Raw genomic sequence first — 70,234 nt, forward strand, 5'->3', positions numbered from 1 at the left:
GTAAGACATCGCCGAAATGGCATATCATATCGCGTCGTTGCGGACTCCCGATTTTGGGGGATTTGGGCCGCGAGAACCCGGCGCAAGGGCCGAAACGAGCGAGGGAGTGAGAAATGCAGCTGGAGGGGAGGGGGGAGATTTGATGATCAGTTCATTTGAGACTTGCAGCGAGGGATTGGGTTGAGAAAGCAAGTTGATATGCATTTTCTCATTGCAGGTGGCTTACGTTGCTTCGGTTTTTAGCTTCATTTGATTTTTGAATCATTTCCCTTCGCCTCCATTGCTGACCACCCATCATCGATTTATCGTCGAATCGCATCTCGATTGAAATAAAATACCTTTTCATTCCCGATGCTGTGTACCTCAAAATGTACAACCCAATTGATCGCATTGGATGTGTTTCAAAAACCTGGTAGTCTTGGTGATCGTGAAGGATTGGACATGTTCGTGTCTATAGGGAAGCCAAGGTCGCTTGAATATTACGATAGGGCGACGGCATGCCGGGGTGTTGAAGGCGGGAAAATGGAACAGCTGTTCACGCTCATTTGCATTCATTCTTGGAAACTTCTTCAAGCCTGGCTACTAATTTGTACTCCCTTGTGCTGCTTCTGCCCAGGCTAAGCCACATTGATATCCTCGAATCGGCGAAAGGGCTACTATATTCCTGCAAAAGCGAAGGCACTGGTTTAGCGGATATTCGATCAAGCAAATCGGTTAGCATTGAGCTTCTTCGTGCGTGAATATTACGACCCTCACGGCTCTTCCGAAACGGTTTGATATTCTTCATCTTCCTGCTGCCACTCAGTCCACGATTACAGGATAGAAGCCTCCCTCCAACTCACTCATTTGACACCGAACACCACCACCACCACAGAGTGTCTTTCGGGATGTCTATGGACGTATATACGAGATACCTGAGATAACTTCAAGAAAAGAAGCCAATGCAGTTTGTCAGTTCCCCGAAACCGGCCTTCATATTCTCCATAACTCAAAAACAGCGAGAACTGCATCCACACACACAATTTACTACCTCGATTTGCATCATTCCTGCATGCCCTAGCTACCAGTGTCCATGGATATTCATTCTTCCCTCCAACCACCTGATTCTGTCTAACAATTTGATCTATTCATTACGCCTCATGCTTTGTCCTTCTGACAGCTCTCCATCGAGCATTACCGCCTGACTACATGATGTCTCAATCCGCTACAAATTACCTTTCGGTTTACTGTCTTTCCTTTCCGTTTTCCATACTGCCACCTTCTCCCTTAACGGTGATTGATTGGCTTCCTGGTTTTCTCCCAAACCGTCTACTCCATGCGGCGTCCCAAGTGAATATCCAACACAGTTTCTCTTCTTTTTAATTCCCATCAGCTTTCGATGCAGTCCATAGCCAATAAATGCCCCGAATTGTGAAACCGAGCAATTGAAATCAGCTAATGAAAAATAATACGATAATTGACAAGACAAGTTGGAGTTGGCCTAGGCAATATATCTACCTGTTTATGCCTAATTGTCCTGTGCTGATCCTCCCTCTTGAACCGTGAGAAGTTCAGGGATGATGAAGGGAATGTAATACCGGGCACGGAGCTTCGTGTAGCCACTGCTCACCTCGTACATACCAACACAGTTCATGATATTTTGATGGTGACTGGTTAGCAGCGACCAAAAGCTAAAAATTGAATTAATCAATATGGGTTCCTACATAGGTGAAAGCGTCTCCCACGAGTGATCTTTCCTATCCCTGAAAAATACTATCTGGTTATTGAACTACTTATCCAGGCTGCTTTGTGTGAGAATTGACAGAAGGTGAAGGATGGAAAGACTCTTATATGATTAGATTGTGGTTTTGGATTGAGTAAATGCTATGACTAGTAGACAGCTGGAAATTTCGGAATGCCTATCTCTTCTTCTACGATTTACAGGGCTAAAGTTTTGCCCGCCAGCAAAAAAAGGGGTGAATATCTTTGTGCTTGGAGGTAGGTACCTGGGTTTAAGAAATCACGTGTGGTCGTTTCAGGGGGCTCCCGAGCGGATTTACATGTATGCACATGTACATACATACATACATACATACATACATACTACAACGTCCATATAGCAGCGAAGACAGTCTTAAAGGGTGTAGCGTAGGGCTGTAAAGGGATATGAAAAGACATTGAGTGAAAAAAGGATGTTGTCATGTCGCAGCCTGAAAGCACATATGAACGTGAACTCGAACTTCGAACTAACTAGCAACATTTCTGCTTCTTGCTTCCCATGAGAATGCCCATGCGTCTGTCGAGGTCAACACAAGAAGTGCTCATTTTCCAATACGAAGCCAGTCAGGCCCCCAGCTCCTCCCAGTCCAATCCACAAAAACAAAATAAAGCGAAACTCACGAACTCAAAACACTGAGCACAACATATTTCTTTCCCCACTCCTACTCCCTTCTCTCACTCCCCCTCCAACTCCAATCCCCCTCCAACTATCCCTCCCCCCCCCCCCCCCTATCCCCTCCACCCTCCACCCTCCACCACGAAAACCGTACATATTCTCTTGTGTAACTTTCTGTTTATTTCCCTGTTTTGTTTCTCCCTATCCACTTCTGACTTGCCCAATAATACGAACTAGAGGGGTTGTAAACCAGCAAAAAGAAAGAGAGAAAAAAATACAAGGAAATCCCTTTCTGCCGTTCCAAATGCAATTCGTCCTATAACAACCAGGAAGCGCAACTGGGGAAAACTTTTGATTCCCATCCGTAATAAAACATGTAGAAAAAGAAGAAAAAGAGAGCAAAAGGGAGAAACAAGAGCTAGTGCAAAATCAAAAACCAAGTCATTTGGAAAAGGGGGCTATAACACATCAGTGTGATTGGGCCTTTAGTATTGGAAATTGGCTATGCCCGGACTCCGCTGCAACTTGATTACAAAGGATGGCTTTGTGTTACACTGAAGCAATTAAAAAACCCTTTCAGTGGGACCAAGTTCGGATCAGGAGTAGCCAGGCATTGGATGGAAGTGATGACATGAACGGTATAGATAATGAAACCAAATAGAAAACTTATCAAGGTCCCAGAACATATTGGGGAAGGGAGAGAGAAGCTCCAGAAGCTCCAGAAGGAACTTGGAAAACATTGTTAGCAGCAATTCTCATTAATTGTGTGCTGCGGGTCCCGAATGGAAAGTATAGAAAGGAACTCAGAAAAAGGAAATCGTTAATGCGTTGATAAAAGAAAATCAATCAAACTGTTCATAGAGTGCAGTTGTTCTCGAACGCTATGCTATCGTGGTTTATGAACGTCATCATCGAAGACTTTCAAGAACAGAGACTCTGAGGATTGTGAATTAAGTCTAGCCGTCCGTATGTATTGTCACTTGGGCGATTGGCGTAGGAGCCACCGAATTTGGGGCCTGGAGGCTGGCTCAAATAATTCGTTGTTCCGTGTCGTTTTAGATAGTGATTCGAGCCCTCATGCTCGTTTTGCAAGGTTGGGATCATAGAATCGAATGCTCCATTGAAAGATCCATCGTGCTCCTCTTGGGCTTTGACAGTCACGTCGTCATCGTAACTTGGCATATGCAAACGCAAGTTCGAAGGCTCAATGCATATTTTCCTCGAGTCAGAGGAAACGGCCGTAAGAGTTGGGTCGCTATAGGCGCCTGCAGCTGTATTGTCTTTGATAGTCTCGAGTGGATCCATTGAACCGCTGATCATGTTATAATTGTGATAATCGGGTGAGGATGACGGCGATGATATCAAGGGGCTTGCAGCTAGAGGAGAGTGGTCTGTAGATGGTAGGCGGTGGTAGTTGTACGAAGCGGGATTTCGATGGTTTGTACTATATGGTGACATTAATGAGAGATGGGTGCGTGGGGTATGACCCATGCCGGGTGGTAAGCAACCCCCTCCGTTACCATCCCCAGAATTTCCAGTGCCACCATCTGGTCCCATGCTTGCGGAACTGTCTCGTCGTCCGTCTTTATAATGGCCTGGTGAGCGACCCCGAACGACCATTGGATGGGACAATCTTTTGGCGATTAAGACCCATTGAGTATCGACTCCGTTTGGAGTGGGAATTTCAGCGTAGAGCTCGACAACCAGATTGTAATACTGCTGTTGAGCACGGCGTTTTCCGTTGTTTGCAGTCGCTTTTTGAAATTGAATACGCTCAAATGTATGAGAAGTGGGTGGTTGTGCTTGCTGAGCAGCTCCGTAGGATGACCCATAATCCAACTGCATGCTCGAGGCATGTGGGGGGGCGGCAAATGAAATATGATTAGGTCCAACTGAAGACGCATGGGCTAATACCAGGGACGGCGGCTGCTGTGGTTGCAAAGTAATTCTCCCTGGCTTCTTTTCTGACTGCTTGTCCCGTTTTGGAGTATGCTGAACAAGTTCCCGTGTTTCGTTTTCCTGCGCATTCACGACAGCAGATATTGACATGGCGAACGACCGAATGCTCTGTGGGTTATTGTTCGGAAGTTGGACGTAGAGAGGAGAGTTGGGAGCCCATGGACGGAGCAGGAATGAACAAGATACAGAAAAGTAGTTGCGACGATAGCATGTCCACTTGTCATCTACCTGAAAGAAACCCTTATGTATCTTGGCTTGGATTTCTGGATTGATAGTTTGATGGCTGTTGGTAAAAACGGAATGAAGAACGTTGGTCTCATGAAATGGGGGAGCCTCAGAGCTCGACTGACAACCTCGAGGTGAAGTGTCCATCAAGTGGTTGTACATCGATGTGGTATTTGAGTGAACATCAACCGTTCGTGTTGCAGGGTATTGGGAGTATCGGGGAATGTCTGTCATGGTGGTGTGCGGAGAGGAATATGTGTTTCGACCGATGGGGTATGAGATCGAATACGGATCAGCCCTTGGAATCAAACCGCTAGTCCCTGAAACAAACGTGCCCTGTGATTGCAAGGGTGGTGACATGCCCGATGGAGGCTGACTATATGAGGAAGTTGATATTATATGAGATTTGGAAACATGAAAGCGTATACAAAATCGGAGGAGAGTACGAGGGTAAACTTACAGAGCAGGTACCCGTTGGAATCTTAGGTCACCAATTCTGTCATTCCACTGCAAGTTTGTAGTATGGGAGTAAGCGGACTGTGTAGAGAAGCTTTCTGCCGAAGTCACGGTATTCGAGACGGGGTTTGTCAGCGAAACATAAGCATAAGAGGGAGTAGCTGAGCTGGAGCTTGTTGATGATGACCGGTGGGATGGTTCAATCGGACTCAGGAGAAGACCTGGTGCAGCATGAAAGCTGGAGTAGGAGGATACCAACATTAGCAGTCTGACACAGATTCACCAGTGTATTGTGTTGATAAAAGCAAGTTTAACAAAAAAGCACTGTGAGGGACTAAAATAAAGAACAAAAAGCTGCATAATCAGTGGAAATAAATTCCAGAAGTGTCTGCTGACTTAGGTTGCTGAGGGAGGTTAGAGTCTAGTTGTCAACAACCCATCGCTATGCAGCAGGATAATAATAATATGATGCCAGCAAGTCTTTCCAGCCTTTCTAACTAAGCAAGGCAACAGTTCAAGTAGCATGAAACACAAGACAGGGAGGTAGCAGTCGAGTTGCCAAACACCGAGAGCGTGTGGGAATGCAAGGGCAGTCAAAATTAAAAGAAATCTGGGCACCTACGGCACATCTTGTACCGCAGAATGTTGTGCGGCGTACCTAAAACCGTTGGTGACGGGTACAGAACTCGGATGTGCCAGTTGATGACCCAGTGAATCGGTCCTCCGACGCTCAGCTTCGACGTCTTCGGTCGGGAAGGAAGTTGTTCCAGAGAACGCTCGTTCAGTACTGACGTACTCGCTCTCAGAGGTGGTAGGATAGTCAAGCTGAAAAGAATTTTGAAGAAGTGAAGCTGCATATGTTCTTATTAGGTTTGGACCTTATAAAGGCTCATGTGAGAATTAGGAGGAAACAACACAACACGATGAAATAGATACGGATGAAGTATGGTATTGCAGAAGGGCATCTCCGGATGTAGCTAGGTTACACGAGCATGCATCGGTGGGAGAATCGGTCAGAAGAGATAACAAAGTGAGCAGGGGAAAGCAGTGGGCGAGGAGAATAGCGATGGAATCAAAGGGATCAATAGTTAAGAGCGGAAAATTTTTTATTTATAAAAAAAAATTGAAATAAATGAAAATGAAAGTAAAGCAAAAGGCCTCCAGCAAAACGTGGACGATCTTCCGCTGACAGCGGGAGGTGGTCAAAATAATCCACACAAGCAAGCTGTATTTGAAGTTGTACCAGATGGAAATGGGCTTACTGTTATTCATTTGTCAGGCCAAAATTCCGCCGAGGGTTAGTTAAGGAAGCGCTGCTCGATTAGGTGGCTTTGACTTCGGGAAAGGCCCAAGACAATAAACCAGAGAATGCGCTTCAAAACTGCAGGAGAAATTCGAGGGGGCAAGCCTTGCGGCAGTCGGGCGACAGTGGAAATGGACCAGCAAATGATTGGTCGCTCCGAATCCTTCTCAGCAGGCTCTCTAAGGTCCCACCGTGCGCTTGTTCAAGTCCGAAGATCGATAAACTTGTCTGCAAGTCAATATAGTGAACGGCAATGAGAGCAATAGCATGCGCTTCATGCAACCAATCTCAAAAAGTAAGGGTGTGGATCGGGGGGGAGACCCGGGGATGCGATTTCCACCAAGATCCTGAACTCTGACCTTTCGTCTGGCAAAACAAAATGATAACAAGGGCGCAAATATTTTGCATATGGGGGCGTATGATTTACTTCGCCACGAGCGAGCTTAAAATCTCGTGCATTTCCAGGTGCCGCACCGAATTTTTATATGCAAAGACGAGGAATTATGGGGGGGGAAGCATCCGCAATTCGCGGAAACAAGTATGCTGCGTCGGAAAAGAGCCGGGATGAATCAATGGGCGTGGGGGAGGTTAGATGGAAAAGGTGTCCAGAAGCACCTGCGAGAAAAGGCAGGGTCTATGGGGTGTAACGCTTGTTCCAGCCCTAGAAATCAATCTAAAAAGAAGCACTTTCTGGCAGCGAATTGGCGGGGCAAAAAGCCTAGGTGATCGACCTCTAGAAATTGATGTGAGCGCTGTAGTTAAAAGGAATAAGTTTTTTTTTTGTTAATAAGAGAGGTGATTTTAAAAGAGATGATAGCAAACCAAATAGCAAAACAACAACGGGTGGCAGGTAGGCTCATTCAAAAATTAAAATCAAGCACGAAATAGATGTATAACGACAATGAGCGGCATAAAGAAGCTTTAATAAAACTTCGTTTTTAACAGAAGGACTCAAGGTGCGTTCCACAGGCGGACAAGGCCGCTGAACAGCCCTGGGACAGACAACCTGTTCAGCTAGAAGTGATGGAAACGGACCATTGGAACATATAGAAATTTATGTAAAGGAATATTTAGAGCACCTGGCATCAGTAAATTTTTCATATCTTTCCTCTGTTCTTACCAAGTAAAACAGAAAAATACAAGAAGACTGGATTTTCATAGCTTGTATTTTTCTTTTCATGCCTTTCCAACATATGCTAATTTCTTAACCCCCAGGTTTTGTCGATCGAGGATATGGGAGGGGTCTTTTGGGCTTGTGCCAATCAATAACTGATAGCCCTATCGTATTTGACCAGTCTGCGAAAGTTTGATGGCTGCCAATCATACGCTAAGGGAGAGCGCTGAAGATCTCTCTCTGGATCATTCCCCGAGAGATTCTCGGTCGAAAGTAGTCTAGCCAGGCTAGGATGTAGGAGCTGTCTCGAGAGATAGTTTTAGCCTATTTCGAATTTGAAATGTTCGTATTATTCACGTCAGGTTCCAGGTTCCAGAAAGCCCACCCCGATCGTGGGTGCGAGTAAACGGCACACACAAAGAATCCAGAGTAGCAATCAGTCGGGATCATTGAACGGTGCCCTCCATGCGCCAACCACTAGGATGCTGCGAGTAACCTTTCATACCCTAGCCCCTCAAAGTTGGTGACCTCTGCCGAATTCAAAAAAAAGCGGGATGGTTTCAATCCACCGAACCCTGGATAGGTAGATATCCGATAATAATAATATAACTTGAACAATTCCATTTTTGTGTCCATGCCTTGCACATAACCACTGCACCATTTTCGCCTTCTGCGTGCGTGTAAGTAGCAATAACCCTTTGAATAGCGTTATACAATTTCCCTTCCAAACACTTTATATTTTTATATTTTTCTTTCTTTTTTTGCCGTCATAAGTTTAGACTCTATGGCTTGTGCGAAAGCCATCATAACGGCCAACGACAATCCAAACCCTATTATTGTCGACACAACAAGTCACGCCACAGCTTGTTGGACACCAAAGCAGACCCCATAAACTATGTGGTGAGATCAATATCGACAGCCTCATATCTGGCGGTGATCTCAGCATTAATGGTTAATGTGGATATTGAATCGACGACGGTTTAATTATTGATTACAACCAGCCGTGGTTTTGGTAGTGGCTGTAAGGGTATATGACCACGTAAGCAGGAATCGGATAAATGACTGCAAATAGCGCTTGGACTGAAGGCGGCAGGGTATGGACAGGTAATGATTTCTTGGCACTTGATATGTCTTCCTCGCCGGATAAGCCCTGATCTGTCACTCTGGGGGGGAAAAGAAAAAGAAAAATATGGAATGGCCGCAGAAAATTCTGATTGGCCAGAATTATAGTCAAAGCGGTGGTATGTGACTTATGAGGTCTCAAAATGATGTTGAAAGTCATCCCGTTCTGATGGTGTTGGTTTCAGAGCAACATCGAGATTAATCTCAATTGCTACACCTTGGGATTAACGAAACTATGTACTGACAGCTTCCGAATGTTAACACTGCACATGCCGTGTACATAGATGTGCTTGCCCTGTCACATGGCATAAATGGCCAAATCCTGAATCATGTTCGACTGCCATGCCGTAAGAAGAAAAGATCGAAACCAAATATTGACCCGGGGGGGAAGGGGAGGAAGTAATTGAACAACCACGAGCATAATACTTTCTTTCCACGGGTGATCATGAATTTTGTGGCCGTGAAGTGGTTGAAACCTGAAGCCCCCAGAGTACCAGCGCGTATTGAAATGCCAATGCCGATGATCGTTGGCACGCTTTTAGCTGATTGGCAGGAAGTCGGTTTTGTTAAAATTATAAAAGAACGATGGGGTGCGAGGAGCGGGAACAAGGAATGTAGTGAACAATGATTTGCATGATACAACGACAAAAGCACGGAGGGCAGGCTGCGGTACAATCTGCATCCAGTGCCAGAATCGATTGGCCCATACCATTTTAGGGTCCCATTCTGCTGGAAATATGTGATGCAAATAAATGGACTGTCGAGAAAGGGGAAACACTGAATGATTGGCCTGCAGGTATTGTGGGTGGGAGGCTTGACGGCTCACTGGTCCCCATATGCATGCAGAAAAATAATACATTATGAAGGTGGCTGTAATAAGAACTTACTGCGCTTCCTCTCCCATTTGGGACTTGTTTCTCATTCTAAATTTTTCACCCTCTTTGAGTTCCCACATCTGCAAGTCACTCTCACCCAGTCAGATCCATATATTCAAACAAAGACATACATCATTGACTGGTGAGGAGGAGCAGCGACATGTGGATATAAAAAAGAAAAAAAGAAAAGAAAAGGTGAACTAAAGTCTGGAAAAAATTGAGGCTTGAAAGGGAAAGTCGAAGTTAGGTATATGGTCCGTGCGCAAAATTGTCGCCGCTAATCCCAATTCGGGATGGTAATTTTGTTGATAGCTTGTACGGACATCAGCAATACCTTCCCATACAAAGATTACTCGCAGAATGGCTGTCAACGGAGAGGTAATATTGTATATGGCTGTATATCGTAACTTTTATATGCTCTTTAGTCAGCGTGAGGCTGAACTTGGATCAGATAGTTATGACTTGCATCTCAAATGACTTCACATTCTCATTGCATTCTCTGGTTGTGTCCAACATCACCACTAGGATTTACCAGTGTTTCTTTGGAAACCCCTTGATTAAAGACCTTCCAGAAACTTTTGCCCCCTCATTCACACTGAAGTCTGGTTGGTGAAACATCAAAAACAATCAAGAGCTCTCTGCAAAAAATCCCGCCCAAGCACTTTCAGCCAAATCTTTGATACTATTAATACTCCTCATCCCTTCACAAGCTCCTTATTTTATTTTATTTTATTTATTTATTTATTATCCAATTAACCTGGAATTTGCCCCCTCATTCACACTGAAGTCCGGTTGGTGAAACATCAAAAACAATCAAGTTCTTTCTGCAAAAAATCCCACCCGAGCACTTTCAGCCAAATCTTTGATACTATTAATACTCCTCATCCCTTCACAAGCTCCGTATTTTATTTTATTTTATTTTATTTATTTATTTATTTATTATTATTATTATTATTATTATTATTATTATTATTATTATTATTATTATTATTATTATTATTATTCAACATAGACTTGTTGCTATCGGAGTTTCACGCTACCCCTGCTTTTGCACCTTACATTGGTTGATAATGGCAGATCTGGGGCTATATCTGCCGCGATATAGGGCGGTCCTGTTTTCATTAATTGATTTCTTACTGATTGTTCCGTGCAACACCTGGTTGTATGACAACAGGGGCAGACCTTTCGACGTGTTACCAGCTCGTCGTTGCTATATATCAATTGAAGCACTCGGAGTTCACCCAGCATATGCTTCCCCGTTGTCGCTGCGAGCATTAATAGCACCTCTCTATACAAAATAACTGATGCCCCACTCTTTCCCATTGCGCAAATATTCTGTCGGCTGTACGAATTACTGCAATTATCTTTTTACCTTTTTTCACGATTACTTACTGTCCTCCCTTTGCCCTCAGACGGGTTCTAATTATGCCAACGAATTTCCAAAGACAGTTCTCATAGGCTATTACCCCTATTTACTGGAAGCCTAATGCTCCAAAACACAAATCAGTGTCAGTGGTGCCAGCTCACTCCAAAAGAAACACCTATGTCGCCACTGGCTGCGTCTGGCCGGAGAGCGGAGCATACGATGCATCGTGTACCCGAGACAGTCGGTGTATATCGTTGCTAGAAGCAATGTGCAATAACATCTAGTTATGCCAGATGTCAATACAGAAACCCAAGATCAATAGATGCAATCGAATTAATGTGGATATAGTCGGACGTGTTTCAACATTCGGACGTACCGTCATGCTGGCAGTGCAAGATTCTCATTGCCATTCAGGCTTGGATGCCGACAAGTCCCTCAGAACTATTCGATCAACCTTGATACACTTATTGTATCTTCCCAATAGATATGCTGTCTGAATTATTCAGCTGCGGCTTTCATGTTAATGAGGCGGTGTCCCTGAATTTTGAATATGGGAGCTCCCTGAATCAGCTAACCAATAACCGTACTGTATTGGTTTGCTCCTTGCTAGCTTTGGATACCTGGGATTCGGCAACGAGGTTTTCCAAACCGCGTTTCTAATTGTTTCGCATGTGACTCGATCTGGCATTCGGCTCGACGCTCATAAATTCTAGTGGCCGTTGATAGCCACCGTCTCGTCCAGGTTTTTCTTATCGGTACTACGTGAGCTGTGTGGGTGGGCCAGTTTGGGTAACCATGTGTATGCTCTGGGCAAATTGGATTCGATGGCATGCACCTTACCATTTCTTCAATCAGCAACAATTAGCGCAGCAATTGGTTGCTTTAGAGAATTTCACGAAGCCTGAAAGCGTGCTTCGAAGCTAACCGTTGTCGACCTAAAGATGGGTAACACCACTGCCTCGCATCGGGCGACCGGCTTCTATTGGCAAGGAATGGCTTTTGCCGCAGTTGGGTGTTTCTATTGATGATTGATTAAATTGATCCCCTTTTGGCTTCCCTTTTACTCTGATGCAAATCTAATCCCTACAGCTCCTTTCTCTCATCCAGTTCGTAACACAATATACAAGGCCATGACCAACAGTTCATTCCGTGAGTAGTGATTGTTGCTGCTGTTGCTTTGCTGTTGTTGATGTGTTAATCTAGCAACTTTGGATCAGCTGCTCATAAATATCTAAATTCACAATGAATATTGAAGGAATGACTATTTTCCTGCTGACTCGCTTCCGGTGTATTCGATCTAGATTCATTGAACATTATTACTGATCACTTCCAAACTGCTCCATCAACATCCAATAATATTGGTCTTGAAAAGTGTTATTGCAAATACGTACTACGTACTATAGCCCTTAATTCTACCGGTTTGTCAGATGTGTTTGCAATTTCATGTCCTATTATCAACCATCTCTTTCTGAAGAACATCCAAATTGCCGACCACGTGAAGCGTGCACCGCCTGTGAACTCGTTACACCGTTCAATGGTGGATCCGCATAATTTCTGGTTATATATCTCCATTTTTGAGTCCCCATATACTTAGCTGTTGTCTAAAAGCAGTGCTCATGCAACATGCAAGGAGAGCTCTCTCAGGTACAGGCAATACCCTCACTCTACAGGAGGGTGACAAGCTTTAGTACTGATGAATATCTCTCTGTTTCGAATTAACACGGAATAAACGATCTATTCATGTGGACTCGACATCTCGTCTTACATACATAACGGCAACCTTATGTCCTTGAGAGATTTTATATTTTAAAAGAAACATGCTTTTTCCACTTAGAATTGAGTTTACCAATGCGACATTCGGATAAATGGTTACTATCAAGGGAAATGCTCGTCAGCAGAGGAAATGGGAATCAAGTCTTCTAATTGCAGCAGATATACCTAAAGTAATATGACGATCTATATTATCTATGAACCACTCGGTTATAGGGCATGAGTTGCCACTCCACCAACAAAATACCTGTATTCTTGGACAGTGGTTTGATAATGGGGCTCTGCAAGCGGAAGCATCTATACAGAAATTCAAGGAAACCGGACGTTGTGCATGTATAACGTCTGTTTAAGGTTGGAAGCCTCTATCCGGTTCGAACACCAGCAGCCCCCTTATTCTACTACCTTGACCAATTTACAACTCAAAGATGGTGAGGGGGGAGGCCTGAGGAATGCGAGGATGTTTGAGCTCTACCCAACAACCAAACAGATGGTTGCCGGAGGTCCGCCAGGGTTCCTTGGAAGCCCGGTGGTTGCAGAATGTTCGTCATGCATCCAAGGCAGACACTTCACCTCCCTATGAATGCCAACTCAGACGTTCGACTGAAGCCACGGACGCCAGAAGGTAAAAACAGCCAATAGAAATATCCTTCAGCTTCTAATCTAAGAGTCCTATCAGCACTTACCTAATGAAGAAATTTCTTCTAAGTTGGTGAAGATAAAGATTGGAATACATATTAATTGCTCTGGTATCTATTCATACGGTGGCAAGTGGAGGAGAACAAACCAGGGATTGGATCTAAAGATGTTGCGACATATATGATTTTACGTCCCTGTTTATAATATCGGAATGAAAGAGAGAGAAGGAATGCCAATAGCAATCAATGTCTGAAAGCGAGTAAACGTAGAAGAAGAATTCAAACAAGACTACTACCTAGTTAGGACTTCAACAAATAATTAATCATTCCTCGTTTTCAAAACTTCTTGGTGATTACAGTCCAGACTCCCCTGCCCATCCTCGTTTCGTTCCTTACTATGGGTTGGTGTTTTAAACCGTAATAACAGGCCTCAAAATAAGGCGGTAGAGGAAACAGAATCAGCTGGCTGGATCGGGATGTGAAGTTTAAAACAATGGGAACCATATAATTAAGACTAAAAATGAGTATTATTTCTATTTAGACCCTGGAGAAAGGAGCAGGCATCCAGCATCCAGCCTTCAGATATGCACATGGTTCTGTAATCAATAACTATCAACGGGCATCGGCAAACAGACATGTCATTTGTGCAGATAGAGATCAAATAACCATTTGCCAACTGGTCAACGTCGATAACGTCAGTAGGATATGCAAGAATGGTTCATCTGTTATCGAATCCAGCAGCTAATTACTGATGGGGAGACAGCAGTCTCTCATTCTTTTCCAAATATCATATTAGAAATGTTATATCAAAATCCCCTCCATTCAAGAAACCCCTCCTCCTCCGCATCTTGGCCTGGGCCCTGGTCTCCAAGCCGATCACTTCTAGTTAGGGCCTTTCGCTAAAGATCAGGGTATATATAGCGGACGAAGTGGTCAGTGATCGCCCGCGCGCCTCTTACCTCATAATATGAGCTCTATTTAGGGCTCTTCATATCATATCTAACATTTCGCCCGCTATTCGGGCTGAAGACGCCACTTCTTGTTGAGTTTTGCGCGGATTTGATTTCGGCATATGCATACTAATAAGGGAGGAGGCCCGAATAGAGCGGGATAGAGGTGGAAAGGAGAGAAACCATAGCTAAACTAAGCCGGGCTCAGGTAAAAAAGGGCAAGGCAAAAAACAAGGCTCAGTTGGGCTAACGAACTAACTGACGGCTGACGGGAGCGCTCGACATGATCGATGACGGCCTCGCTGATCATGACATACATGCTCGCTATAGCTAGATGATCTTTTCGATGTATTTGGCTGATAAATAAATAATACGTGCGGAGAATACATAGAAAGCCGGTTATGCTGGCTTTTTGGCCATATGTCCCCTTATTACTCTTCCTTTGTCTTCTTGATAACAATCAGGAGTCACACAAAACACCATATCCCCACGATATCATTATGTACCGGATATGGGCCTAAGCCCCGTATGGATCTCTGGTTAGGTATCGGGAAATTTCCCGCCTCGCATATATGAGAAAATAAAGGGAACTTTTTTTTTATTGGTTCCGATACATAGTTACCTACATGGATCACGGAGCTAGATCCCCATGTAGGGACATAGAAACCCGCATTGTATGTATCCAGTAGAGATGCGGGACAGTCAGGGCCTTTGTGGTGGCCGTTTACCGCTATTGCCCAGAGGCCATCCATCACATAATCCTTATAACTATCATATGATGATGTTAATGCTAAAATGAATATGGAGGTAGTTAACCTGGTAAAGGGGTTTCTCAGCTTTTTCCATGGAAGAAGAACCATCCCAAAGATTCCTAGCCTCGGAGCCTCCGAATGGATAGGTGGCAGGCACAGGAATAAAACACGAGAGAGGGTAGCCCGTAGAACGGGGAGGAAGATATACGTCGTGTCAGGATATGGAAGCAGGTGAGGAATGTTGAGGAAATATACACAATTGATACCGGTTTGAAGAAAGTATATAACTTCTAGACATTTGGTACCGAGATAGTTCTGCAAGTTGCAGGAACAAGACGCACGTAACTTCTGGGGATCAAGGTTAGCAGTCCTTGTACCCGTTACAAGCCTACAGACTTTAAAACCCTCCACGGTTCCAATGTCGCTTCGCAGGTAAGGGGGCGGGCGAGGTTTTTGTCGCTTCACCCAAATCGTTGGGTATACCTTAAATCATGGTCTCTCGTCCTATTCGTTCCCAAGACGGAGTAGTTACCAACGTTCGAACGCTCGCAACTCAAAATTTGACGAGTTGTGGCTAGTTAGTGGGCTAGTTAGATATGTTACGTATCGATCTCAGTAGGGCAGAGTATGGTTCATTCGGCCAGACCGCACAATCCCCCTAGATGCGATCCTGGGTTTGCTCTGCTGTAAATAGGTATATATGCGGAGTACCTATGTATGTGCAGTTACATGCTAAACTTGTAGCTCGATAAATCTGTCAACTCCGGGGGGGAACAGATCCATGACATTTAACTGCCGAAGGAACCAAACATGGAAATTAAACAACGGACGCGGCACCCTTAAGGAGAAATATCCGACCCTCCTGCATACGATTCTGGATTACGGGAGCCAAAAGGAAGAAATTTTCATGTCTTCATCGTTTCTTCCCTCTTTCCGGCCCCATAATATCAATCGAGAAACATGCCACCCGCTGAGCCAAAAATTTCTCAGCCTTGGAGATTGGTTTTATTCTTTGAGGCGGTGTCAGGCTGGCCTAATCTGTGCATTTTCCAGATCGTTGCTGTCGGAGTGTTAGCGCCAGGGTTTTATCCAGTTGGTTCATTTTATCTGCTGAATTTCCAGGGTGGGCCTTTGAAGTGTGTATGTGCGGTGTGTCTGGTGCTTGAATGGTGTGTGTGGGTGGGCGCAGGGAGACCGATGGGTTTGCTGGCTGCTCCGTTTTTGCCAGTTGGATTTTGGTTTCTTTTTTTTTCATATAATTAACTAACTAATAGTTAACTTAGTACCAAGGTATGCATGTATGATATAAAACTGAGCTATCTCCAATCCCTACCACTCCGCGCCGGGTTTTGACAAAAGAAATGTTTTCAGCAAAGATGTTTGCTATTCATTTGCCGTCGGTTGGGACTTCAGGCAGTTAAACATCGAGCGGGCGGTTGGGTAGAATCGAAGGGCGTCGTCGTTGATACTCAGGGTTGGTCGCTCAGGAGATGAAGCCAAATCAATCCTTTCTCGCCCATTCTGTTGCCTCAGTTCGTTCCTTACCCCCACATCAGCATTAGCACCTATGAAATTGCCGTGCTCGTAGTCTTTTCCCGGAGTTTTCTATTCCTCTCATCCCTCGCTAGGACAGCCTGATCTGTCAACAATCTTCGTTCCGACTTTATATTGCGATACAATCTGAATCAGGGTATATGATGTTTTTCCGAACTTGAATGGAAAGAATTTTGGCTCCCACTCCAGTGCAAACAAGCGGCCATTGTTAAGTAAGATGAACGATATGACTATTAGACTAAGTAACAAGAGGTGAGAAACCGGGTAAGGACGAGAAATGACGGATTTGTAGCCCAGCAGTAGTTAAGTGAAATGGGAAAACTGTAAGTTGCATGACGCCAAAGATTTTTGTTGCCAATAGAGAGGATAAGACAACACTGTAAAGAAGAAAGACTGAATAATGAGAAAATGTTTTGCATTAATTGAGGACCCTGAAGAGTTCCCAAAAAAAAAAAAAGTCCCAAAATACAGTGAATGGGGAGATAGAGCCACGAGAAGAGAAGTAAGGAGCAAAAAAGCAAAGTAGAATGCATGCACTATGTAGATTCATACATACCCCCTCTGCAGCGCATGAGTGATATTAGCAGCTTCTCGGATTCTACGTTCCCAGCTTGACCATTCATTCGAACGATTCACCAGACTGATATCAGAAGTAAATAAGTCTCTAGCTGTTGGGACTATCACAGCTGTGAGATACTCAAACGGTAATGTAGCTTTTCAGATGCAATGCGGTGCGTCGATTGGGGAGAGGTTTTGTAAGACTTTAAAGCGGGCGTGGCTTACAGTATGTTGTTCTACTTTTGTGAAGTTCCGGCCATAGATGGAGGGGCGGAGCAATCGTACGCTAACATAGATATCGTGGGGGCTAGTTATACAGCATGCGGGACTGGCGGGATGCTCATGCCCGCTGAATTTAAAAGTCTGACCGCATATATGCATACAAATTTTGCTCCCTACTCATTAGCGGACCTTGCTGTCGGCGGTCGAAATTTGAAGAAATTTCAAAAACGTTGATACAGAGGGGTGATTTCTTATATATTGAATCGATGTGGGGAGTGGGAGGAGAACATGAAGCAGAAAGACACAGAAAATGGGTTGGTTGGACGTATCAGAATAAAGGGGAACAAAAAGCAAATATGCAGAAATGTCCGAAAGAAAGGCGGAAGAAGGATGGAAAAGGAAAGAAGAAAGAGTGGACACGAATACTATTTGCTGTCGATGATTGCTGCAAGGACATCCGAATGGATAGGGCATAAGGGGCCCGACATATTTCGTAACACCTTGGAATGTATGGGACCTTGGCTGAATGACGTGTTCAGGACTGCGGCGAGAAGCCTTATTATTTTATGCGGTATTTGATATTGCTGTAAAAATAAAAGCATAGGAGTTGGTGGGAACAAACTACGATGCCTAGCGCCAAAGGGGGATACTTCGAAACCATGATGTTATGAAAACAGCCCTGGAGGAAAAGTGATTGCATGTGGAGCAATAAACCAGAGAGGCAAGGATGGGATGACACACACTGCGAGTGAAGGGCCAGTGGATATGAACCAGTACCTCAAATCATAGGTCCAAGTATACGAGCGGTTTTATGGTTGAGATCGTCTACGGATTTGGAAAGAATCAATTAAGGAAGCCGTATATGTTGTCATTCAACAGTCGTTATCAACAAAATACGCTGAGAGAAAAAGTTTCTTTACCGAAAATCATATCAATTTGAAAACACCACCACATTAGCCAGAAGCAAACCAGTTTAATCACGAAGTCTTCTTCGCAAATTCCACTCGGAGGATCAGATGCCGATAACCAACTGTTTAACGCATTAGCAATGGAATCGTCGGTCGGTGATACCCCCAATTTTTGTAACTTACAGCCGTCCATTTTCTCGCATGCGCGAGCAGCATCACTTCTATCCTGAAATGAAATGAAGGCAAAGCCTTTGGCCATGTTAGTTTCCCGATCCTTTGCCAAAAAGACTCTGGTAACGCGACCAAATCTCTCGAACATGTCCCGAATTTCTTGCTCTTCCGCCAGCTCGCTCACCTGCCACACAGTTAGTATGCAAGAACGGCGCAACACCTGATTATGCATGAACTTACGTTCGTAACGCGCAGAGTTGCCAGATCATCTCGCTCATATTTACCGCCCATCCGCTCTCCGGCTGCAGCACCACCCTTTCGTAGATGGGGTGGCACATAACTGTTGCCACCAGCGCCCAGGCTGCCCGCCGGCCGCTCATCGCCCATATCGTCAACAGCAGCGGAGCCAGATTCTTCAACCGGTGCCATTGTGTCCTTGAACGGACATCTGGCAGTGAAATGCTCCCCAGAACAAATTCGGCATTTGACTTTCTTGTCCTTGAGCTGATCTTTGATGCTTCCCTTCTCGAGACCGGCTTTCTCTGCCTCCTTCGCTTGTGCTTTCCAGTTTACACTGGGTCTGAAGATAATATTTTCTCCAACAGAAGTGGTATGTAACGAGGGACCGGGAGGGTGACCCTTCTCAAGTCCAAACTTTGCCCACGTTCGTCGTTCTGCGACTCTGGGGTTCACGTGTTCCTTGACCACTGTTGTGCGAATTCGGCGGCTAGTTTTCACTTTTTTGCCATCGTCATTAAAGCGATAAGAAATCACCGTTTTGGTGCCGTCTTTGTTGGTAATAACCTGTTGAGCTGGAAGAGTTTGGGCGTCATCAAACTCCTCGTCGTCCGCCCAGTCAGAGCGACTATGGCATGTTAGTTGACAATTTATTTCACATCCAATACAAACAAAGAGTTCAAGAGCAGACGTACTTTGCAAATTTCGACATGTTTATGGTGCTTAATATTGTCCACAGGGCCGTAGTTTGGCTGATTGTTCGATGGTTGTAACTGGTCGGATTTTACCAATGTGCAATTATCTCAAAAGTCTTGGCCGATGAACAAGGGCTCCATGACAGTCGGAGCTAAGTCGGCCCGGTCAGATGTTGCTAACCGGAATGGAAAGTTGGTTCACCTTAAAGTCACGTGGGGTTGAGCTATCTTCCATTCAACAATCACTTTGTGACCTTCGACGGGTTATTGCTTGAGCATTCACACTTCCTTTATGACATTCTTCACATTGCTTCATATGCGATACATTCACATTGACTCCATTACTACTTGACATGTCCAAACATCTCAAGGGCGTTTAGGTATGCTAATGATCCCTCTGAATGCTATTCTTTTTTTTATTTGCTAATTTAAATTGACGAGTCAATGAGCATCTCGATCTACGCTAACTTTACTCACATCACACTCATAAACGCTTTTAGGATGTACAATTTAACATATTAATCTTCATTATATATGTTAACTTCTTGAGAATTGCCCTTCGCGTCGTCAATTCTAACATTTGCTTCAACGCAGCAGCTACAAGGTCTACGATCCCGAACATCATGTAACCACTGCCCAGCACCTACCAAATGGTGACGGGCGTTGCCTCATTCAGGAGAGGCGCAACCATTTCTGGTGCAGATTTACGGGACTCGATACGGAAACTTAGGGGCGTATAGATATTTCCTGAAGACTTTCGTGGGTGAGGATCCTTAAGCGCTCATAAATCCCCTGTCATTAATATATATATATCGACGAAAGCGGCAATCGAGGGGCTACATTGTTGCCAACGATCAGATATCTGACTCTGGTTGGCATATTACATTAACTACAAATAAAATGTCACCTGCATGAAAAGGTACCTAGAGTTAATGTGATCGAAAATTACATCAAGGGGAACAATAGGGAATTTGAGTTGCGAACAATCCGAAAAACTTTTCAAAAATCAAACCATACACTAGAATCTGGAATCCCACATTTTTTCTACCATCGTGCATTTCGGTCAGCGAACGAAAAAGTCGCCTTTCGAACCCCTCTGTATACCTCTGGGGCCATTGCTTTGCTCTAGTTGGCCATCGGACATGTGCCTGGAGAAGGCGTGGGAAAGGCAACGATGTAATCCTTTCTGAACGTTGCATTCCCTTCTCTTATGGCCTCAATCTGATTGTCTGCGCATGACGACTCCATGGACCAGAAGTAACATGTTGGAGATGGTGTAGGAAGGTCTTTCTCAGTATGAGTGGAGTTCGCGGGTCCACCAGTCGAGTAATTCAAATGAGTGACCAAATCAACACTCCCCGTTGCAAAGTCAAGGTATGAAAGTGACCGACGAAATAATTCTAGCGCGAGCGCTGGTTGATAAGAAGGAACTGTGTGGCCAGCCTGGTAGACACGAATGAACGAATAGATACCCTGCTGCCGTACAACCCCCCAATTATTCTCTTCGGTAGAGTTCAATATAATGTCCGCGTAGCCGGAATTTTTGAACTGCACTGAGCCATTATACTTGACCGCAAGACTAACAACTTCTCCGCCGATCCAGTTGCAAGCGTAATCGCGATCGCCATATACCAATGTCACGGGGACATTGGAATCTAGCAGGTAAGCGAGATCTTCCAGATATCCTTTCTTGTCGCTTCTCGCATAGTCTCCTGACTTGTTGAATGCGTTTCCGACTGCTGGGGAGAACTCGGTAAAATTAACGGGGACTCCCAATGCCTGCTGCACATCATGACGTGCCAGAAACCCGACATAATACTCAGGTGGGAATGGATCAAGGTAGCAGTGAGACATATCATAATAACCCCATTTTTTCTGGTTCACATAAGGGCCCTCAACATTATTCGCACAGAAATTGCTTGCCTCGTAACATTTGCTAGTCACATTTTCAACGTTGCCAATGACATCAGGATCATAGGTTGCAGCAAGGCGTCGACACTCGGAAATCTTTTCAAGGCAATGGCTCAGAGCGCCTTCTGACTCGTTTTTCGCCTTCTCGTCGATTCTCTGAATTCCATAGGAATTATTGAATGCAATTGCAGGATATGAGAACGATTGGAGTGGTAATTCAATACAACCATTGATGATTGCTAGAGCTTTCAAAACCAGGACTTTGCCCTTTACCTTCAACGATTGAATATTGGAGTTTTGCTCCATAATATACCTCGCGAAAGTCGGGCCATATCTGCCACCGTATGACTCCGTCCATAAGTATATGTCGAAATTTCTCCTGCTCTCGGTATACTTGTTGAAGTCCAGAGTCCAAAGCTGAAGGAAGTACCAAAACTGCCTTGCAGCATTCTCCGTGGTATTGGCTGTATTGAGCTCGTTCTGACTCGAGAAGACTCCGGCAATTATTGTATTATTTGGCATTCCGCCAGGTATAATATTCGACGTTTCCAAGTCAATAACCCCATTGGTAATATTATCATAGCTAAATCCCGTCTGAACAGGCTGATCTAGATAAAGCATATTGGAATATCTATTCCACGAGTACTCGTTTGGCTTTGTTGTTCTGGAGTCTTCAAGGACCTGGCAAGGCCCATTCTCTGCAAATAACCCAAATATCGACGATGCACCGGGACCTCCGTTGAGCCAAATTGTGAGCGGATCATCCGTCGATTTATTCTGAGACTCAAAATACCAGAAGAATAGATTGACCGGGTAGTTTTGATCAACTCCGTGCATCGTATTCGGTGGGAATTTGGCATATCCAGCATATGAATTTGTCCCATTTTTGCCACAAATTCCATCCTAGGTGAAAGAGTCCTTTCAGTTAGCAACTGAGGAATATAAATTAAATAAATCTATGGATGATCTACCTTGACCCGTTTATAGGATATTTGCGCTCCTTTCAGAAATGTCGAATTGATCACAGTCAAGCCAGTTGGGGTCGGGGGATATCCAGCGCGAATAACAGTCAGAAAAAGAAGACTTATCATCAACAGGAAATACATTGTGGCATAAGCAGCGACAAGAGAGAAGGGTTCAAAATAACCAAGGGGATTGAGAGAATATCCTTACATGAGCTAAGCTTGAGCTCAGTTTGTACCTTTTCTTCGGTGAAAGGTAACAATGTTGATCTTGATATCCCTGACATTGAAGCAGTTTTGGATAGTATTCCCACGTGCAGATTTCCATTCAGCAGGCGAATGGCATATCCACTACCGGATGCCCGGATCTCATTATGACATATCTAGGTAACTAGATAATGTATAAACGGATATCAATTTAGCTTTACCCTCATTGGACATGTTCACCGGAATCCACGGATGGGAGTGGAACTTTGTAGGGTATAAGTGCTTTGCGAGAGTTTACCCCGGATAGTAGATCTCGAAAAGTTTACCTTATCTCTTCAACCCTAACTAACTACTAAACTATTAGGTTAAGTTAACTAAACATTCGAATGGTCTTCTCATACATTTCCCCAGCAAGGGTCGTGTTTATCCAGCTGACCATCAAAATGTCAACAACAAAAGATGCTCAAACCTCCTATCAAGAAGGTAGAATCCCATTAAGTGTCCGAGCTGCCGCACACACATACGAAGGTCCCTCATACCAGCTTAGTTGAGCGACTACCTGTCCGTACAACACAAAGAGATTCTCAATAGAGCTGCTAAGTTTGCTATTTTATATACTAAGAGGGTCAAACAGCTAGTCATTCAACTCTCTGTACTTGATATATTAGAGCCTAGATCACATTCACACAAGTATCATAAAAATGCAGTAATTATAACCCAATTACATATGAGACTTCTCTCAACGGCTAAATGGTTTAGGCAGCCGCTTGGTAGTTAATACTAGGCGTGGGATCACTCAATCTGGGGAGACAAAAAAAAACATTTATTAAACAGCGTCTGATTGGTATCTCTAATAGTTGTCATGTCATTTAATTTAGCTGTTCGTATCTTTCTTTAAGGCTTTAGATATAGTTTTCTTTCTTCTTTCTTCTTCTTCCTTCTCCTTCTTCTTCTTCTTCTTCTTCTTCTTTCTCTTTGCTTGTGTGCATTCAGTGACTATGACAAGTTAGTTGAAGTTGAGTACATACATAAACTGATTATACAGAAGGAAGTGAGGTTGAAAACACACTCATAATAAACAAAACTATATCTAAAACCTTAAAGATAGAGTGAATAATTCTAAAGCTTGCAATATGATCAGAAATGGTGGCAATTAATGCGTTAGTAGAACTAACAGCTATTTTAGCTGACCAGAGATGCCAATCAAATGACGCTGTTTAATAAAAGTTTTTTTATCTCCCAAGATTTGAGGTACCCCGATATGAACTCTTGATCCCACACCAAGTATTAAACTACCGAGCGGCTTCCTAAACCATAGATTCCTTCTATAGTTATCAACTCATGTAACTCTGTACTTCATGAATTTGTCATAATCACAGACAGTATTCAAGTAATAATAATAATAATAATAATAATAGTAATAATAATAATGATGATGATGATGATGATGATGATGATGAAATGAATAGCTAATGAATTTTGGTGTATAGAGGTTTAACGAATTTTTGTATGAAGAATGAATTCAGGAAGAAATTTTTGTTCATTACAGGGAGGAATTCGTGTAGGTAGTCCATATCCTTGATGAGAATTTCAGTCTCCATAATTAACATTCCTTGGAGTTATAGAGGTTCGAGAGGACTGATATCCTTATGCTGATACCGCTCATTCTATATACAAATCTAGTCCGAAAGGGCAACAACAGGCGTAATGGGAAAGCTATTCCTCAAAAGAAGAACTAACTAAAAAAGGCAACTTTTTAAGATTAAAAGCAAATTTTAAAGTTGGAGGCCGCATGCAACCGCAGCACGTTGAATCAATGATACGGTTCGCCTTATGGCACTATATATCAGCCGCGTGCTGATGTTCTCACCCTCTCACCCGCCTTACAATGTTCCTCTAGACAACAATAGGATATGAAAAGCACGGATGAGCTTCCTTGCACTGTACACCATGTCTCTTCTTAGGGGGGAAGGACCTGTGGTTTTGCCCTGACCGGCTTCATAAAATGAACTCGGGCTCCGTTGATTGCTTGGCCCGAAGATGTCTTCACTGCACAGGGAGTTGATATCCGCTTTTCTTTCTGCTCATTTTTGGTTCGACTATCATTTCAGATGTCATTGGGTGATTAATATATTATGTTTAAAAATATTATTATTAAATAATAAATCTTAATTATTTAGATCGAGCGAGTGTTGTATGTCTATAAAACTTTTAAATATTATTTTATTAGATTTAAAATATTATTTTGTAAGATTTATATCTATTTAAAAATATAATATTCAAAATATATTCTGCGTTCATATTCTGCTGAAGGCTTCACCAAATTCTCTGGCTTCTCAAATCCAACGGCATCTGGAATGGCAGAGTTAAGGATATGTTTTAAGGAACGGAGTCCAATTTTCGAGTCTTTCGTCAAATTTCATGCAGCTCATAGATAATTCACACATTAGGGTAAGAGTTGTATGATCAATGCAAATCCAACCCCCGAGGCGGTGTCTTCGGGACCACTTCAGGGAGGCTGAACACACGACGAATAGCTACGGCGGACGCATTGTAGTCGCTGCAAAGCCATACCAAGGTGATCCACCAAGCGAGAGAATCATTCGGTTCATGACTTTTCAAAAATTAACTAAATAAATAAATAAAACAAAACAAAAATAAAAGAACAAAGGAAAAAAGAAAATAAAAAGAGAAAGATAAGAATAGAAAAAGCATGGTAGTAACAGTGACAAGGAAACCCAGCAGCAAATAACATATTAAGCCTTATCCCTTCATTGAAACTATGTATTTATAAATAGTCATACCTCACAACATAATTAGTTAGCTAATAGTTGGTTAGTTAACTTAACTAGTTATCCCACACATGTTTGTATGCTCTTGACTAGGAGAGTGATATTCCTCATACCTCTCAGCCCCTTTTCTTACGCTTAACTAAACTTAACCCTAATTCGAAGCTAGTAATATTAGTTAGTTGAAGGTTAACTTGCAGAAAAGTGGGCCCGGCCCTATTTAACTCTCCAGGCCATTATAGTTAGTCAACCAAAGTCCAACTCCAGAAAAGTTGACCGTATTTATATACTGTTGGGCGGTTGGGCCACCCCACCACACGTGATGAACCTTATATAGTTAGTGTTGGGGCCTAGGCTTCCTATTATGGACTAGCGCACCGCACAATAGTATATAGCATCCCTGAGATAGGCTACAAATACATCCACTTCAGACGTCCAAACAGTTAGCTAGCCTCGACCTACAACAATAACAAGATTAACCATCCCACATATACAAGCCCTTCGTTTTTTAAGATGCGTGACGGAAAGCGGGTCCCCTTTACTCTACAGAACTTTTTATATTCACTATTAGTAAATTTGTCGCCCTCACTAGCCAACTAGAGACAAGTTGAAAGCATATACACAGCCCCTTCGTTTGCCAATACAATATTCTTTATCCCATAATGGCCTCATCACTGGCAGAACTTTGTGAGCAAGTCAAAAGCCTTCTTCCTGAAGACCTCCGAGACGACCGGTGGTATCTGCCTACGGTAAGTTCCTTAAACGCTTTTTATTTTTATTTCTATTTTATTTTATTTTTATTTTTATTTTTAAAAAAGCACTTCCACTCGAGCGGATCCCTCGAAAATGAATACAGCTGTGGAAATGGAAATAGTCAAGCAAGACGAATAAGAAATAAAAAGAATCCGAAAATCTTTCTGACAATTCGTAAAATTATTGAGACAAGGCTGCTGGCCTGGTTGCTTCCGGGAAACCAACCGAACTAGGGAATCTGTACCAGTACATATTAGACACAGAATTTCCCAATCTTACCGCTGCGCAGGAGCGGAGGTTAGCATCACGGTTCAGTGACCTGCTCATGAAAGAATGGACACTTGTCGGCATCCCGACTGTTTTGATGGCAGTCTCCGCGCTGGCCAAGGTTGAGAGATATGTGTCCGCAGAGAATACAGGACTGGATGAGAAAAGGTAGGTTCTTTTCTTTTTTTTTACGGCATATCTTTGTCCTCACGTTTATTGGACATACTATTTTAGACTTGTTCATTCTGTTATGTTGTTCCGCGTGCCTTCATGGAATGTCAGCTTGTTTGCATGGGGTGGGAAGCGGGAGGTGCATTTCGTTAGATTGGCAGCACTGAAGCTACACACCTAATCAACCCGTTGAGCAGGAAAAACATTGACTTCGAAAAGGATATTACGGAACGTGGAACAAAGCTCATCGAGCTCCTCTACAAGCAGAATCTTCAGTCGATATTCGACACTTGGGGGTCTTACAGGGAGGAATTTGTCTGGCTGGAGAAGAGTGTGATATATGGACTGTTCCTAGCTGATCAGTCCGTCCTATCGAAAGAGGAAACATTGCTCGTCACGTTGCCTGGAATAATGTGCCAAGGCTGGCCGGGACCTGCAATGTGGCATCTTCGTGGCCTGCGGAGGATAGGTCTGAGTGTGGAGGACGTAGAGAAGGTTCAGCAGGCTGTAGAGGCCGTTGCGGTTTGGGCGGGTAAGTCGGTTGAGGGGTGGCCGAGGGTCACAGATATTAAGGATGAGATATAAACCACTTCCTTTGCATTTGGTGATTTGAATTACGTTTCATTCGCACGTGGATATAATTATGCGTGGCTTCAGCTATTGATACAACAAATATTGGAGGAACATCTACGTGAAACGTTAAAGTCCTAGTCATATTGGCTTTCACTACTCTGTAGTGCTCACCACTGTGTATATAAGCACAAATTTAAGTCGCTGAAACAACACCATTCTCAGATGTCGTAGTTGGATATCTGCACCTGCTGCAATTTCGGAGCTGTTCGATGGCTTTCCAAAATCTGATTTGCCATCCGGCCAAAGATTCAACTTTCGACTTGATATCACCCAGAGTATGAACAGTCGCTCAACCGTCCTTAGGGTGGGGGTGGTATAGGGGGTGGAATTTGCGAACGTCAGTTCAACGCCATTGTATCCCAAAGATTTTCGTGGCAGTTTTCTTCGCTGCACTTTTAGCCGCCTCAGCATTCTCAAGATAGAGTCGTTGATGGCCTATATCCGTTTAGTCAATACAGACACTACGTCTCAACAATGAAACGAGCGAATACACTATACCTTTAACATCCAGGGCTAAAATATTGTATTCATATTCATGCGTTTCCGGGTTCTTTATTAAATGTACGCTGACAACCCCATTGTTGCGCGGACCACTGACCTATAAGCCCAAATCGTGTCAGACATGGTCATCTAATATCCCGTATGAAAAGGCCCCATACTAACATTGAAGTTCATTTTCATATGTTCGCGCCCTATTCTGTCTTTCTCAATAGTCGTGCTGTATGCCCATCAGCTGCTGTAAAAAAGAATTCACCCGATGGTGAGGCACTTACGCGATGGGCCTGTTTCTAGTCCATTTATTCCACGAAGTCTCTCCATAAGCCCGTATCTTATTCTTGTCTCCAAGTAACTCTATACACCTTGAATCCTCCTTTATTCGGTCTGCAGCACGGTTGAAATTTCGAGTTTTGCTGTCCGGCGCAAAAACTTCCTTGTACAGCAAAGTAAATACGGTCCCCTAGTTTTGAATTAGGACAATCCATTTGCAATCCGCATTAGTAACACTACAAATCGATCATTACTCACTGTCATCACAGCTCCGATAACAATGATGAGGAAGTTCGCAGACTGCTGAGTTGCCCTAGCCGCCTTTTCGCGCTTTGAGAGTTCGCCCCAGCGTACCCGACCGTCATCACTGGTGACGGTTATTTGTTTTCTAGTTGGTGGGGAACTTGATGACGATGTTCCACCCAGGCTGCTGTGAGTCGCGTAATATAGGGCAAGTGTTCTCCATGGTCTGATAGGATGACTTGTAGCGGGGTTTACGGCATAGATGCTGAGAGCATGCCGGAGTCGGGGGGTGTAAGTCATAGCTATGGCTGATTAGGGTTTCATTTGGCCGGGCAATGAAGTGAAAAACGGGAATCAAGCAATCCCGAATGGGGCCATATAATAGTTCATCAAAAAGCTGTCTGAACAGGATTGTCACTCTCACTCTGTATTCTTTGTTGAATCCCTCTCTATCCCATGCTTTTGATCCATTGGATCCAATATTACCAAGCCCTCTTTCGCGGCTGGATCATGTGAGTCATTAGTCATGAAGTTGCCATTAGCGCGCTTATGAGCGCTTGTTGGCGCTTGCCGAGTGTCATACTCTGCGCCTTCGAACCTTCGAACCACGCTGGCCGTTCAACTGCGCAGATTCAACGTCCTCCCTCCGCCAAACACACAATCTGCCTTTTTGGACTTACGTCCGCAACGTCTGTTCCAACCAGTACCTCCTGTACTGCTCTTCATAATGACTGCGACGAAGGCAGAGTCGCAGAAAATTTTCGAAAAACTTAAAACTAAACCTGCAAATAAGGTGAGCCCCCAAAGATGACCCTTCTTCCCTTCAGCGTAGGCACTAAATTGACTGGGCAGATATGTTTTGACTGCGGCACCAACAATCCTACGTGGTCCTCGGTCCCGTTTGGCATCTACCTTTGTCTAGACTGCTCGTCGAACCACAGAAATCTCGGTGTTCACATTTCCTTTGTTCGTTCGACGAACCTTGATCGTGCGTCTTTCCCCACATCCAGATATTTACCTGATATGTGCCTGCTAATGATAGATTTAGAATGGCAATGGGAGCAGCTGCGGGTTATGAAAGTGGGAGGGAATGAGTCTGCGACGAAGTATTTCCAATCACATGGAGGAACCGCGGCTTTGGCCAGCAAAGACCCGAAAGTTAAATACACGTCCACCGCAGCCGTGAAATACAAGGAAGAGCTGAAGAGAAGAGCAGCATTGGATGCTCAAGAGTGCGTTCCTTTTTAAATGAATTCTTTTGGGCATGTCCCGTGCTAATGAACCGTTGGACATATAGACACCCACATGAAGTTGTTATCTCTGATGTAGGCCCGAATTTTGCCTCTGATGGGGATGCCACCACTGGAGGAGAACCTGAAGAAGATTTTTTTTCTTCATGGGATAAACCAGCCATCAAACGGCCAAGCAACTCGCCCTCGCAGTCAGCAACCCCACCTGTAGTCAGCCGCACTGTTTCCCCGTTCCTCAGTGCTTCCGCAAACGGTCATGGAACCGCTCGACCAAAGTCCCCCCTTTCTGGTACGGAAGATAAAAGTACGGTACCTACCCCGCCAGTGGCTGTCCGGTCAAATCCCGCTGTGCGCAAGACTGCAGCCGCCGGTGCCAAGAAAGGAGGGATCTTGGGATCCAAAAAGGCACCAAAGCTGGGTGCGAAGAAAGTTACCCCCGCCGATGCTATTGATTTTGAGGAAGCGGAGAAGAGGGCGAAAGAAGAGGCGGAGCGTATTGCTAAGCTGGGATATGACCCTGAAGCCGAGAAGGCACAAGCTGAAGCTAAAACAGGATCCGCATCATTAACCACCAGAATTGCATCCCCTGCACCGGTTAGTCCTGCTCGAGGTGGTTTTGGAGCCACCAAGGCCCATGAAAGAAACCCCAACGATGTTGACCGCCTCGGAATGGGTATTGGCCGTCTGGGATTTGGTCAGGTTGGTGCCGCGCCGAAAGCACCAGCCCCTAACAAACTAGGTTTTGGAGCAACCAGCGCGCCTAATGCTGCCGATGGTAAGTAACATTTGATCTCTACATGGAGGCCTTTGGTTTCTTCTCCAGACTAATATCGTTTTTACCCGTTTAGCCGAGGAATTAGAATATGCCAGAAAGAAATTCGGTAACCAGAAGGGCATCTCCTCCGACGAATTTTTCGGTCGCGATCAATTCGATGCTGCCGCCCAGGCGGAAGCCAAGAGCCGACTTTCAAATTTCGAAGGCGCGACATCTATATCTAGCAATGCTTACTTCGGCCGTCCTGAAGATGACCTACCGGCTAACGATGAGTACGGTGGTTATGATGATCTAGAGAGCGCAGCGAGAGATTTTGTACGACGCTTTGGAATTACGGCGGGTGACGATCTGGAGAATCTGACTCAGGTGCTTGGTGAGGGTGCGGTAAGGCTGCAAGGTATGCTTTTCTCTTGGCTTCCTCTTTGTCCTTATTCTCATTGTGTACGCCTTCCACCATGTTACAGTGAGCTTACTTTTTATGGCCGTCTGGATAGGAGCTATTCGAAATTATCTTAATAGTTAAGAGACGGATTGCAATTCTTTCAGTTCCCTTGGTGCCTTTTGTTTTTCTTTTAGCATAAAATAATATGTCTATTTTCTCTTGATTTAATACATTACTTTCCGTTGGTTGCTTCAATTTGCTTGGCTGGCGACTCATCTTTGGCGGAAGGGCTATATCCAGCAATAATGGAGACATGCTGGAGACGAGGTCCACGATGACGACGATCGTTGCTGGCTACGACAGGGTGCAAGTTCGTTAATAATTTGTGTAAGTAGAATACTGGTCTTGCCTCGTTTTTCTCTTCTCTCTCTCTCTCTCTCTCTCTCTCTCTCTCTTTTTTTTTTTTTTTTTTTTTTTTTTTTTTTTTTGCTCTCAGCTCAGGCACTTTATTTGGGAATCTTTTCTTTTGATCAGGTTGAAGTGAGCATACAACTCCCATAAAACGGTAGATGCGATTTTGAAATATTTTTGTTGAACAGAAACCACGTTATAGTTGTGTGAAATAGTGGTTAATAATTCTCTACATTACAAATTTGGCCGTTTCTGCATAATCAGCTGGATAATAAATACAGACAAAAATTATCTTAACACAAACTTCGTAATACCTGGTGTTGAACATGAGACACAATATATATTTGGTATTACATGGTGTTGAACATGCTATTTATGCCAAAAAAAATAAATTGCTGCTGCAAGGGCAATGGACAACGATTATTTCCCTTTTCGTTCAATCAACTCTATCTCTATAAATCGCATCTGCCATTTTAACCACCTGCCTCATCTCGTTCACATTGTGCACCCTTACGATATCCGCACCACCACCTATAGAAGCCGTCACGCCTGCCGCTGTGCCCCAAAGCCGTTCACTAGGCGTCTGAATGCCTGTAATATTCCCAATAAAGCCTTTTAAACTCGTTCCCACCAGCCACGGGAAGTAACTCAACTCTTCAAATGCCCCCCTCAAAATATGCCCGTTCCTCAAAATCTCGAGATTCTGGGGTTGGATCTTCGCAAAGCCGATTCCGGGGTCGAGAATTATTCTCCAGCGCCGCATACCAACTTTTTCCGCCTCTCCGACTCTCTTTGTGAGTTCATTAGCGATGCCACTGATGATGCCGCTTCCGCCCCCAGGGCCATCGGCATATGCGCTGTAGTCGGTAAGTTTGGTCATTGTCTGCGGCGTGCCGCGCATGTGCTGGAGGATCACTGTCTTCTGAAGTTTAGCCATGGTAGCCAGCATGTTGGGATCCATAGTGGCTCCAGAGATATCATTTATGATATCTGCTCCTGCCTCAACAGCCGCCTCCGCGACACTAGCGCGATATGTGTCGATGCTGACTGCGATTTTGTTGGCCTCGGGGAGAGAGCGGATAAGCCGTATGGTAGGGATGACGCGCGAAAGCTCCACTTCTTTGGTCACGGGAGGGCAGCCAGGGCGGGTGCTTTCGCCTCCTACATCAATGATGGTCGCTCCGTTCTTGATAAAGTTGAGGATGGTCTCAGTCAGTGCGGGAATGTTCTCGGGTGAGTGCTTGCCGCCATCTGCGAAGGAGTCTGGAGTCACGTTTAGGACAGCCATGATGATGGTGGCGCGTTTGGGGTCGCTGGGGGTGAGGGGTGGGAGATGGGGGAATAAAGGGGTAACGGCAATTGGGGGGGGGTTGGAGGGAGGAAGCGAGTCTAGGTATGACCGAAATGAGAGGGCTTTATCAGATAGGGGAGGGTGTTCATTGGGTATAAGTCTATGGCTATGTTAGTAGGGAGTCAAACGTTGCTAACATGGGCATGACCCGTTTCAGTTGAATCGTACTGGCAAAGTGGTCGCAAGACAAATTCCCGTTCCAGCATAAATTTGTGGGGTATTTCCAGTCGAGGGTGTGAGAATTTTAAATCATTGTACAGCAGTATATCAAGATCGATATTACGGGGACCCTTGTCGATAATTTTACGTCTTCCCATATCTTTCTCGATTGACTGGAGGGTGTCTAATAACGCGATAGGCCCCATCGTAGTTTCGATCTGTGCTTGCCGTCAGCAGGTCAAAAATTCAAGTGACAACGTCTTTAGTGACAGAAGAGACTAGACTATCCAAACCTCACAGACGCCATTGATGAATTTTTCCTGATCCGTCACATACATAGGCGCTGTTTCGAAGAGACTGCTAGTTCGTATGATTTTGAGACCACGGGCTTCCATTTCTCGGCATGCTTGCTCGATCATGGCAATACAGTCGCCCATATTGCTGCCCAGGCCAATGAATGCCCGGCATGGCGACTGAGCCTCCCCAGTACTGGATGAACCAGCTGCTGGCGCTGGAGAGTTGGAATAGGCCTGCTGCTGATTCATGACGTGCGAAACGGAGTTCCTGACACGGGGTTTACGAGAGAAAAGCCTTGTGAACTGGCACGGTTGTTGCCTGCCGGCTGCATTTATCTGCAGGACACGGAGGCCACGTCCTGGCGCAGGGCTGCACTGAGAGAACAAGCGCTTGGGGTTAAATGTGCCTTCCCATGTACAGGATCCGTTAAGATGGCGACCTGGGCCAGAAGCAGAACCGCTGCCGCCCCGCAACAAAATGGACAGTGAGGTCAAATCACCGCCAACAAGGAGTGCACCTTTCCTTTATCCTCAAGTTAGCCAATCGGATCCAAAGAGGCTACAGTGCGGGGACCTGGAAACAACTGAACAAAACGGAAAACTACAAACCTTTGTGTGGACGCAATGCTGCGGATACTTTTCCGGCGACTGCTGAGGAATTTCGCACCGACTGGCTGAGGTGAAAGGCGAGGGCGAAACAGGTTGGCCACGATACCATCCCAGCGACAACACCTGTGCATTTGCATCTCTAGCTCTCAGGTGTGGAAATGTAGAGACAACCATGATGTGTGCGAGTTTTCGACGCTTTTCTACTGGGAGATGAGTTAGTTCATGGGCAGCTCTGGAACGCGCTGGGCTGAGTCATCCAGCAACGGCCAATCAGCAGCCTGTAGTTACCTCTAAGGTTGAAGCGCCCAAGGGTTTGGACGTTTGATCGTTGATCAATGCCGGAAACACGGGCGAACAGGTCGAAGGGTTGGTAGTCAAGGCCCACTTTTGCCAATCTCGAGAACCAACAGGGCTTCCGTATCTCTCTTCAACCTCAACGGCCTTCGACGCCAGGTTTGGGGTAGTTAATGGCCAGAGGAATATGGCAAGAATCAGCTGCTGCCATCAAACGCATGCAGAGATGTGACTAACTATGTAAGTTGTGTAGTTTTTTTTTTTTTTTTTTTTAATTTAATTTTTATATATATTGTATATTTTATATATATTGTATATTTTATTTATTTATTTATTTATTTATTTATTTATTTATTTATTTTTTTTGAGCGCCGTGGCTTATCATAGGGTGTTGTCCGAAACCACATTCAGCTGTCTTAAAAAGTATGCCCTTGTTTAAACCGGAGTTCAATGGTACGCTCAGGTTGGATGAAAGATAGAGACGTTGAAGAATGGGAAGATAATTATGGATGTTTCTCCAGGACAAAGAACCTTTGACTGATGTCACGGAGTGGTACCGTAGGAATTTCTCCACGCCTCAGTATCAGGAACAAACAATAGGACTCGCCCTCTCCCACTCGTTTCTCTACTATTGTTCCTTTCTTTCTATTTTCCTCCTTATATAACCCGTCATTAGCCAGCCCCTTTACGTTGTTCTCATTTACTTCTTCTGATCGACATGTTGAGGGCCTAGATTAAAACGAACGTCGCTGGTAACTTTTTGTCCATACAACACCTCTTATATCCGAAACAACGCCGCGCTGGGCCCAATCAATCACCGATAGAATTTCCCAAAAGTCTAAAAAGACTTTTGAAAAGAAAAGAAACAATCAATAGTATGGTTAACGGACGCCAAAACAAAAACCACATACTAAGACCGCGGGTGACAAAAAACCTCACATTGGGTAAAACCCAAGCTAAAGCATCATGTGAAGAGAAAGGAAATTGCTTATATACATACATGTTCAGGAAAGGTAAACCGACTTGCACGCATACTCCGATATACCAAAACAAATTCGGATTGGCTGAACAATGTGCATGCAGGATACCAAGCCGGGAGCCCAGCCAATCCTGGGCCTGGGAACCGAGTGCTGTTCGATCGTGAAGCATAAAGAAAGCGACTGGACTTCATTTCAGCAATGTAATCGTGGAGCAAGCTTATCATCAACCGGAGCAATGTCAAGGAAAGTACACGCAAACTGAATGAATCGATACACGTCGGCAAAATTCGACATGAGACCGAGCGACACCCGAATGCCACCGCCGCTAGGCATGCCCATATCGACCAGGAAGTCATCCCAACCCTTCTTCCGTCCATTCCTTGACTCCATTTCCGCCTCTCCGTCGAAGGCGCTAACGAGGATGTTTTGAGAGAGGTTGAAAGCCGCTTCTCCAGCACCGGGATTGCAAAAACAGCCTGTCCTCAGGGATATGTTAACGGCAGCGGAGCGCCTCTCGACTATTCGCTCATCAACCACCTTGCCAGTCGGCGTTATGAAGTTGAACGTGAGTGTTGCGCCACGTCGATGCGTGTTGGGAGCTCCATAGATCCGGATCAGACGGCAGCCGTTGGAGTGACGGAGGATAAGCATGGTCTTGATCAGCCAGTCCATTAGACACATGACACGTTCGTGGATTGTCTCCATGCCGATGCTTGTCAAATGATTGAGGCCAATGTGTACTGCCGGAAGGTTCAAATAGTTAACTGTACCATCCTCGAATGCTTCATGCCCGTCAAGGAGCACATGCCCATCGGCCTGGACTGAACTGCCCCAGACAGTCCCACCGGCAAACCACGGTCTGTTCAATCGGGCCAAAGCTTCCCTTCGAGCTATCAGACAGCCAACACCGGTCGGATAGCCGAACATCTTATAGAAAGAGATGGGTACAAAGTCGGGATGCCATCGGGAGAGGTCCAAGCGATTAGTCGCGACAAAGGCCGCTGCGTCGAGCATTACATCCCACCCCTGTTGGTGGGCTTTCTCAATCCATTCGAGAGGATGCTGGGTGCCTGAGAAGTTCGACTGAGCTGGATATATAAGCAGGCGGGAGTTGTTTATTTTTTCATCCTTTGGCAACAGGGCGTTTTCAAACATCACCTCGTCCGCACGCAATTCAGGCCATGTCACTGGGATATACGAGATTGTAGCACCCTTGGGTCGAGCGAATTCGCGAATCCCGTGAGCCGAATTATGGTTGTCCCATAACAGCATGATCTCGGCACCTGGGCAGAAGGGATATGATTCGCCGACCAATTTCATCGCATGGGAAGCATTAGCTGTGAAGATGACGGCGTATTCCTCGGGAGAGGCACGGAAGAATGAGTACACAAGCGTCCGCGCTTGCTCGTCTAATTCCGTGATGGCGCTTGAGGTTGGATTGAGCGAGTGAGGGTTCCCGAAGACGTTGCTGTGAAGAAGGTCATGGTGTGCACGCAGTTGGGAGTCTGCATAGAGTCCTCCGCCGGTGTAGTCCAGATAAATGTGGCCCTCTCTGTCTAGGGTAGGATAATCCGTTCGACGAATACGGTCTATCTTTGTGGTGCTGTTGAAGGTTGGATATTTTTGTCGAAACAGCTGTTCTACTTCTTCGACTTCTTTCTGATTTCTCTTCTTCTTCCTGGCCCATGGCCTCAACCATATCTTTCGCGGTATTGCTGGCGGTGGTGGAGAAGAGTAGCAGGCAGTGTGGTGTTTTTTGTCCTGCGGCCTCTGGGCTTCTTCGTCCAACTTGTTCTGCTGTGCAGTAAGGACACTAACACATGACCCCATTATCTCTGGCAGGGACAAGGATCGTAAGGCATATATATATATCTCCGAACTTTATGGATCCAAGTGCCGAAATGGAGTTCAGAGGGAAAAAAGATCAGAACAAGGTGTGCACTTGATACGTTCCTCTCTGACACATATATAAAAAAGTATGAAAAGTATTTAAATAATAGACTAATATAATTTTAACTCTTTCAATTTGAAACAAGGAAATCCACAACTCAGCAAAACCCAGGATCCCGGGCCTATACCACTCTCTTTATAGAAAAGGAAAACCATCCGATGTATGCTAATCAAAGCAACCCATGCGCCATGGTTTATTTACACGCACGATGGATTCGACCTTCATGGTGATTCCCAGAGGTAAAACTAAAAAAAAAAAAAAAAAAAAAAGGAAGTATACTGACCCAGCTGTACTCGCTCCCTCAACCAACCCCATGTTCACCGCAGGTTCATTCATTCATTGATTGATTCGCTGCTCGCACAGATGGTTATGCATTATCGTCGTTTGTACAGGTACTTGCATCTTTCCGTTGCTCCCCCTCCCCCCCCCCTCTCCTCTTCCCCCTCTTTTCCCCTTGCTTTCCATCTCTCCAGCACGAAGTGTTTGGGGAGTGGACTGGGAGATGGCTGCCTCTCTCCAATGAGTGTCGGGTATGCGTTAGCCACACATACCCTTGCTTTGTATTATGAGCCATCATCAAATGGACAACCTGGCATGAGACAACTAGGAGAAACGATTTATGTTTCTCCTTTTTAGTCCTTCAGGTCCTTCACCTCCGGTGCATGCCCTCGTTCAGTCCACGATCAGAGCGTATGGGCAGTTATCCCTCACAAGCGGAATCGAAAAGCACATCCCGCTAATATTTCCTCAACATGGCGGTGCATTGGGCCAACGGATGGTCGTTCAAACTAATTCCTTGTCGGTTTAGCTATCCCAGGTTACTGGCATCGCTAGAGAAGCTGACTAATTTTTATTTTCAGCATCAGCTTACGCCAATTAATGCGCTAAGGACTTTGATTCCTTCCGGAAACGTCCGTCTATGTTATTTTCATGATCTTTATTTTTTTTTCCCGCTGCGCCTGCACAGTCCATCGACCACATGTCATCATCCCATCGCCTCATTCTGTGTAGATCTCTGTCAGTGGGGGTTTTGGCGTGTCATATCTGTGCAAAGGACATACAGTGAAAATGCCTCTGCCTTTTGCTTTTTCTATGCCATCGGATCCATAGCTCATTGTACTCCGTATACGCTGGTTGAATATGGGTTAGAGAGTTGGGGTACATGCAGCTTCCAGACCCAGGCAGCAAATGATATCCCATATCCAAGAAAGTTCACGAGGCCCACCAACTCATTAAAACGAACTATATATAAGCTGACTCCGTCCCGTCTTCAGTATTTAGCCTCCCTGTCTTTACCCTCCCTTTCCTCATCAAGGTCTCGTTACTCTATTCCTGTCTAAATGCACCTTTCATTGCCGGTGTATATAATTACCCCCTTGCGGAACGTTCCCCTCCCCTCCCCAAAAAGTCCCCAATGGTGTGGTGGCGGATCTGGATCAACCATGGCGCTGTGCCATGGCATTGGAAAGGGAGATCAGACGGGTTGGCTTTGACATGGAAAAAGTAACCAAAGCTCGAACCAGATCACGGTCAAAGCTAGAACATCAGTTTGGCACCTTTGATCAGCAACCTTCGGTTAGCGTGGATCATTGGACATCGCTGAAGTGCAATGCCCACCAGTAACCTGTCTTTTCAGGGATTGCTGCTTACATCGTTACTGTGCTAATATCCGCTGGTTAAATATCATACTACTATACTACTATTTGCAATAGGACATGGGCGCTATATGCAGCCATACAAAATGCTGATGCACAACTTCTCAGAGACCTTCTTGTTATTTAGTTATAGCAGATTTGAAAGCAGGATAAATTTGTATCTGCAGTAATTTTTTGTACGTAGTACTTCCTATCCACCTATCCATCCAGTGGTGGTTGAGAACTGGAAGGGAAAGCGGAAATGCCTTTGAAGGGGTGGATCATGAACTGTATGGTCAAATTTAGGTCGGCCTTCCTCTAGTCTCCACTTCAGGGAATCATTTAGTGTCAATGTGAGATCCATATTTTGGGTTTGATGAATTGATGGCAATATGAAGTTATATTTGCTAAAATGTCCAGAAGACCCGAGAAATCAGAATCATGTTTCGTCTCACCCGACAGCTACTACCGTCTCTATAAACCAGGTTGAAACTCCACCGTCATAGATCCACGAGATGTGCCTTTACCTTTGTCAGGCAGCAGGATTCCGTGGTTGCCTTGATCGGATCAGAGCAAGGTCCATGATGCAAGTGGTGGATATGGATGGGTGAAATAGTGTTATCGTTTGGATTGGAATGAGTGAGGATTCTGTGCGTATGCGAAGCTGAGCAGATGAAACAGATCGAGCTACTCCTCAATGAGGTGAGACTGACTCTGAGGGATGAGAATTGATGATACCCGTAAGTGATATCCCAGTCACAAAAGTGATATCCTAGTCGAAGGTTACGCAGGTGGCGTCCCGAACATTTATGAAGATTAGTGGACTGCATGCCTCGACGTGTTCACAATGCTATCTATGATGCTTTGAACGGCAATGTTAATATCATCAAGTATGTCAGAGTTCTCAACGTTTCATTTGCCCTTTGTTTCCCTTCTGGATCTCAGGTAGTTAGTTGTTTACAAGCTAACATAACATAAAGTTACTCAACTACTAAGCAGATTTCAACTTCCAGTGTCCGCGAGCGTTCTCCCTGTCTTCAGCGATTCCGGTGTAGCACAGTTGATGCCCTGGATTTTTCAATCTCTGTGACATGTCTATTGCATTATTTTTTTTTAACTACATATGTATGTATGCACAGCACGCACATAATCGTGAACAGTGCACCGGCGGGTGTCCTCTACCTCCCTTATGGTGCGGTTGGACCGATTTAACTCGAAAATCCCTGAATGCTGTGTCACAGTAGAATCCATGAAGCCAATCCATGTATTCATGCGGGTTGGTTCGTTTCCTTTTCTTTTCTACTTCTTCTCTTCCACGGCTTGACTGTTCGTCAGGAGTGACGCAAAAACGCAAAGACCATAAAATTGTTATTCTTCTTTGCTTCTTTCGTTTTAAATAGTTAATTGTTTGTTAAACCCTTTGGTCCCTCCTCAATAATCCACTTGCTTCAATAACCCACGGCTTTGTGCATGAGATTTTGGTCATTTGCGCATAATTAGAGAGTTGCGATTTCACTCTCCCGTCCATACTGGTTTCTGTTGCTATTGACCGGGATATACTAATTCGTCAAAAATTTCCGCCGCGTATTACCAGAGGTGGAAGACAATTGCAGCTCCTTACATTCATTTATAAATTTTGAATTTCCATTGCAACCGTATTTTTTTATTTTATTTTATATTTTCATTTTATCAAATCATCCGTCAGACGTAATATTTTTTGTTTATATATTATTTATTTCACATTACGACCAGTGTGTGTCTTTGATCTGATCTACATATAAAGTTTAACTTCTACTGAATAAACTTGCATAAAATGAAAAAGAGGCATTCGAAGATCAACTTTATTGAGAAGGAAAAAAGGCTTTAAGTTGGTCTGCCAGGGTGAAGATCCGATTCGAGTCCGTCAGAGCTCGAAGCAAATTTTCTCCAAAAATTCAAGGGGAAAATTAACCTTCTTGTTCCTTGCCGTGGTAACTACCGATTGAACCGTGAACAGGGAAACTGATAAAATAGACCCCAAAAAACGGAATGCCTTATCCTTTTTTCTTTGTTACAAAAAAACTATACATATGTATAGCAATCTCCCAAGTGATTGGTAAGAAGCTTTTTTTAATTTATTTATTTATTTATTTTCTGTACCCTCTCTCTTTGTACAAGACCCCTTAGTACCAAAGGAGAGCTGCTGAGAGAATATTTGCCGGTCTCTTGCTTTTATATGAACTCGTGCGCCTAGGAGGGGGGCGGACAACACCGTTTCCAGTTGTACAGGTCATACGCGGCTATTGATGGGGTGACAGGCAATAATTGTTTGACCGGAGTTCGCCTTGCGTTCTTATCCAGCAGTCAATGGGATAAAAGCGTTCATTATCGGATTCGATCAGTAGCGCACAGCAGCTTAGTCGAGCAGACGGGAGAGACAGTAAAACGGGGAGCAAAAAAAAAAAAAAAAAAAAAAAAAAAAAAAAAAAAAAAGAACAACTTGATCGTGGCGGCAAGCAGTGGAAGCGGGTTTGAGAAGCTTCCTCGTTAAACCTGGATCTGCCCCGCTCGGAGGTGGGATGTTCAAACAAGACAAGTAAAGCAAAAGAAGCGAATGGGAAGGAATATGCAAGCCAGAACTTGAAAAAGCCCTAATTGTGCTGGTTGAACCAAGGGCCTCCCTGCTTCTCCAGCATGATGGGTTGGAGAAGGGCAGGATTTCGCAAGTCTAGGAGGTTTTGGGAAACCGGTCCTTCGGGAGTGCTCTACAGTAATTGGAGTGAGTGCATCGCCAGAGCATGGCCGAAGAGCTAGCTCTGCACGCTTCGGAGAATGCCCTCGTTTAAGACCGTGAGTGACCTGTGAACCCGGGCCGTCCGCGAGGCCCACTGTCATTGCTTAGATTCGCCGCACATGCAGGATCCGTGCAGCACAGGTCGAAAGCCGAGAAAGAGCTCAGTAGACAGACATTGGCGACACATAAATTATCTGATCCCACCATATAACTAGATAAGGTGTCGGGCGGTTCGTTGATCAGAGGTCTTATCAGGAATCGCTCTCTTGAGCGACATACGAACCCACACCGACCCCCCCCTCCTCTTCTCCTCTCTTCTCCTCCTCCTCCTCTCCTCCTCCTCAAACATCCTTTCCTCCCCAGTTGGAGGCATGTACTTGTACATGTACAGCCTAGACAAATGTGACCGCAAGAATCCACGCACACGAAGCTGTTGCTAGCTTGCAGCTGTAGCTTAATTTCTGCACCTATTGAAGTATCAGGCCAAGCTCGACGAGCCACATCAACATGCGGAGAATGCTGACTGCCAAAAGGGCATACGTAGTGGCTTCCAAGCATCTAGAGACGAATGAAAGACTTGGATCGCGGCCCGAGATTTTGCGGGGGAAGAAGCGCGGAGCCCGGGTTAACCTGTTGCCGAGGGATCTGGATTGTGGGGAAGAACCACATGACTTGCTCCCCCCGGTATTACGTGATGATGGTGAGGATGTGGTCACGTGATGCTAGCTAGCCGGATACAGTCTAGCGGTATCCACTGCCGGCTATACAGTGGCAATACGAAATCGCGCAGTGCTTAAATCCAAAGCCATTTTCTGATGCAAATTCGGTAACTAACTACTTGCAGTGCAACACATAATAATGTATCAGCACGTCTTTTTCGAGCGTCATTAGGCCTCAACTCGCTGCCATCTCAATCTCTTTTGCTCCGTAGAACATTCGTTTACTGGTTGTCTTCCTTTGGAGCGGATCCGCAAAATATCTCGGTTGTCCTTGCAGTGGTAACGGCTCCAACCGAAAATCACCGTAGCATTTCTCTGCTGCTTACCTGTTGTGACTTACCCGAACTGCCATCTCTGACAAGCCGAGGCATCTCCAACTCAGCCAAGCTCGCAAAAGCTGAAATAAATATCTGCGACTTTGTGCTTCTCATCTCCATCTATTCTCTTCCATTCCTAATCTCCACGTCATCTTTCATTCTCTGCAATACCACCTGTTCACTTGCGAAACGAACGTATCTCGTTTTCTGAAACGCTTATAACCACTCCTCAAAGCAAAATGGCATCTCCTCGTAAGTCTCCGGATATCGCGTCCATCGGCGACACAAATATTCACTCCTTTTGACACGATTTTAAATTTCCAAGACTCATTGCTAACGACCAATGATGGTTCTTGCGGGGCAGAGCAACTTCGCACGGTGACGACTGATCTCCTCGGGATCAACCACCCAGTCATCTTGGCTGGTATGAACGTTGCGGCCGGTCCTAAGCTCGCCGCCGCCGTTACAAATGCTGGAGGTCTCGGGGTTATCGGAGGAGTCGGTTACACTCCCGATATGCTGCGGGAGCAGATCGGGGAGTTGAAGAGCTACTTGAACGACAAAAATGCGCCATTTGGTGTGGATCTCTTGCTTCCTCAGGTTGGAGGCAGTGCGCGAAAGACAAAGTATGTGGTTTCCCATGATTCTGTTTCTTCGACACATAACGGGTCGCAAAGGGGAAACGTGTGCTGCTCAAAAATAACACAGTGAACACTAATACCAAGACAATCTAAAACAACAGCTATGATTACACCAAGGGCAAACTGGACGAGCTTATCGATATCATCATCGAGAGTGGCGCCCGCCTCTTCGTCTGCGCCATCGGGGTCCCGCCAAAGGCTGTTGTCGAGAAGCTCCACGCCAACGGCGTCCTATACATGAACATGATTGGCCACCCCAAGCACGTCCAGAAGGCCATCGATATTGGTGCGGATCTCATTTGTGCCCAGGGTGGAGAGGGTGGTGGCCACACCGGAGATGTCCCCACCTCCGTCCTCATCCCCACAGTTTCCAAGATCTGCGCCCAAAACATCAGCCCCTTCACCAAGAAGCCCGTGCAATGCATTGCTGCTGGTGGTATCTTCAGCGGCCAGTCTGTTGCCGCAGCTCTGATGTTGGGCGCTTCAGCCGTCTGGGTTGGTACACGTTTCATCCTTGCCGATGAGGCTGGTGCCCCCGAAGCTCACCAGGAGGCTGTCCGTACCGCTGGCTTTGATGACAATATCCGCACCATCATCTTCACGGTATGGAATTGGCCCGATTTCCTTGCTTTCCTATGAGCTATTTTTTTTTTCTTTTCTTTTCGATCCCCCTTTTTTGCCCTTTTTAGCAGGATTTAATCAGCGCCTTTCATTACTAACATACCATAACAGGGCCGACCACTCCGCGTCCGCAACAACGCTTATATCCAGAACTGGGAAGAGAACCGTGCCCAGGAAATCAAGGAGCTTACTGGCAAGGGTATCATTCCCGTCGAGCACGACTTTGAGAACCTCCCAGAAGATGCCGACGACAGCGTGCTTGAAAACGCCCGGCCTTTCCTGATGGGCAAGGTTGCTGCTGTTGTCAATGAAAAGAAGCCCGCTAAAGCTATTGTTGACGAGCTTGTTGGGGATGCTGTGAAGTGGCTTCAACAGGGAAGTAAGATGATTGCTAAGCTGTAGATGTCTTCTTTTTGCATTTGCTTTTGTTAAGACCAGTTTCTTTGTTTCTCTCTCTTTCTCTCTCTATATTTTGTGTATGTGTGTGTGTGTGTGTGTTTTTGGAGAAATTGGGTTGGAGTGGACTTTAACTCCTTTCTTTTTGGATGAGAAGAACAATCTGTCACCAGGACTAGCAAATAGTCATGAAATTGATGAAATTAGCTGAGCAGGGCAGTAAGTCCTGGAACATGATGTCATTGTATTATCTACATATTGATATCCTGAATGTATAATGTTTTCTCCTTCCATGTACACTTCCTTGCATTATCCTGTTTCGCTTCCATATCCCCGTCTACGTTTCTACCATGGCCAGGTTATTTCCTCCGTTATGGGCCTCATTGCTCTCCCCAGTTGTCTACGAGAGATACCTGCTCCATGGATTTCTTCCTTGGTGGGTACATTCGTCTCTTGAAAATGTTGACCTCTTTTTTGCTAAGTTTATGTTGGAGCCTAGGCTTCCTATTATGGACTAGCGCACCGCACAATAGTATAGCATCCCTGAGATAGGCTACCAATACAACCACTTTAGACGTCCAACAGGTTATGGCCCGGATAGCTTGTTTTTCTTTTTGAAGAGCCTTTTGCACTACTTCCGCACCCTATTTCTTCTTCTTCTTTAATCTGAGGTATAAAATGTCTCATGGGGACTGGATTGCTGAATTGCAGCAAGAACCTAATGAAAAGTAACTGTTTTGAAAGCTTTGATCACAGGAAACAGGTTGAATCAAGGGGAGGTAAACAGATGCCTCCAAGAACATGAGCTGCAGGACCATTGAATACTCCTGCAAGCAACAACATGAATAGAGATGAACATGAATACAGTACACCTACCCCTGGACTTAGGGGAGAAACTGATCAAAGAGATGAAATAAATATGAATGAAAGCAATATGAATATGATATGAATGATGATGAAATACATAGAAGACAGGACAGACAGATAGAAAGACTCATACAAAGACTAGAGGAAAACTCAGATTTCTTGTCAAATACTACTAAGAATTCCATCAAGAATAAAGTTGATAAATTTCACAAAGATGTAAAGATTAAGTTGAAAGAAAAGCATGTAGTCATTCTCACTGAAGTCAATTATCTGAAATGGAAGAGCTCTATTCTTGCAGATGTTCATTTGATTCAAACAAAAGATGTTCTCAATAAACAACAAACAGCACCTCCTACCATAGTTTCTTTGGAAATTGAGCTTTGAAATAAGAAAAATTGATGCGTACAAGCAATCAAATAGGTAGGATAAATCATGTTTGATTCTCTTCTAATAAGATAGGCAGATGCCCTGCTATATATACACATTATAATCGCTCTATATGATAGGAGCGATTGTATAGAATAGGAAATATAGGAAAGATTGAGGCCTCTGAGTGGATTAGAGAGGGGAGAATAGAGAGTAGATACTAATATAGAAAGGGGCGAAAGAATAGAGGTGGAACGCTGCAAAAATGAACTTCTTTTTACAATGATCTTTTAATCTTTGAATGCAATTATATATGATTCTCTAGAATCACTGGATGAAGATTCCTATCTAATAGCAACTATATGAAAGAATCTTGCTAAGCACTACACTCTATCTCATGCAGAAGAACACCTTTAAACTACTAATAAGTTAAAAGACTTATGGCTTAAAAACAATGATTTTCACACTTATCTTGCAACTTTTTGAGATCTAAAGGCAAAACTTGTATCTCTAGGTGAAAATTGAGCTAAGAGTACTTATTATCATCTATTCATACGAGGACTGAGAGACTGGCAACAGGAATTTGTTAGAATGAAGCTGGATGATTTCTATACCATCAAGTAAAGCTCTATTCAAAATCACAACCTTGATAAATTGATGAATCAGTTAGCTACTCATGTCACTATCACTACAACTCATCTCAACTCATCTGCCGTGAATGCTCTTACTGAATGATTTGATAAATGTCAATGCCACTACTGTGAGAATACAGAGCATATGATCAAACACTACTGGTTCAAGAACTTAAATCTCACAAGCATTAGATAGTAGAAGCATAATAAGAAGCATATTGAAATATTGAAAAATAGAGATAGAAATAAAACTAAGAATAAAAATAAGAACAAAGATAGAAATACAGAGAATCTACTTGCAAGTCAGTCAAGTCAAGCATTTTTTACAACAATTTCTTCAAATATTAAAGAACTTTTGAGAAGCCAGCCAGGTTATAAGTGAAATAAGAAAAGAATTTGATAAATACAGCAATTAGAAAACAAGATAGATTAACAGAGAAGATGAATATGATTGATTTGAGCAGGACAGCAGCTAAGCTAGCCAGTCTATATTTCAATCAGACTCTTTTTCAACCACTCTATTCAAATCTAACTCATCATCTTTACCACATGTTTTCTCAACCATATTATTAAAATAAAGCCCAATAATGAAGCTGCTATAGCTGCTGCTATAGAGAATTTAAAAAATGGTGTTTTTCAATCTGAACAAGCTGCTGCTAAAGTATATAACATCTCATGAAGCACATTGAAGAGCAGAAAAAATAATTTCATTTAATAAGCAATTGCTCATCAACATTGATAAAAGTTGATTTCAGAGCAAAAGATCTTTCTAGTTTAATAGATAAAAGAGCAAGATTCACAAGAATTTCCACTCTCTCACACGTGTGTATGAGAAATGGTAACTTAAATTCTATGAATGAATTAAGATCCCACTCAGCTGGATAAGAATTGAATAAGAAAGTTTCTAAAACAAAATCTTATAATAAGATCTGTGGTTGACTAAAGGATTGAGTCTCAAAGAATAAAGAATACTTAGCAGGAAATACTTTAGCAGTTCTATAACTACTTTTCTAAGATACAACAAGCTCATAGAATAGTTACTGAAAATATATAGAACATAAATGAGCATGGCATTGCTTTAAAAGTATGTATGAACACCAAAGTACTTGCTAAGCAAAGAAAAGGCAAAATCTACATTAAATCTCCCTCTAATCATAAGTAGGTTTTAATTCTTGAAGCTATTAGTGCTGATGAGCACTATATAGACCCTCTAGTCATTTTTCAAGATCAAAATACATAAACTAGCTGGTTTGAAGATGTGAATATACTCAATTGAACTTATACAACATCAAATAATAGATAGACATTAAATAATATATGTCTCAACTAGTTATGTATGATTTTTCTACCTCAAGTTAAATGCTCTACAAGCTGCTAGCCAGTTTATAATTTTTAAACTCTCTAATCAACTAGAGACCCTACAGCAGTCAAAAACCAAAAAGAAGGTGGAAGTTGATCCAAATACCTGGTTTATCAATATAGAAAGGATTAAAAAGACTCAAGAAAAAGCTGCTGCTTTAGAGGCTAGGAAACAACTACAGAAGCCAGAAATTGAGGCTAAAAATGCAGCAGCAGCAGCTTTAGCAGCAGGTCTGGAAGCCTGCATGTTTGAATGGTAATTAGATTGAATTTGCAGTTAAATATTTACCCAAATAGGAAGAGTGATTACTTTGAATAGAGTGGTCGAAAAAGAGTCTGGTCGAAATATAGACCGGTTAGCTTAGTCTGTATAATAGCTAATCATGCCGCTGCGTAACCCACATCTTGTGTGGATATGTCACACCAAAATGATAAAAATACTGAAATGATAAAAATCTTGTAATTTCATCATCTTCATCATCTTCATCAATTAATAACTCACTATAATGTTAAATAAGAATAAAAATATTGAAAACTATATTCAAAAAGCTATCACTTATCATCAAAAAAACTCAAATTCCAAAATACTGCCTCTGTCATGAGAATTTAAGATTCCTTATCAATATCTCTAAGTATGTATCAATGGAAGGAATCTGAATACTGTAAAGATTCCAGTTAACAAGAAATTAAATGAGAGTCAGAAGGATACAATTAAATGATAAGTCAAGCTGTTTGATAAAAAGAATTGTTCTCCTACAGCTGAACACATTAAAGATTTCACAAATTCAATACTTAGATGTCAGCACATAGATTCTACTACCTCTCCTTCAAAAGTCAGCAAGATATAGGTTTATTGAACATCTACCTGAGTATAAGAGGGTGAAACAGAAGCCAATGAATCTAAAGAGAGTAGTAGTTGAAGATATTGAATATATCAATACATGATTTGAATATCTTTGAATTCTATTTGAGCAGTATCAATTTCATGCCTGTGACACATACAACTTTGACGAGATTGGATTTCAAGAAGGACAAGGATGTGGAGAATAAGTTATAACTGCTTTTAAAGAAGCTAATTCCATCATTTCTTCATCTTTTTCAAAAGGTTTGATTACAGTCATTAAATATGTATCTATGAATAATCATATTATTCTGCTATTGATAATCTTAGTCTCCAAAATATATTTAAAGAATTGATATACACAGACAGATTTGCTTAGCAATTATAAAATTGCTATATCAGATACTAAATTCACAAATAATGAGATTGAATTTGAATGACTCAAACATTTCAATACTGCTACAGAAAAGAGACAGAAAGAAAGTCATCAATTGCTTTTAATGAATAATTATGAATCTCATATTACTGAGAAGTTCATACAATATACAGATCTTCATAAGATAATTCTATATGAATTTCTATTGCATGCTAGTTATTTGCTACAATCTCTGAATAGTCTACCATTTCAGTAATATAAGTATTACCATTCAAAAGCAGTCAACTATGCTGCATACCATGGTTTTGTTAAGTATGAAAAATGACAGTTTCTACAAGACCTCTCAGCTATGCAAAAGCAGATCTTTAAATCTGATACAATAGCTACAGAATGGGCTCAATGTGGCATATATCTATGGAATTCTGACTGAGTTCTTGACACTCTTAAGCAGTGAATCTCATCACCTCCTTCACTGCAGATTTATGAAGATGAGAATGATTCAGATCATATATCTATCTCTTTCTCTTAGCTATTCTCATCAAAGACAATTCAAAAGCTGAAATGCTATATTAATATTGTAGAAAACACCATCAAAGTATTAGAGATACTCTTGATTTGAAATCACTCACCTTGACATGTTGTTTGAACAAGATATTCAAAGTAAGTCTAATCAATGTGGAATTTAATGAGCAACAGATCACTGAATTATAGAACTTTCTTAACATCAGTAAACACTGCAGAGCTAAAACAATCCATCACCAGGTTCAAGTAGAGGAAGTCCTCACTATTAAAGATGTCAATAGAAAAATCAAGTAGTGTAAGGATAATGAAGCTGAAAAAGAGCAGAATAAGAAGTGACAAAGACTTGGAGTTGATCTCATGAAAATTGACAATAATCTACTTACACCACTGACAGAAGAGGAATTAAATCAATTTAGAGATGGCACACATACTGGGAATGATGTAGATAATCTTTTTATTATAGATTAGCTACTGGTTGTTGATATAGAGTACAATAATAAGGATGTGATTCAAGATTTTTATTGTTTTGGTGTTTTTATCATTTTGGTGTGGCACACCCACACGAGGTGTGGGTTGCGCAGCGGCACGATTAGTCTGTACAGTAGCTAGTCTAAGGGGAGGTGTTGGAGCCTTGGCTTCCTATTGTGGACTAGCGCACCGCACAATAGTATATAGCATCCCTGAGATAGGCTGGCTACCAATACAACCACTTTAGACGTCCAACAGTTTATACTGCAGATTAGGGAAGTATACTTCCCCCGAGTCACTCAACTTCTTTTATCTGCTCCTGTTTTCCCTCTTCAGGCATTCCCCGTAGTGACAAAAGCTTTGATCAAGCATTTACAACCTTCCCATCACGTTTAACCAGGGTTCCCACAGAGTAGCATCCAAGAACCCCCCCAACCCTGTCAAAAGACATCCTGTATCCACGTAAACCGGCAATGCATCCCTCCTTTTAATCACTGTTCCTTTACTCCCCTTACATTTCTCCCTCATCCTCACCCCAGTTCAACTCCAACACATCCTAGCTACTTCCGCGGCATGTGATCGTTGGCCCACTCTGAACATCCGGGGAAACCGTTCGAGAATACATGGTAAATACCAAAAAAAAGAAAGAAAAAAAACCATATGAACCCAGCCATCCCCAGAGATTAATCTAAGCTTTTTCACGAGCTTCAGTTTAAGCAGGGATGTAACGGATGTAGCTAAATTGGCCAGCCTGTCCATGAAGGTGCACGCGCCCTACTCTGGACTACAACAGAAATCCGCTGTAACCGTGACCCATATAGTTAGTTATCCACTACTTCACCGTGCCTGCCAGCAAATAGACAGCACCATCTTCGTGGCCTCACAAGGGTCCTTAGCAGTTAGCTCATGGCGCAACACCGACAGTCAAGACATAACCTTCATCGATAAACTGGCGATTGCCATCACAAAAATGCAATTTACATCAACGAAAAAAAAAAAAAAACTCTATTTCACTTTGCTGTGGGCTTCAGTTATGGGCAGTGGATTGATGTACGCGGTTGTTTGTCTGTTCGAATTCGGTGTAATTGGTGGTGGGGCGAATTTGGTCTCCTCCCCGGGGTGTTATGGTTAGGCATGGGGCGAGGGATCACCTCATTTCCCTTCGCCACCCACTGGCCCACATGATGTGCGACAGATTCGTGAGGAATGATGGGAGTGCAACAAAAGCCGTAGCAGGGAGGGCTGTGTAGGGAGAAAGGAGGAAGATGGATTAGAGTTGGCGCAGAGGATTGTGGGCGGGAGTCTTTTTATGCGGATTGAGTTTCATGAGAAGCATATTCAGGCGGGGCGGGGCGGGGCGGGGCGGGGCGGGGCGGGTGTCTGGTCAGAAGCTGATCATCATATGTTGCGCGCTAGATTTGGGTTTTTTTTCGAGAAGTTTGGGTAATTTGGGGTTGTTAAAGCAAGGTAGGTTCATTGCTGTGTACGGAGGTACAGGACGTCTTTTCATGGTCATCCTTCTGTTCACAGAGGGTGGTCAATAGTTGCTCTAGAGAAAATGGATGGATAATTACCAGTCTTGCATACGCGGCGCGACATCCCCCTAGATATTTTATCTTAATGAACAGTCTACTTATGTGTCTACTGCTTCTTGTTTTGTGACATTTCGTGTTACAAAGGGGGCAAGGGGGCAAAAGGAGTAATGAGTGGGACGGTTAGGATATGTATGGCAGGGAGAGATTGAACAGAATAGTCCACGATCTAAGCTAACTACGGAACGTATGTAGCTACCAATGAAATGCACAGCAAGCCGCGGGTCTCTATGCAAGCTTGGGTAATGAGATTAAGAGATTCCAAGGTTGATTTCTTCATGCTAGAACTGACGGTAACTTAGGTGAAGTCTTTAATTAATATTTGAGGGGTCTTCACCTAGAGTTTCGGGGGTCCCAGGCATTCCACCAACTTCCTGCCAATTGTTCTGAGTGCCACTCCCGTCACAAAACCCAATCTGCCACTGTAGAGGATCGAATCAACAGAGCTAATGAACGAATGCATTGCTATATCTAACTAACTGATCCAACGCACTCTCTCTCTGATTGTAATGAACGAACTGTGAGCCGAATACCCTCAAATGAATGGAGGTTGTGCCAAGCCGGAAGTAGCTATTCCGACTCCGGATAGAACGGCTTGGCTATATAAAAGGGCTATTATCAAGGGGCCACCAAACTGTTGGGTGCCCTCTGTATGCTGTCCTGTGCTGCCCTTTGTTTTCATCCATAGATATGTCATGACGTTATTTTTGGTCTCACTCCTGAATGCTCCAGTTGTCACAAGCATCACATCGTTCGTATTGCCTCATACCGCTCGTATGCCTCGGATTGCTCGTACGTCTCGGATCCCTGCCGACCGCCATAGCCGTATGCCCCGCTTATGAACAAGCTCGCGTACGCGCGCGGACACATATATCATTCTTTTCTCGCTGTTTTTCTCTTCTTCTTCATATAGATGATCATATAGATTAGCTAGTTACTACTACGACTACTACTATCTTATGCCTACTACGTTCTGACTATCGTCACAACGGTTGAGTCATGAGTGATACCTGTTCGGCGTGCAAGCTGATTGGCCCCTCATTAACCCCGCAATTCGGATGTACCCGCCAAGGCTGGAAGATCCCGATACATGTTTCCATGGGAGGAGTGTATTCGTATTGCATCTAGATTATGACATAAAGGAGACATTCATTCATGGATCGGGCTACATCAACCTTGCAAGAAAGCTGTTATCAGAATGCTGGATTGAATGCCGGATCACTCAACGCTTCAAGCCACTCAATACTTCAATTTTTTCCGCTCATCACAGTCAAATTCTTCAACTTTTCACATGGTCTCCCATGCCAAACAAGGATTTAATTAAACTTTCAATTGAAGATTTAAAAGTACCAAAGATCAAAAATTATTGTGCCACTGCTAAAAAAAAATATTCAATTAGCAGAGATACACTGTGCTGATAATAAAAAGACATTCAACTCTCACATAATGAAGCCATTTCTCAATATAAAAAGAAGATCACAAATATGCAAGAAGAGCAGCTTCTGCTTCATATAGAGAAACTTGCAACTCACAGCTTGCTTCTATGCCTCAACTTATTCAAAATCTAATAAAAGAGTTTACTTTTTTCTGTAGTAGAAAAGTCAATGAGCTACTTTATCAAACACTACAAGAATCAAGTTAAATCTCTGCATGATCATTTAATTGATTAAAAATACAAGATTGCAGGTCATTTTGAGCATTTTAAATATTATTTTAAATATATAATTTTGTGATTTTATTAATTTTACTGCTTAGTTGTACTTATAATCTTTTGTTAATAATTTTGATGCTTAATCATATAATTAAATAAGAAAATTGAAAAATATAATATCAGGTCTTTAAATATTTACAACTTTAATGAAAAGAACTTTCTAATTAATATTGATTAGACTATATAATGAATTGTATCAGGTAAGCAGTTCAAAATAAAAAAGATTATTATAATATAAGTTGACAGCTGTGAATTCATTTTATCACTTGCTGAATATATGTAGATGACATATCTCTTTCATTGTTTTAATTTATTGAAAAACTAAGATATTAAATATATAACTGAAGAATTTAAATGAGAAAAATTCAACTTATTTTGCAATTTTCACAAAGAGCTAAAGTAATAATGATTATAATTTTAACAAATTTAAATAAGTATTTGATTATCATATTAAGATCAACATTGATCATAGAAAATATTTTCTTATTTTAAATTATTATTTTTTATATATAAATATATAATTTATTAAATATATAGATAAATAATAAATTCTTCTTATAGTTTTATCTTTACATATCATATATTAATTACAGTTTATGAATATTAGAATATTGATCTCTCTGATAATTGTTAGGGAGCGAATGCGAGCTGCATAAGAAGAAAAACTCTCTGCGTTGCTAACTGCTATATAACAAAATACTAAGCTTGATGGGATGAAAGGGGGTTGCTAGGGCCTGCCTCGATTATAACACCCGCATGTTCGAGTGGTCACGTGATGAGGATTAGGCCTAATCGGGCGCCGAGCTCAATCCGACGTCTAGTCTAACCGGGCGCCGGGCCTCGGTCGGGCGCTGAGCCTAACAATAATTGTATATTCTTATAAAGTCAACAATTGCTTAGCAGTAAATTAAAATTTATTAAAATGATAAATGAAGCTTTCTCAAAGTTTTCAACTCTGTATTGGAGCAATATCTTATAGATAAAAATATTTAATCTATATTTGATGTTATTATTATTCAATCTTTTGCATTTAAGTATATTCTTCATCTATTTTAAAAATAATTACTATTTTCTATTAAATCAAATTCTAATAAGATCTCTACTTCTATGACTTTTTATGCTGTATACTACAATAATAATAAAAATTCAACTTCAGCAGGGCTTACTCTACAACAATATGAGAAACTTATTGTTAGGCTCAGCGCCCGACCGAGCCCGACCGAGCCCGACCGAGGCCCGGCGCCCGATTAGACTCGACGTCGGATTGAGCTCAGCGCCCGATTAGGCCTAACCCTTGTCACGTGATCAAGTTAATGAGAAAGACATCTCTCAATAAAAAACTATCAATAAAAAATAAATTCTTTAAGAATATTTATTAATAAAAAAATATTTAAAAAGATAAATACTTTGAGAATCAATAAAAAACAATTAATGAAAAGCAAATACTTCAGATATATTTATCAATAAAAAAATTATTTAAAAAAAATTAAAATCTTTGAGATAAAAACAACTAATAAGTTATATATAAATACTGTATATTAAAATCATGATATAGTTCACTACAGATATGAGATATCTACCACTACACCTATATCATCATATCTATTTGGTTAATTTAACCTTTCTTATAGACCTGCTTCTATTGTTACTTTGATACAAGTATATTCTTACTATTCAATTTGAATATAAGTTTATTTCTTCTTCTCAATCTGCTTCTATATTTTTCTAGTCTGGTTCTGCATTCTAGTCTGATTCTGCATTCTAGTCTGGTTCTGCATCTTTTTAGTCTCTTATACAGCTCTCTTAGTCTCACATTGCTTTAAGTTTTAAGTTTTTATATCTTTTGATCTTCTCAGTAGTAGTTTGAGTAATCTTTTACTTATATTTTTATTTATACTTTCTTGATAGCATAAGTTTTTCTAAAACTATAATGAAGTTGTTCTTATACTTATTGAGTAGTTTTATTTTTTCTGAATTGATAGTTTGATGTTACTCATAGATTTGTTAAATCTTATATGATGAGAAGAATTGTATTCAATTAGTACACTTAAAATTAAATAAATATAAATTCTTTTTATATTATTTATACTTCTTCTCATCTTATAAAGTCTTAGTTGAGGTCTTATTTTCATGTATGAGAATCTTATTATCAAATGAAAATATCTCACTGGCATATATCAGTGTTAGGGTGCGAATGCGAGCTGCATAAGAAGGAAACTCTCTGCGTTGCTAACTGCTATATAACGGAATACTAAGCTTGATTGGATAAAAGGGGCCTGCTGGATTATAACAACCTGCATGGTTGCATGGTCACATGATGAGGATTAGGCCTAATCGAGCGACCCGCATGGTCACTTGATCACGTGATGAGGGCTAGGCCTAATCGGGAGCCGAGCTTAATCCGACGTCGAGTGGGCGCCGGGCCTCGGTCGGGCTCGGTCGGGCTCGGTCGGGCGCTGAGCCCAACAACTTATTCAATTCTATACAATCTTTCAATCTAAGAAATGAGATCAGTCTTAATTCATCAAGTCATTCAGAATCTATTTCTACTACAAACTCAGAGTTTGACACTTTTCTGAATAATTTCCTAACCTCATGCTGGGTGTTAACTATGGCTTCAATCTAGGCGCAGATAAACAGATGTTTGATTGCCAGCGAGGTACGCTACTTCAACGAAATACTAAGATGCTCTACAAAACATGGCCCCGGGGAAGCCACTGTTTATATACCCCTTTTCCACTAGCGGTTGCTAGGAAGTTTCTGTGGGGTAGTTGCTTGCGGGGTGGGTGCTAGGCCGTAGGCAGTTGCTATTACTCTTTTTGGAACGATGTCAGTTTGTCACGATATCGCTCGGATGCCTCGGACCGCTCGTATGCCTCGGACCGCTCGTATGCCTCGGACCGCTCGTATGCCTCGGACCGCTCTACGTCTCGGATCCCTGCCGATGGCCGCCACGGGGGCCGTATGCCTTGCTTATGAACAAGCTCGCGTACGCCCGCGGACACACATCTTTTATTCATTTCTCACTGTTTTTCTCTTCTTCTTTTCATAAAGATGATCATATAGATTAGCTAGTTATTATTATGAACGAACACTACTATCTTATGCCTACTACATTCTGACTATCGCCATAGTTCTGAGCCTGGTGTAATACTATGTAAAACAAGCTTTGATGATATTCTTTTCCTCCTTTCATTCAGTTTGATGTGAACTGACTGACTGAAAGAACTGATATTTGGATCTCTGCAACTGTTTTTGCAGATCCTACATCTGGCTATCTTAAACTGTATTATCAAGATTCCGCCAATCTTGATCTGAAGATTTGAGATCTGCCATGGCAGCTGATCAAGATACTGGGGGAACCACTAAGACCCTCAACACATTCAAAGATTGGACCATGTAACGGGCTAGTCACTGAAAACAGCTAATAACTAACCCGTATGAAAACAGAAAGGAATCGTTAAGGAAGAAAAAGAAAAGATAGATCATGGAGGAATCAGGCTTCTTTTATATAGGGCAGGCTTCGGGTATTAAGGGGCTAGCTCTACACGAGGATGACTGAGGCATTGCCTCGGTGGTAGAGGCGCCGCCTCGGTAGTATACGAATAGGGTGGAGGCATAATCGTGCCGCTGCGCAACCCACACCTCATGTGGGTGCGCCAAACCAAAATGATAAAAACACTGAAATGATAAAAATCTTGCAATTTCATTATCTTCATCATCTTCATCAATTAATAACTCACCACAATGTCAAATAAGGATAAAAATATTGAAGACTGTATTCAAAAAGCTATCACTTATCATCAAGAAAACTCAAATTTCAAAATACTACCTCTGTCATGAGAATTTGAGATTTCTTATCAATATCTCTGAGTGCATATTAATGGAAGAAATCTGAATACTGCAAAGATTCCAGTTAACAAGAGATTAAATGAGAGTTAGAAGAATGCAATTAAATGATGAGTTAAGCTGTTTAATGAAAAGAATTATTCTCTCATAGCTAAACACATTGAAAATTTTGCAAATTCAATATTTAGATGTCAGCACATAGATTCTACTACCTCTTCTTCAAAAGTCAGCAAGATGTGAACTTATAGATTCATTGAATGCCTATCTGAGTATAAGAGGGTGAAACAAAAGTCAATGAATTCAAAGAGAGTGGCAGTTGAAGATATTGAATATATCAATATATGATTTAAACATCTTCAAATTCTATTTGAGTAGTATCAATTTCACACCTGTGATATATACAACTTCAATGAGATTGGATTTCAAGAAGGATAAAGGTGTGGAGGATGGGTTATAACTGCTTTTAAAAAAGCTAATTCCATCATTTCTTTATTCTTCTCAAGAGATTTGATTACAGTCATTAAATATGTATCTATGAATAATCATATCATTTTACTATTGATAATCTTGATCTTCAAAACACACTTGAAGAATTGATATACACAGATAAATTTATTCAGCAATTGTAGAATTGCTATATTAGATACTGAATTTATAAATAATGAGATTGAATTTGAATAGCTCAAATATATCACTACTGCTACTGAAAAGAGACAGAAAAGAAGTTATCAATTGCTTTTAATAAATAATAATGAATCTCATATCACTGAGAAGTTCATACAATACATGAATCTTCATAAGATAATTTTATATAAATTTTCATTGCATGTTGCTTATTTGCTACAATCTCTGAATAGTTTATCATTTTAGCAATATAAGCATTATTATTTAAAAGCAGTCAACTATGCTGCATGTCATAGTCTTATTAAGTATAAAAAATAGTAATTTCTTCATGATCTCTCAGCTATGCAAAAGCAGATCTTTAAAACTGATATAATAGCTGCAAAATGAGCTCAACATGATATATATTCATGAAATTCTGACTGAGTTCTTGATACTCTTAAGTAGTGAATCTCATCATCTCTAATGTAGATTTATGAATATGAGAATGATTCAAATCACATATCTATCTCTTTCTCTCAGCTATCCTCATCAAAGACAATTCAAAAGCTAAAATATCATATTAATATTGCTGAAAACACCATACAAAGTATTATAGATACTCTTGATTTAAAATCACTCATTTTGACATGTTGTTTGAACAAGATATTCAAAGCAAGTTTAATTCAAGTAGAACTTAAATGAGTAATAGAACACTGAATTAGAGAACTTTCTTAACATCAGTAAACATCACAGAGTTAAAACAATCCATTGCCAGGTTCAAGTAGAGGGAGTCCTCACTATTAAAGATGTCAATAGAAAAATCAAGTAGTATAAAAATAATGAAGCTGAAAATGAGCAGAATAAGAAGTGATGAAGACTTGAAGTTGATCCCATGAAAATTGACAATAACTCACTCACACCACTGACAGAAGAGGAATTAAATCAATTTAGAGATGGCACACATACTGAGAATGATGTAGATAATCTTTTTATTATAGATTAGCTACTGATTGTTGATATAGAGTGCAATAATGAGGATGTGATTCAAGATTTTTATTGTTTTGGTGTTTTTATCATTTTGGTGTGGTGCACACACACGAGGTGTGGGTTGCGCAGCGGCACGATTAGTACGAAGGCCTCAATGGTGGAGGCATCGCATGAAGGTAGACTGCTTAATAGCACTGCTCTGATAGCGCCGAAGGCTCGGTCGTTCGTTCCGTAAGTTCTTGCTCAATTAGCGCGGTTTCAATTTGTGTATATTATACAGTTTCTCATCGAATTATTAAGGTAACTTTCGTATTACCGTGTATTAAGGTGTCACTACTAGATTGGGTAATCGCATAGAATTCCTCCTAACACCAAGTATTCAAACAGAGAGGTATATTTTGACATGCTAAGCAACCAGAATATGATCTTAGTATCTATTTATTTTGTTACCAACATTTATACTGACACCAGGCACAAACCGATTGCTTTGAAAAAACAATTCATTGATGATTTAGATTAGAGTTCAATTAATAAGATTGAAGAGAATTAGCAGATAATAAGTGATTTTATTTATGAAACAGTAAATATGATGCTACTTGAAGCTAACTAAGATTTGATATCAACACTTTTACTGACTGTACTACCACTCTGAATGATCTTTTAAACATTTGTATCTTGATATTATACAAAGATTTAAGATCATCTGAAGAAGTATAAGATGATTAATTTATTTTATATATGAATTTTTACAGTTTTATAATACATTTAAAGCTTATTGAAAATCTGACTTGTAACAATATTTATTTAATATTATTGCTTAAATTAACTATGAATTTGAATATGATGTTAAGATATTAATGGTTAATAATAAAATCAATATAAATACTAGTATTATATTTGAATAAATTAATAAAAAAGATATTAAATTTGAGTTATAATCTGAATATATCAAAGTAGAATAAAGTGATAGAATGAGTAAATACTTTAATAATTAAAAAATACATTGTCTATAAATATAGATTTACTTGTCTGAATTTTTAATCTCTGATATTCATAGTTAATGTCTATATTTTTAATTATATATATTTATATAATTATTAAAGTGAAAATTTTTACTATAGATTCTATAAAAATTTCTTTATCTATTTGATAAGCTAGTTATTTATTTTGTTGTTTATAATTACTGCAGATGTATCAAATTTATGATAAAGTTCTCAGCTATATAAGATTAAATAAACTCTTTACTCATATTTATATTAATTTTTTAATTATTTATAACTATATAAATATCTTTCAAATATAAATTCTATATTTTAAATATATTATTTAGTATTAAAATATTATTTTTAATGAGAATCTTCTGTATAACTTAGATAAATTTAATATTAAAGATTAATTATATGTGAAAGTTATATAGACTATTGATTTACTTGATCTACTAATTTATAAATTAATAATTATTAAAAAAAAATAATAAAAAGTGAGATCAATTGATTATAAATTTTAAAAATATCTATAAAATTTATGATATAAGTGAATATTACTACTTTTTAAATATATATATTTTCTATAATCATATCAATCTAAAGTTGTAAGTTTATATTAATATCTTTATTAATGAACTAATCAATATGTATAATTTTATATATACCAATTACTGATTTTATTATATATTCCTTAAATTTATATATTGAAACATTAATTAAATAATCTTTAAACAAATATATTACTACTAATTCTATGTTAATTTTTTATCTATTAGCTATTATTGAATAGTCTGATATAATTTATACTACTGAGAAGCTTGCAATATATATACAAAATTCATCAAACTATTATTTAGTAAAAATAAATAATATAATCATTTATTTTTAAAATATTTATAACTTAATCATTTAATATAATGAATTATAATATTATAATCAATATTACTAAATAATTAAATATAGCTATTTTATTTATTAAAATAGTTGAAGTATTAAATAATATCAGCTTCACTAATAACATAAACTATAAATCTAAAATATTTTTTAGACTTTATAATAGTTTGATAGTTTAAAATTTTCTTGTCAGTCAACAATAATAACATATACTACTGAAGCTAAACTTCTTCATAATTTTATATATAGATTATGAAGTAGTTTAATAATAGTATTTCATTACTTAAATTTAAATTGACTGAAAATATAGAATTTATATTCTCTGTAATAACTATTAAATCATAAATATATTCATCTACTTTAATTTAAATACCTTTAATATATTAATATTCATTATTATTAACTTAAAGAATATGTTCAATATAAATTTATTAATGCTGAATAAACAAGAACTAAAGATATATCAGCAGATAGATTTACAAAACTATTGAAGTAATAAAAACACATCTTTTTTATGCATTAACTTGACTTGATGGATGTTATAAATCTTATCATTCACTAGTAAATTTATTTTATAACTAGTTTTAGTTGGGTTTTTTTTTTGCTTACTCATTTACTTGCTTGTTTTCTTGTTTTATGCCTTCAACAGACACTCATGATTTATAAGTGAATTCAACACTTACATCTTCTGTTCATTGCCTATTTGGATAATCTCTTCAGCTTCATGCCTGACAGCGCTCAGCTGGGGGTATGTGGCACAAGCATTATATCACTCATATGCCTTAGATTGTTCATATGCCTCAGATCACTTGTATTCCTCGGATCCCTGCGGACTGCCACAGCCGTATGCCTCACTTATGACCAATGCTACTATCTTATGCCTGCTACGTTCTGACTATCGCCACTCAGTTTCCGTAGCCGTAACTTGCCCAGTAGCCATACGCCGTCAGAGCACACCATCACACTGGGTTTCTCACCATGACTGCATAATCAGATTATCTACACATCTATTTCATTAAATCACTCATTTAATATGTAATTAAAAGAATACCCCTATTAATATCTCTAATTCAATTCAATTTAGTTTCATGGCTGTGAAAATATTTGAATTTGTAGGCAGAGCAGCAAAATTTTGTTGCTTGAAGCATTGAGTTTACCGGTCACGGTAGTTACCCGGATCGGAATGCCGGATCGGAATGCCGGATCGGAATGCCGGATTGAATGCCGGATCGAACGCTTGTATCAGAATACCCGGGATGCTGCTTCGGCGGGCCCTGCCATCGCCCCCAACCCTCGCGAGTGCAGCATGCTGTGGCGATAGTCAAACGTAGAAGGCATAAGATAGTAGTATTCATAATAATAACTAGCTAATCTATATGATCATCTATATCAAAAGAAGAAAAGAAAAACAGCGAGAAAAGAACGAAATATATGTCTGCGGGCGTACGCGAGCTTAGTCATAAGTGAGGCATACGGCCGTACCAGTCCGCAATGGATCCGAGGCAACAGAGCAATCCGAGGCATACGAGAGATATGATGCTCGTGACATTTGCCTCTTAGGAATTAATGAGAGATATTGTGGATCTAAATTGTGCAGCGAGTACTTGAGCCCTGGGGTTGGGGTATAAATTCAGGTGTCAAGCCCAGAATTTCAAGATGGCATTGGTTCACAGTCAATCGAAATAATCAACTTAAAGTACCCTCTTGTTAAATCTTTTGAGAATAGCAACTTACTTCCTTTTGCCGTAGTTGCACCAATCCTCATGAGACATCTCTCTTTGATCACTTCACTTGGGCTCTTCGCTCTTGTTGCCAGCGGAATCCCGGCATTGGCAAGTTCACACTTAAACCATATCCCAAAACATAGCATGTGGACCCAATACGCTGACCATAAGAAAGAGATCGAGAGATGACAGATTTGGCTCCACCGACGATGGACAGAGAGATCCCAATGGATTCAGACACGTAGGCGACGATGGAATCTTGCGATACTTCAACGGCAATGGAGAAGTGCTTAATTACAAGAGGTTAGATAAAGAGCAGTTGTCTAACCTGGCATCAACGTATCCGGAGCCCGAGCATCGGGATCACTTGCACGATGTATGGAAGGACGTTAATAGCTCGACGGTTTCCTCTGAGCAAATCTGGAACCCGTCCAAAGAGTTACTTCCAGTTGTGCTGAAACAGCCAGAACTGCTTCAAGAGACGGGAGTCTCCAAGAAACCAAAAGCTCCGGATGTATTGAAACGCTCAGATGGCGGCGAAAATGTTAACTGCCTCGTTATCTCCTGTTATACTGACGGTGAATGCGCTGTGTGGGACTGCTGGTATTGTCTACATCACGACGAATTCATAAGTGGCATTTGCATGCAATGATACGTGTGGATGTCATTTTAAGAGAATGACCTGCACTCCAATAAATTCTGATATGCAAGAGCAATAGAATATTTCAAACTTTTAGAATCTCCCTTCGACATACCTTCACATTCTTCCTTGGCACGTAACTTTGTTGTATGTTATACCAAATGTAATCGCTTTAAGGACGACAGGGTAGTAGGCCACGCAACGGTTTTGGGTGTAGTATACGAACGTAGCATATTAAAGCCCATGACTCGAAGAGCTTTGTTTTGGTCTACGTTTGTTTATCAGAGAGAGCAGCAGGCGCAAGGGTATTTTCAATTTTCATGTTAGATTGGATGATATCATTTTTGAGGGCAAAAACTGGGAGTAGCCATTTTATTCAGCTAGTTTACATACAAATCAAAAAATGAAAGAGGAAATGGAGAATAAAAGCGCAAAAGAATCGTCTGACAATGAATGATTAGGGGTGTCTCACATAAACCGAACATTGCTTGATCGCCCTGGTCAATGAATTCAGTGGCGGCCATTAGTCTCCTGGATAGCTTCTAGCCGGAGAGACCTCTTTTCTCACTTTCCGAGAAGAAGATAATCATCCGCCAAAGTTTCTTGACCAGTACTTCTGCTTCCTCGTCTAGAGCCTATTTAGGTGAAAGGAAGTAATAATTAGCATTCGGTTACATATAACGTAATAAGACCATGGATATATCACATCAAATTTCGCTACGATGTTAAAAAAAGGGAAAGCACTTACCCCTTCCAACTGCTCCACTAATTCTTGAGGAGGTCCCCGTTTCCGGACATGCTCCTCCACTACGTCAACCAGCATTTGCTCCTGGACACCAAGGTACTCCATAATTTTCTTCTCGACGAACGGTTTCAGCTGTTCTCCCAACACGGACTCATCTACAAACTCCCAGTTGACTTGCCAGTTCCAGAGGCCCTCTTTGTCTGAGGGAATATCAGCAGCTAATTGCCGTGCTGCCTGGGCGCGCTCTTCATCCGTAAGACCAGCAGACTCAGCCGCAGTGTCGAACTTGATAGATGTAAGTGGTCGCTTGGTGGCAGCTCCCGTATCCTCCTCGTCTTCAAGGAGGCCCTCAACCTCTGCCACCGTTCTCCGGACGGTAGCTTGCGCCTTCTGTGCCGCGGCACCCAATGAGAGTTTGAAGCGTTGGGGTTCCCTTGGTACCTGGTTCCGGGTCTCCAACTCTTCGGCTTGCCGGGCGAGGAAGTCATCAGCCATTCCACGTACTTGGTCTCGTTGCTGTTGGGTCCTAGCCATCTCACGTTCTTCTGCAGCACGGTCCGCTTCATCCATGCTGACCTCTCTGTTCCTAAACGCTGCCCGATTCCGTATCCAGACTCCACGATCGGCATAGTACTCTTCCACTTTTCGACTAGCTTCAATGTCGTCATTCCATTCCCGCAGACGTTTAGCCATAATTTGTTTTTCCTCCTGTAATCGGATATCTTCTTCCCGATCACGATTCTTCTCCCGCTCCACGGCAGCTGTTCTACTACGTTCACGGTTTAGCCAACGCCTTTCTTGGTCCAGATATTGCTTTTCTGCTTCGACGGCCCTCTTCTCCTTCCGCCTTCTTTCAAGCTCTTCATCGCTTGCATCGGTGTCCTCGTCTTCATTGGCGCCATTGATTCCGCTTCCATTCACGAAGGATACTCCCTTCTGATAATCCCGTGGAATATGATGACCGAACCCTTTGGGAGCTGAGGGAGCATTTGGAATACCCCTATCCCGAGGCCCCAAAGGAATGCCATTCGCACCACCAGCAGGGCCACTTGGCGCCGTGGGAGGTGGTGATGTTAATCTGTTTGGCCTAGATCCCCCGGCCCTTGCCCGTTCTAGAGATTCGAGTTCTTCTTCTCTCTTCAATCGTTCAAGGTCCCGACGATTGCTTCTTTCACGGAAAGCTGCAATTTCCTTGGCGACAGTTTCTCGCATTTCAGCAGGAATATCCGACAACTCATCCTCTACAGTGATTGGAATCGTCACAACTTCTGCGGGAGTACCATCCTTTTCAGCCTCCCCGTCTTTCATTTCCGAGTCTCCCTCGCTATCAACCACTTGTGCAAGGGCATCTACTTTGGCAGGTGATGGTGGGTGGGTAAGGTCAGCCAGAACTTTGGCGAGAGCTGCTCTGGCCCCATCAAGCCGCGCTTGCTCGGCTTCGGGATTTCGCTCCGTCGTCGACTCGAACTGTTCTATGTACTTAAGAGAGCTATCATCGATAATAACCTAGAATATGTCAGTATCTTCCAAAATGATTATTCGAAATAATAAAATATACCAGAAGTTTGCTTTTATCAGGATCTTCTTCAACTTTCCCAACCTCCTTAGCCGGAACCGGCTTCTTCACCGGCACCTCGACATCTTTTAACACTTCTACTGCTGTGCTTAAGCTTTCAGGGTCCTCGTATTCTGCAAAACCAAACTTGCATGGCTTATCATCCGCATCAGTGGCCCGAATCCAACGTTTCAAATTTCCTGCCGTTCGAAGTATCAACTCGATTTCTTCGTCACTGCTGAGCCCTTCCGTTATGCCTCCAATAAATATGGTCCTCACAATCTCATCTTTCGTAGGTGGTTGAAGTTGTAGCATCGCATCTCGTAAATTCTGGCGTTGTGATTCCAAGGAATGTCCCCCGGGACCTCCACGCCTTCCACCAGATTCTCCTCCACGTTCTCGGCCGCTTTCCACAGGAGTAGCAGATTTTGGTGTGCCAGATGTACCGAGACGAATAACAGGCGCAGAGAAATTAATATTAGGCATATTTGGTGGCGGTTGAAAGTTTGGGGGGAATCCGCCAGGTCTGCCAGGTTGTTGCGCATTCGACTGCTGTGCGGCTGGTGGAGGGCCAGTCCCTGGCGCTGACATTCCGGGAGGAGGAGCTGGAAAGTAAGTTAGCCCAGATACGAAATAGAAAAAAGGAATACTTTATCATACCCATGCCTGGTGGTGCTCCAGGGAAGCCACCAAACTCCGGTGGCCTTCCGAATGGAGACGGTGCTAGAAATTATCAGCGTCATAGGATTTATAAGGGGGAAAGATGCCATTGACCGGACATGCCAAGCCATGAACTTACGTTGATATGGGTTGTACATCCTGTCCTGCACTTGAATCGCAAAGCGATAGAACAGGTAGGCGGTAAAGCACGGGGATTCAAATCCTAAACTTGTGATTCCGACGGTCAACAAGGAAAGGAAAGTATGGAAACGAATAAATGACTACACAAGCAGATGGTTCAGGTAATATGGGTAGATCGATTGTAATATACAAAGATAAATGCAGTTCCAGACGTGCTTGATTCGCAAACGTTGGTGGTTTTTCCAAAAAGAGATATGAAGGCGCTTAATATCACGTGATGTGGCGCTTAACTAGCGCCCAGTTCTCATCCCTTCAAAGGTACCACTAAGTTCTCGACAGCTGTTGGGTAAGTAATAGTAAACAGTTCATGTATGTAGCTATTAACTGAACACAAAGTTGATTACTGGCCCGGAATCTGTTGGCGAATTTGCTGTCCGTTGGCGTGCTACGAGGATTTTCCAACAACTCATCCTGGTAGACTCAACTACAACGGTTCATGAATTGCCATCAGCAGTTTAGCAATGCGATTTGTGTCCTTGTGCCAATAACAGTAAATGTGTAGTATAATCACCTCCAAGTATATGAGGTAATCCCTGGTAAGTAAGCTGCCAACCTACAAAGAGTCTGGAGGAGGATGCAGCAGCACAATACTCTACGTCACGGATTTGCGGACTGGCAGAAATACGCACAGGCTGATCTTGACAGAAAGCACCCAACCAGATCTTCTGCCTTTGAACAGAGACTCTATATGGTGAAACGCGCATCGAAGAGGAGTTTCTATCACACCAAAACCGCCACTTTGCTTATGGGCTGGGCAGCCGATGCTTCTCGGATTTGTCTAGATATCCACAAAAATTCGTAGAATTATTCTCAAAGGTTGTTCCAGCAATCCTATGGTGGCTTATTTTTGGGACGTACAGATGGATAGGAAGTGTGAATTGCAAAAACGAAATATCCCCCCCCCCGCGCATCTGTCGTTGAAATTTCCACAATTCTACCCATCTAGAATTTTCGGAAAAATGTTGCGACTGCTCATAGCAATAATGAATGATATGGCGCTAAATCCTCAGTTCGAAATGTCGAATTTTGTTTGCGAACACATTTGTGTTCTGCAAGGTGAGATCAGCTCGCGTTACATATGCGTTATCCGCCCAGGTACTCCGTTGTAGGGTAGGTAGTTACAATTCAAGGACACACTTCTTGCTGCTTACTGACTCCAACTTCGATCAGGAAACTGGATTCAAATCGCGCAAAAGTCCCTATGCTGCTCCCAAAAGTCAAAGGTGCTATGCTGTCACCCGAGAAGCTTCTGCCTCACCTCTGCGGCTTGCACCAAAGGAAATCTAACTTTCAGACTCCTCAATCCATAGTAATAATAATCATTATTATTGGGATGGAATGTTGAAGTGCCAAACGGCTTCGCTACTCGTTGGACATACCTCCTGGTTTATTTAAGCCTTCACACATTAGTTATGCTCATGATAACAATCTGACCAAGTTAGCGTCAGAACTTGCCAAAACACATATCATCGGGAAGGCTTGAAAATGGCCAATCAAACTCAAGAACCCCTCATTCATCTTGCATAACAGCATGGGTGACATGACTTAAACATGAAACGTTCTTTGACAGATATGGCTCACATGGTGTGACATGATTGGTCCTTTTTTCAGTCAGCAAAAGGAGGAAATTGCTTTGTTTTCGCTTTGGATGGTCATTGGACAGGACAACATTATAGACGGTTGGTAGGGTTATCAACATTTTACAGCTCCGGTCCCTCGATAATTAAAACAGGGCCCTAGATTGGTGGGTATTGATTAGACTTCAACCTACATCACCTTGTTTAGATGATGGACTGATGGGAATAATTTACAGGCCTCTGAAATTTGCGCAGGCTATGTCCGGTGCAGTCATATAAAATGGTTGTTCCTAATGGAAATGTAACTATCTTCGGGTTCACAAGCTGGCGCCATCCTGATCTCCCACCTTTGTATACCTAATTATCTGGGTACCTCCAAAATCGAACATGAAGGTTTATAGCTCGAGAACGCGAAATCCCTCAGTTCATTCGGCTATTCTGTAATGGAACTAGGCCCTCTCCAATAATGCTTAACTCTCCAGTTCCTGCTATGAATTAGATTAACACACACCCTTGCAGGGGCTTACAAGGTTGGTTCTACGTATTTCCGTGTTGCATCCCCCGATGTTTGGACAAGGGAGCCAGTGTGCCTTTATATAGGCGCAGTCCCTCGATTGTTTCCGTTGTTTCCTTTCCCTCTCAACATTTGATTCTCTTTTGGCAGAGCCACTATATTCTTGTGCCCCTGCTTTTTATCTTATATCCAGACACTCGTTCAACCCCTACGTTCATTATTTATTCCCAGGAGAAGTAAATCATCGTATCCCATTTTTGCTTCCTCGTCTTCGTTTCTTCACTCATTCAATATGCGAAATCAACTCCTTGCCTTTGTCTCCCTGCTTGCAACTAGCGCATTTGCTAACGATTGGACCCGCATCGGCACTGCTGTTCACGCCGTCCACCCCCTGAGAGCGCGCCAGGAGGGCGGAGGCTCGTTTAAACCTGACCAGTCCAGCGGCTTTGGGGATAGCTGCTCATCCGCCTTCGGAAAAGACTACGTTCAGTGTGCAGCGACGGTTTGTTACAATCCCAAAGCAGGGCATACTTGCTGCTCTGGAGAATGTATGTGATAATCGCGTAGTAAACTCTCTGTACTACGACGAACTGCTAACATGTAATTTCCAGATGCCTGCCCAGGAAATTCCTTCTGTCTTACTGCCGGCTACTGTTGTCCCAATGTGAGCCTGTAGATGCAAGAGAGTAAAAGGAAAGTAAAGTAACTCATCATCTTCTAGGGCCTTGACCGCGAGAGCTGCGCTAAGAAACTTGGTTTGTCCGCTCTACCTACCACTGTTGCTCCCACGAAGACCGCCTCCTCGACTACCGCTTACCCGACGACTCCTCTGCCAATAACTACTCCTTCGCCCACCAAGATCCCAGTTAAGAGCCCAGTTTCAACTAAGCCCAAATCCGCATGTTACCCCGTTTACCATCCCCACCCGAGCAAAGGATTTAACCACACGGTTATTCCCACAACCGGCACTTACCCAACCGCAACACCCCCGCCGTTCACTGGAGCCGCCAATCCACAAAACGTTGCTACCGGTGCTGTCGCAATCCTTGGTTTTCTTAGTTTTCTTCAGAGCCTGTTGTAAGCACCCACAGTAAAGTAACGTCTTTGCTGACCACTCTTTGTCTGCATAACACTGTGTGGGCAGATGTGGGCAGATCGTCGACACATCTTGGTTTTTATTTCATTTTTGTTTCTTTTTCTTTTTCTTTTTTTTTCCCGGATACTTAATTTCCGCAGGTGGAAATAGCATGAATTTCATAAATGTCTCTTCTCTATGTTCCCCCCCCTTACTATTCTCCTGTTGCAAATACTTGATGTAACACCAGATTATTCTGATCCTACTTCACTCTACCCTGCTCCTTCAACTTGGGTAAAACATATCAGGCCTCTCGTATTTGAGTTTTGATCACAATAGCTTTTGTGGGAATACTGGGCTTAGGTGAAGATGCTCACCACAGGACGAAACTTGCTGGGGAAGACAAATTTATCTGGAATTATTTATTTTTTATTTTTTAATTTTTTAATTTTTTTAATTTTTATTTTAAGGAAAAATAGATGGAAAAATGAAAGAAATATAAATTTCTTCACCCTAGGGACTTCCCATCAATCCAGGGATGGAAGTCTCCCCAGGTTCGGGCCGATTAGGTTCGGTTTCAGGTTAGCGGCTTCGGCCCGATAGAGTGCCAAGATTGCTGCTGTAAGCTAACCCAAAATGGGACTTCAGCGTGATTTAACTCCCTGCCATCAAGATCGGTCCAACATCATCATCTTTCAAGTATTGTTGTTCTAGTGATTGTACAAAGGCAACTTCTATACTCCAAGCGAGAGCAATATATTTTCTTCCCCCCTATCGGTGTATTAAGTTCTCCTTCCAGTGCAATCGAAACCGTATCAGCCAGCTCCGAACATCGCCGCTTCAAGATATGATTGAGCCGGCTTTTAACAATATCATGGCCTGTACCGACTCTATGGATTAATGGCATCAGGCGTACACAGCCCCTTCTTGAGACACAATCATAGTACTGGTCGTCCTGGAGTCTGGGTACGATTCCATCCTATCCACTCTACAAATCCGATGAGAAACTAGTTACCGCGTTTCACTGTCTCCCGAGACCGGACATGAGATGAGACATGACGATAAGACATGCTTCGTGAGCTCATAGAGGATCACTACTCACTCTGTGAACTCATACCAGGGCATTCATATATAGCCAATGCTCCCTCAATTTCCGGGCAGGGCCTGAAACGTCTACCTGTCAGCTTGTCCTTGGGGTGATGGGTGTAAGGAAGACCTTTGCGCACAGGAATTCACTCATGAACGTGCCTGGGTATATACCATATCAGTGGCACTGATATACATGTTTTACCAACCAAGCTCAACTAATCTCCATTGTGCCTGGGATGGACCTCAATCAGTCAGAAAACAGACTTCTGAACATTATTTCAGTTGAAGGTTAATCATACTTTCGCAATTTCACTTTGAGATCTTAGTCGACTGCAGGGTTTTATGCTATTAGGGATATTACAACCCTGATCATGGTCCTCTCCATATTCTATGAAGTAAGACCAAAAGAATTCACAAGAAAGCAGATAGATAACTCAGGAAACGAAATTAAAATGCTGCTTTTAAAGTCCTTCTTGAGTTACTATTTTAGTCCCGATAGTTAGCCAATTAAGGTCGAAAAGACGAGGAGCTTAGCTACAACTATTTTCTTTGAGAACCTCAGGAAGGCCCGCCACAGGAACCCTAGACTCCACAGTTAGCGACCAGATAACGATCGCTATGTGCCCCATCCTTTGGTCGCCAACGGGTATCCACGTTCAGTGGATTCCCTATTAGGGCTGTACAGCACTCAGCGACGCAGAGAAATTCCTCGTATTAGTTATTAGGTTCTCTTCTTTCAGGATTTGCAGCTTTCAACCATCCATGCATTGGTCAATGTAATGGCTGATATAGATATGGAGAAGGAAGTTTACAAGAATGATGACAGCAATGCTAGGTCAACCTCTGGGAACATCGAAGTTGTCCCCAGTAGCATGACCTATTCCCCAGATTT

General features: G+C 42.3%; 16 protein-coding genes across 16 annotated transcripts; 8 read left to right on the forward strand and 8 right to left on the reverse strand.

Annotated features, from left to right (window-relative positions):
• Positions 1 to 3,295: 3,295 nt before the first annotated feature.
• Positions 3,296 to 5,871, reverse strand: PADG_00436 (uncharacterized protein; the record flags this gene model as incomplete). Its single annotated transcript, XM_010757523.1, has 3 exons — positions 3,296 to 4,934; positions 5,019 to 5,252; positions 5,651 to 5,871. 3 exons carry the CDS (start codon positions 5,869 to 5,871, stop codon positions 3,296 to 3,298), a joined length of 2,094 nt encoding a protein of 697 aa, XP_010755825.1.
• Positions 5,872 to 18,212: 12,341 nt separating this feature from the next.
• Positions 18,213 to 19,263, reverse strand: PADG_00438 (eukaryotic translation initiation factor 3 subunit G; the record flags this gene model as incomplete). The annotated part of the gene is made up of 4 exons (XM_010758049.1): positions 18,213 to 18,265; positions 18,327 to 18,498; positions 18,555 to 19,179; positions 19,247 to 19,263. The coding sequence occupies 4 exons, from the start codon at positions 19,261 to 19,263 to the stop codon at positions 18,213 to 18,215; spliced, it is 867 nt and encodes a 288-aa protein (XP_010756351.1).
• A 1,108-nt stretch (positions 19,264 to 20,371) lies between these two features.
• On the reverse strand, positions 20,372 to 22,263 carry PADG_00439 (uncharacterized protein; the record flags this gene model as incomplete). Its single annotated transcript, XM_010758050.1, has 2 exons — positions 20,372 to 22,060; positions 22,129 to 22,263. The coding sequence occupies 2 exons, from the start codon at positions 22,261 to 22,263 to the stop codon at positions 20,372 to 20,374; spliced, it is 1,824 nt and encodes a 607-aa protein (XP_010756352.1).
• A 3,514-nt stretch (positions 22,264 to 25,777) lies between these two features.
• PADG_00440 (uncharacterized protein) lies at positions 25,778 to 26,891 on the forward strand (the record flags this gene model as incomplete). Its single annotated transcript, XM_010757524.1, has 3 exons — positions 25,778 to 25,864; positions 26,062 to 26,303; positions 26,504 to 26,891. The coding sequence occupies 3 exons, from the start codon at positions 25,778 to 25,780 to the stop codon at positions 26,889 to 26,891; spliced, it is 717 nt and encodes a 238-aa protein (XP_010755826.1).
• A 391-nt stretch (positions 26,892 to 27,282) lies between these two features.
• On the reverse strand, positions 27,283 to 28,250 carry PADG_00441 (uncharacterized protein; the record flags this gene model as incomplete). The annotated part of the gene is made up of 5 exons (XM_010757525.1): positions 27,283 to 27,374; positions 27,438 to 27,537; positions 27,603 to 27,657; positions 27,713 to 27,897; positions 27,966 to 28,250. The coding sequence occupies 5 exons, from the start codon at positions 28,248 to 28,250 to the stop codon at positions 27,283 to 27,285; spliced, it is 717 nt and encodes a 238-aa protein (XP_010755827.1).
• A 427-nt stretch (positions 28,251 to 28,677) lies between these two features.
• On the forward strand, positions 28,678 to 30,498 carry PADG_00442 (ADP-ribosylation factor GTPase-activating protein; the record flags this gene model as incomplete). Its single annotated transcript, XM_010757526.1, has 6 exons — positions 28,678 to 28,743; positions 28,803 to 28,938; positions 28,999 to 29,182; positions 29,248 to 29,975; positions 30,049 to 30,372; positions 30,470 to 30,498. The coding sequence occupies 6 exons, from the start codon at positions 28,678 to 28,680 to the stop codon at positions 30,496 to 30,498; spliced, it is 1,467 nt and encodes a 488-aa protein (XP_010755828.1).
• A 706-nt stretch (positions 30,499 to 31,204) lies between these two features.
• PADG_00443 (dihydropteroate synthase) lies at positions 31,205 to 33,357 on the reverse strand (the record flags this gene model as incomplete). The annotated part of the gene is made up of 4 exons (XM_010757527.1): positions 31,205 to 32,219; positions 32,288 to 32,496; positions 32,572 to 33,097; positions 33,242 to 33,357. The coding sequence occupies 4 exons, from the start codon at positions 33,355 to 33,357 to the stop codon at positions 31,205 to 31,207; spliced, it is 1,866 nt and encodes a 621-aa protein (XP_010755829.1).
• Positions 33,358 to 34,649: 1,292 nt separating this feature from the next.
• On the reverse strand, positions 34,650 to 36,287 carry PADG_00444 (uncharacterized protein; the record flags this gene model as incomplete). Its single annotated transcript, XM_010758051.1, has 1 exon — positions 34,650 to 36,287. The coding sequence occupies one exon, from the start codon at positions 36,285 to 36,287 to the stop codon at positions 34,650 to 34,652; it is 1,638 nt and encodes a 545-aa protein (XP_010756353.1).
• A 1,576-nt stretch (positions 36,288 to 37,863) lies between these two features.
• On the forward strand, positions 37,864 to 38,190 carry PADG_11096 (uncharacterized protein; the record flags this gene model as incomplete). The annotated part of the gene is made up of 2 exons (XM_010758395.1): positions 37,864 to 38,027; positions 38,121 to 38,190. 2 exons carry the CDS (start codon positions 37,864 to 37,866, stop codon positions 38,188 to 38,190), a joined length of 234 nt encoding a protein of 77 aa, XP_010756697.1.
• A 3,132-nt stretch (positions 38,191 to 41,322) lies between these two features.
• On the forward strand, positions 41,323 to 41,535 carry PADG_11097 (uncharacterized protein; the record flags this gene model as incomplete). Its single annotated transcript, XM_010758396.1, has 1 exon — positions 41,323 to 41,535. The coding sequence occupies one exon, from the start codon at positions 41,323 to 41,325 to the stop codon at positions 41,533 to 41,535; it is 213 nt and encodes a 70-aa protein (XP_010756698.1).
• Positions 41,536 to 42,090: 555 nt separating this feature from the next.
• PADG_00446 (uncharacterized protein) lies at positions 42,091 to 43,515 on the forward strand (the record flags this gene model as incomplete). Its single annotated transcript, XM_010757528.1, has 4 exons — positions 42,091 to 42,103; positions 42,177 to 42,477; positions 42,594 to 43,095; positions 43,225 to 43,515. The coding sequence occupies 4 exons, from the start codon at positions 42,091 to 42,093 to the stop codon at positions 43,513 to 43,515; spliced, it is 1,107 nt and encodes a 368-aa protein (XP_010755830.1).
• Positions 43,516 to 44,454: 939 nt separating this feature from the next.
• PADG_11098 (uncharacterized protein) lies at positions 44,455 to 45,477 on the forward strand (the record flags this gene model as incomplete). The annotated part of the gene is made up of 2 exons (XM_010758397.1): positions 44,455 to 44,676; positions 45,409 to 45,477. The coding sequence occupies 2 exons, from the start codon at positions 44,455 to 44,457 to the stop codon at positions 45,475 to 45,477; spliced, it is 291 nt and encodes a 96-aa protein (XP_010756699.1).
• Positions 45,478 to 54,982: 9,505 nt separating this feature from the next.
• Positions 54,983 to 55,263, reverse strand: PADG_11099 (uncharacterized protein; the record flags this gene model as incomplete). The annotated part of the gene is made up of 2 exons (XM_010758398.1): positions 54,983 to 55,058; positions 55,127 to 55,263. 2 exons carry the CDS (start codon positions 55,261 to 55,263, stop codon positions 54,983 to 54,985), a joined length of 213 nt encoding a protein of 70 aa, XP_010756700.1.
• Positions 55,264 to 61,325: 6,062 nt separating this feature from the next.
• Positions 61,326 to 61,938, forward strand: PADG_11100 (uncharacterized protein; the record flags this gene model as incomplete). The annotated part of the gene is made up of 2 exons (XM_010758399.1): positions 61,326 to 61,398; positions 61,430 to 61,938. 2 exons carry the CDS (start codon positions 61,326 to 61,328, stop codon positions 61,936 to 61,938), a joined length of 582 nt encoding a protein of 193 aa, XP_010756701.1.
• A 530-nt stretch (positions 61,939 to 62,468) lies between these two features.
• Positions 62,469 to 65,044, reverse strand: PADG_00449 (uncharacterized protein; the record flags this gene model as incomplete). The annotated part of the gene is made up of 5 exons (XM_010757529.1): positions 62,469 to 62,561; positions 62,675 to 64,177; positions 64,230 to 64,831; positions 64,887 to 64,949; positions 65,026 to 65,044. 5 exons carry the CDS (start codon positions 65,042 to 65,044, stop codon positions 62,469 to 62,471), a joined length of 2,280 nt encoding a protein of 759 aa, XP_010755831.1.
• A 2,426-nt stretch (positions 65,045 to 67,470) lies between these two features.
• On the forward strand, positions 67,471 to 68,259 carry PADG_00450 (uncharacterized protein; the record flags this gene model as incomplete). The annotated part of the gene is made up of 3 exons (XM_010757530.1): positions 67,471 to 67,726; positions 67,790 to 67,842; positions 67,900 to 68,259. 3 exons carry the CDS (start codon positions 67,471 to 67,473, stop codon positions 68,257 to 68,259), a joined length of 669 nt encoding a protein of 222 aa, XP_010755832.1.
• Positions 68,260 to 70,234: the final 1,975 nt, after the last annotated feature.

This window comes from Paracoccidioides brasiliensis (assembly GCF_000150735.1).
Source record: "Paracoccidioides brasiliensis Pb18 unplaced genomic scaffold supercont2.1, whole genome shotgun sequence".
NCBI lineage: Eukaryota > Fungi > Ascomycota > Eurotiomycetes > Onygenales > Ajellomycetaceae > Paracoccidioides > Paracoccidioides brasiliensis.